Source organism: Juglans regia, chromosome 4 (assembly GCF_001411555.2).
Source record: "Juglans regia cultivar Chandler chromosome 4, Walnut 2.0, whole genome shotgun sequence".
In the NCBI taxonomy this organism is placed as follows: domain Eukaryota; kingdom Viridiplantae; phylum Streptophyta; class Magnoliopsida; order Fagales; family Juglandaceae; genus Juglans; species Juglans regia.
The window spans coordinates 30,483,494-30,553,717 of NC_049904.1; the positions used below are offsets into that span (position 1 = coordinate 30,483,494).

The 70,224-nt window shown below is 35.2% G+C and overlaps 8 protein-coding genes and 1 pseudogene across 11 annotated transcripts; 4 read left to right on the plus strand and 5 right to left on the minus strand.

Annotated features, from left to right (window-relative positions):
• The first annotated feature begins 1,428 nt into the window (after positions 1 to 1,428).
• Positions 1,429 to 11,662, plus strand: LOC108982234 (wings apart-like protein 1). Its single transcript, XM_018953542.2, has 13 exons — positions 1,429 to 2,318; positions 3,881 to 3,980; positions 4,722 to 5,061; positions 6,465 to 6,577; positions 7,036 to 7,164; positions 7,247 to 7,340; positions 7,507 to 7,617; positions 8,209 to 8,813; positions 9,098 to 9,363; positions 10,066 to 10,216; positions 10,434 to 10,531; positions 10,625 to 10,706; positions 11,274 to 11,662. Exons 1-13 carry the CDS (start codon positions 1,798 to 1,800, stop codon positions 11,355 to 11,357), a joined length of 2,694 nt encoding a protein of 897 aa, XP_018809087.1. The 5' UTR covers positions 1,429 to 1,797; the 3' UTR covers positions 11,358 to 11,662.
• Positions 11,663 to 12,520: 858 nt separating this feature from the next.
• Positions 12,521 to 15,541, plus strand: LOC108982235 (protein RTF1 homolog). The gene is made up of 2 exons (XM_035689554.1): positions 12,521 to 12,666; positions 13,346 to 15,541. The coding sequence occupies exon 2, from the start codon at positions 13,387 to 13,389 to the stop codon at positions 15,364 to 15,366; it is 1,980 nt and encodes a 659-aa protein (XP_035545447.1). The 5' UTR covers positions 12,521 to 12,666; positions 13,346 to 13,386; the 3' UTR covers positions 15,367 to 15,541.
• A 1,697-nt stretch (positions 15,542 to 17,238) lies between these two features.
• LOC108982233 (uncharacterized protein At4g19900-like) lies at positions 17,239 to 19,505 on the plus strand. Its single transcript, XM_018953541.2, has one exon. The coding sequence runs from the start codon at positions 17,281 to 17,283 to the stop codon at positions 18,868 to 18,870; it is 1,590 nt and encodes a 529-aa protein (XP_018809086.2). The 5' UTR covers positions 17,239 to 17,280; the 3' UTR covers positions 18,871 to 19,505.
• Positions 19,506 to 27,804: 8,299 nt separating this feature from the next.
• On the minus strand, positions 27,805 to 29,619 carry LOC108979255 (glutathione S-transferase U24-like). Its single transcript, XM_018949899.2, has 2 exons — positions 29,164 to 29,619; positions 27,805 to 28,268 (listed from the first exon to the last, which is right to left on the minus strand). Exons 1-2 carry the CDS (start codon positions 29,476 to 29,478, stop codon positions 27,924 to 27,926), a joined length of 660 nt encoding a protein of 219 aa, XP_018805444.2. The 5' UTR covers positions 29,479 to 29,619; the 3' UTR covers positions 27,805 to 27,923.
• Positions 29,620 to 32,375: 2,756 nt separating this feature from the next.
• On the minus strand, positions 32,376 to 33,604 carry LOC108979257 (probable glutathione S-transferase). Of its 2 annotated transcripts, none has more exons than XM_018949901.2 (2): positions 33,293 to 33,604; positions 32,376 to 32,869 (listed from the first exon to the last, which is right to left on the minus strand). In XM_018949901.2, exons 1-2 carry the CDS (start codon positions 33,479 to 33,481, stop codon positions 32,522 to 32,524), a joined length of 537 nt encoding a protein of 178 aa, XP_018805446.1. In that variant the 5' UTR covers positions 33,482 to 33,604; the 3' UTR covers positions 32,376 to 32,521. The 2 variants fall into 2 exon arrangements, with proteins under 2 accessions (XP_018805446.1, XP_035545688.1); XM_035689795.1 differs by having other exon boundaries at positions 33,167 to 33,601.
• Positions 33,605 to 43,073: 9,469 nt separating this feature from the next.
• On the minus strand, positions 43,074 to 44,189 carry LOC109009357 (probable glutathione S-transferase). Its single transcript, XM_035689093.1, has 2 exons — positions 43,797 to 44,189; positions 43,074 to 43,649 (listed from the first exon to the last, which is right to left on the minus strand). Exons 1-2 carry the CDS (start codon positions 44,115 to 44,117, stop codon positions 43,305 to 43,307), a joined length of 666 nt encoding a protein of 221 aa, XP_035544986.1. The 5' UTR covers positions 44,118 to 44,189; the 3' UTR covers positions 43,074 to 43,304.
• Positions 44,190 to 48,259: 4,070 nt separating this feature from the next.
• Positions 48,260 to 49,955, minus strand: LOC108982971 (annotated as a pseudogene).
• A 977-nt stretch (positions 49,956 to 50,932) lies between these two features.
• Positions 50,933 to 52,542, minus strand: LOC108982978 (probable glutathione S-transferase). Its single transcript, XM_018954475.2, has 2 exons — positions 52,086 to 52,542; positions 50,933 to 51,515 (listed from the first exon to the last, which is right to left on the minus strand). Exons 1-2 carry the CDS (start codon positions 52,404 to 52,406, stop codon positions 51,174 to 51,176), a joined length of 663 nt encoding a protein of 220 aa, XP_018810020.2. The 5' UTR covers positions 52,407 to 52,542; the 3' UTR covers positions 50,933 to 51,173.
• A 1,878-nt stretch (positions 52,543 to 54,420) lies between these two features.
• Positions 54,421 to 61,508, plus strand: LOC108982977 (splicing factor 3B subunit 2). Of its 3 annotated transcripts, none has more exons than XM_018954474.2 (19): positions 54,421 to 54,746; positions 55,603 to 55,722; positions 55,828 to 55,959; positions 56,073 to 56,135; positions 56,239 to 56,346; positions 56,869 to 56,946; positions 57,329 to 57,421; positions 57,575 to 57,661; positions 58,134 to 58,235; positions 58,349 to 58,468; positions 58,580 to 58,642; positions 58,866 to 59,005; positions 59,198 to 59,279; positions 59,388 to 59,446; positions 59,539 to 59,584; positions 60,124 to 60,215; positions 60,309 to 60,378; positions 60,551 to 60,622; positions 61,279 to 61,508. In XM_018954474.2, exons 1-18 carry the CDS (start codon positions 54,537 to 54,539, stop codon positions 60,620 to 60,622), a joined length of 1,737 nt encoding a protein of 578 aa, XP_018810019.1. In that variant the 5' UTR covers positions 54,421 to 54,536; the 3' UTR covers positions 61,279 to 61,508. The 3 variants fall into 3 exon arrangements, with proteins under 3 accessions (XP_018810019.1, XP_018810018.1, XP_035545465.1); XM_018954473.2 differs by lacking the exon at positions 61,279 to 61,508 and adding an exon at positions 60,779 to 60,977; XM_035689572.1 differs by lacking the exon at positions 61,279 to 61,508 and having other exon boundaries at positions 54,422 to 54,746; positions 60,551 to 60,853.
• The last annotated feature ends 8,716 nt before the right edge of the window (positions 61,509 to 70,224 follow it).

The window sequence follows — 70,224 nt, forward strand, 5'->3', positions numbered from 1 at the left end:
ATTCGATCCCAATACATGACGAGCATTTTAATCCGACCGTATCGTCCGGGCCGGTTCGGGCCCATCCCGTCGTAATCGCCCGTTTTATTTAATTAAACGCTCAACGCTCTTCGAAGTTCTTACGTACATTTGAAAAGCTTATGCTGGGTTGGGTCCAACTTCATCAGGCCCGAATGTGACCTAAACACTAGTGCTTTCGTGGGCTTGAGCCTGATTAAAGTCAAACACATAGACATCTATTTAAAAGTTGATTAATTTAAAAATGATTTTTTATGCTCTTTAAACTATCATTTATTCTACAATATGATTACGAAGCCATATGTTTTTAAAGGTTAACGTCGTGTTTTATATGCCTTGAGTTTAGTTCCAACAATTTGAATCTAGGTTTTTATACCTACACATTCTAGAAGACAAAAATGAGGGACTTAGTAGGGGTTGGAAAGCTTTCGATGTTTAAGTCAATAAATTTCTTTAGTAATTTGTGCTAGAGCTTAGAGAGAGTTTTTCATACTTGGGGTCGACTTTTATACAAGGTTGTTGGGGGACATCTTGTCCCCTCGATCAAGGAGTTCACGTCATTTCCACTACATTTTATTATAATCTTTTAATGTAGTTTGGAGCTTGGGGTGGCGCCATGAATGCGCCGTGGAGGCTAAGGGATGGCGGCGTAGCTCCTCGAGTGGTGCCTTATTGGTAGATGATATGCGTCGCATTCCCCCACACCTTCTATCAGGAAATCGAGGGCCGCTCACATTTTTCGTCCACCTATCGACACAAGTTCTCGAGTGCTAGGTGTCATTAGGGGTGCTAGAGGCAGCGAGTCCAATCTATCCTTATCAATTGCCTTTCTCGCATGAGGGTTTGCCTCTCAAGTTGGTGTAGTTCGCAGATTGGGTATATAAAGTGGCACATGGGCCATGATGGGCCTCACATGAGAATATTTAATTTTTAACATATCCATTCTCTATTTTTGATAATACATATTTATTTAATTCATGAATAGTTATTTCACTTTAGTAATTATCCCAAGCTAAACTACGTTTAATAGTAAATAAAATTTATAATTTTTGGCCTGAATAAAATTATTAAAATAAATTACTACATCTTGAATTTTAAATAAGAGATTTACGTCTGGCTTAATTTTAAGATTAAAATCTAAAATTTTAAAATTTTAAAATTTTTTTATTTTATTATTAAAATTTTTAAAATTTTTTATATAAAATAAAATAAAAAATTTAATTTTTTAAAATTTAAAATAAAAATAATATTAAAAAATATATTTTAATTATTTTTTTTAATTTTAATGTCAACCCATTTTGATGGAAAAAAAAAAAAACGTCAGTTCGAGGACAGTTTGGTGATGTTCGGAGGGTACTATTTCAGTTGGCTTCTTGAAATGACTAATCTAGCCTAAGATCTGATGTCAAGGACGAAAGGCAAAGGCTCGTTAAACCAGCCGTAGACAGCTCCTTGGGGGAAAAAGAATCGCACGGAATTTCAGAGGAACGGACCCAAAATCTGCCACCCCACTTCAGTTCACTGTTCGCCAACGAACTTCCACACAGACACACTAGTTTGTTGTAGATTAAAGACCCTCTCTCTCTCTCTTTCTTTCGCTCGTTCGCTCTTCGTTTTCCCTTTGAAGCCAGCTCAAACCTCCTCCTCCTGCTTGTTCCTCGGCTCTTCTCAATTTCTCTATCCCCAATTCAATTTTTTCCCAAAAAGCCCCTCACTTTCGTTTGAATGCCTAGCTCAAACCATTCAATTTAACCCCACCGCCGTGAGCAAGGAACAACAATGATAGTGCGGACTTACGGTCGTCGCAACCGAGGCATTCCAAGACCTTGCTCCTCCGACACCTTAAACGACGCCGTAGACGACGATTCCTTTAAGGACTCCCTCTCCCAAGAGAGCCCCCTGGACCAAGGCCTCGGCCTCTACAGCGGCTTCGCCTTCTCTTCCCAGGACTCTTCCTCCCTCCACTGGGCTTCCGACTCCGACCCCTACGCCCCATCTTCGAGTCCCGCTCTCGACGATTCCATAAACGGCGCCGTTAGGAGGCCGAAGAAGCCGAGGAGGGTCGGGAGGAAGAGGGAGGCGGATTTGATCAAGAACTGTACCAGGTCGTCGATTCCTGCCACTTCGACGCTGATGGAGGCCCAGGAGTTCGGGGAGATGATGGAGCACGTGGACGAGGTCAATTTCGCATTGGATGGGCTCAGGAAAGGCCAGCCCGTTCGGATTAGGAGGGCGAGCTTGCTGTCTTTGTTGTCTATATGCGCCACCGCGCAGCAGAGACGGCTCTTGCGGACTCAAGGGTACGCGAGTTTCGAAATTTCTGTGACGGATTTTGAATTAAAATGTGATTTTTATGCGTATTTTCTTGTAAATGTGGAGGGATGTTTGGGAATTTGCATATGGGTGTTACTTCAATTCTTTTTTTGGTGTAGAAATGTGTTGGGCTCTTGAATTTGAATTTTGGGTATATGATTTGTTGGACCTTCTTGTTGCGTTAGCGGGTGCTAGGGTTCTCTTCTCTTAGGAGAAGAATGTTTATAGAATTTCGCAAAGTTTATGTAAGGAGGTGTCTGGGTTTGTAGTTGTATTGATGCTTCTGCTTGATTCTGAATCATAAACTTAGATTGACTAAGTTTGGCGCTCATGAAAGTCTGTGGAATGTGTGTTTACGGGTGTTGAGTCTTTTGCTGGATGATCCTAGCTATTACGGAAGGTGAATTAACAATATGGAAAATGGTTCCTACTTGCCTCATATGGTGAATTTGGAGGGAAATGAATGATAAAAGTTTTGGCAATCATCAACCAATAGGAGCTTAAGATGTTCTTCTTCAATACTCCTCTCCTTTAAGCAACTTCTATAGACTTCAATGGGTTAATTTACATATTTTTTATAAGTAAAAGATTTTATTCATACTAGAATAGGCATAGCCCAAGTACACCGGTAATGGGTTCATTTACATGATTTTCTTGTATCATTTTTTCTTTCTAGATAAGTGTATTTCATGTATGCATCCTGTACACTTGGATTGCGCCTTTTGTGCTGTTTAATGAAGTTATTATTACTTATAAACAAAAGAAAGTATTTGGATCTTAGAGGATTTGTGTTAATAATATAACATAAATAATTAAATCTACCTCTTCTCATCAGTTTAAGTTTTTGGGACAAGTGGTGATTTCATATGGTATCAGAGTAGAGGTTATGAATTCGAATCCCCGACTCTACACTCTATCCTATTTAATTAAATACTCCACGTGTTGGGCTATCCAATTAGGGGTAGTCTATCTCATACGTGAGGGGGAGTCTAGCCCACATGTGAGGAGGAGTGTTAAAAATATAATACAAATAATTAAATCTAGCTCTTCCCATCAGCTTAAGCTTTTGGGACAAGTGGTGATTTCACAATTTACTCAATTATGTGTCTTGTAATTTACTTTTTTAGTTCCCTTCTTATTGATGCAAGGACTGATTTTCCCTTAGCTTCATTACATTTGTATAATTTCTCCCGAGCATTTGCTGATTAGTAGGGCTGATTTGAAGTATGCCTCCGTCTCATGAATGTGCATGAGTCTGGCTTGTGGCTTGAAATATGTGAAAGTGTTTGTATGTGAATTACGAACATCCTCGTTATTGTTTTATATTAGAATAAATGTCATTTTTTATGCTTTTAATCAATGGAGTAGTTTTTCTTTTTTGTAAAATCTTGACATTTGTCAATTCTTTAATCCAAACATAACCTAGTTACTTCTTGTTTCCTCCTTTTATCATGTCAAGAGTACCCATTTCTATTCCCTTGCTGAAATCGAAATTGCTGTGCAAGGTTGGGCATGTCTTACCCTAATCTTTGAGGTACCTTATTTTCAGGATGGCAAAGACGATAGTTGACGCTATTTTGGATCTCAGCTTTGATGACTCACCCAGCAATCTGGCTGCTGCAGCTCTTTTCTGTGTTTTAGCCATTGATGTAAGCAATTGCAAATCTGCAGGCAAAAGCACAATTTTAGTGAACTGTGAAAAGATGACAATTCTCCCATTGAAGATCTTTTTTCCAGATAATCGTGGGCCTATTAAGAATAACTTCGTTTTCTTTTGTGGTATTTTTTGAGTATGGAACAAAAAGTTGAATGATTTTGAGCTGCCAGCACCCTACATCAGGCCCATTAACGCATGGAAATTAAGTTCAGGGACGTGAATTTTGACTCAAAAGTGATAGGGAAGAGTGGTTTTCGTGTTAACTGAACTGGATGCAAATTCTGAACAATGCATTTGTCACACACAGTGGGATTCTCTTGGGTTATAAAAGATTTTTCCCTTATGGATATTGAAAAAGTATCATATCATAGGTTATATCTCCCATTTTGCGACATTTTTTATGATGTCGTATGTGACTTTTATCTCAAAAGAGAAGAAAAAGATCCTATCTTTGTTGGTGCCATTGGATGAATACGGAGAAGGAAAGTGTATATAGATATGAAGTGTTTGTTGTTAATTGTCCGCCTCCCTCATTAGTCTGCACATATCAGATCTTTTTTTTCACTTTTCTTTTTCAATTTAATCATGCACTAGGAACTTTTGATCATTCAGAAATGCACGTTTTCAGTTGCAACATTTTGTTTTTTACTTTCAAAATAGACCACCATTTTTTTGACACACCTTTCATCATAGAAGTACTTCCCCGAAGGCCTGTCTAACTTTACTATTTCAGGGTCAAGATGATCATCTTTTGGAATCACCCAACTGCATTCGTTTTCTAATCAAGCTGTTGAAACCAACGGTCTCAATGTCTGATGAAGAAAAAGCACCAAAAATAGGCCGCAAGCTTCTATCATTATGTAATGTTGCTGACATATGTCGTGATAAAATGAAAAGATTAGATTCCAGTTATGTCGCTATTGTTTCCAAGGTTCAGGAAGTTCTACTAAGTTGCAAGGAACTGAAATCAAGTTGTGCGGATGACAGTGGAATTGGGAGACTAGAGCTATGCCCAAAATGGATAGCTTTGCTGACTATGGAAAAAGCTTGCTTAACCACCATCTCTCTTGAAGGTAATGTGGGGATATACCCCTTCTATGCTTTTATGATAAGATTATAGTTATTTATATACTGGGATGAACTGTGATAGGGGTCCGTGCTGTCAAGATTAAGAGGGTTGCAACCGTTTATATTTTTTGCTAAAAATAATTCAATCCAATAAGTTCAAATAGATCGACAACCATAAAGACAAGAATTTTTTCCGTTTTGTACTAATTGGTGGAGCCAAATGAGTGATATTTTTTGTTATGTGTAATCCAGTATGCCTTTGTTTTTATCCATAAAACTTTTGATTACTTATAAAAAGAAGATTTACATTCTTTTTGTCTGGTATGTTATCCAATAATGTGAACAGTTTCGATGATCTCGCTTGCAATCAAATTATTGCATACAAATACACCAACAAAGGAAAATTATGTAGGTCTTTTCAAGCTGTTATTCGAAGAGCTTATTAAATTTAGGTGCTTACCAACTAGAAATTGAATTAGGCCTCGTCTAGATGTTTTCATGTTGAGATGAGATGAAAAATATGTGAATGGTAGTGAAATAGTATGTGAATAGTAGTTAAATGGTTTGAGCTAAGATGTTTTATGAGGTTTTGGGTAAGGAGAGAGAAATTTTGAATAAAAAAATTATAAAGTTAAAATATTGTTAGAATATAATTTTTTAATATTTTTTTTTTTAGATTTGAAAAAGTTGAATTAGTTTTTGTGTTTTGTTTGGAAGTTTGGGAAAGTTGTAAACTTGTAATGATTAGGTAATGATTAGACTTACAAAAAAAGATTAGGAAAGTTGAAAATTTGAAATTGAAAAGTGTTAGTGTTTGAGTGGTGTTTGGATGTTGAGACGAGACGAGACGAGACGAGATGGGTTGAGGAGACCGTCTCAACATCCAAACGGGGCCTTAGGGTTTTCATTTGTTTTAAGTTCTGATGTTCTCTTTCCTTGCATTCATTTGACCGTCTCAGGATCTGTTTTCCAAAATATGTTCCTTTAATTTTTTTTCCCATTGCAAGTCACTTCAAATGTACGTAAGTTTACTATAATCAATTGTCAGTCTAATTTAAACTGACAGTTAATCCCTGAAGACGTGCTGTTTTCTGCTTGTCAATTGCGGGTCTGAATTGCTAGTTTTCCTGTACTCAAATTTTTTACTTCTCACAACCGTGGCTGCTTGTTTAATGATTTATAGGTAAAGTATCATGCCCTTTGTATCAATATTATATGACTTTCTTTATCTTTTATTGTTATCTTCTGTTTCTCTGTGTGTGTTTTTTTTTTCTTGTTTTTTTTCTTCTTCTTAAACCATCATGCCCTTTATATCCATATTATATGACTTTCTTTTTCCTTTGTTGTTTTCTGTTACTCTTTTTTTTTTTTTTTTTTTTGTTTCTTATTTGTCTTTGCATCCATATAGAAACCACTGGTGCAGTAAGGAAGACGGGGGGCAATTTCAAGGAAAAGTTAAGAGAGCTTGGAGGACTTGATGCTGTCTTTGAGGTCATCATGAATTGTCATTCCGATATGGAGGTGTGAGCCTGTATGTTTGTTTGATCTCATTATCCGTTTCCTTATGGTACAAATGAAATGGTCTAAATAAAGGAGAAGAAATGAAGATATGTAGGTGCTATAATATGTGAAGAATATGTGCTTACCAAGAAAAAGCATGAACATTTTTCAACCGCCATTTCTTTCTCCAGTTAGTCCCCTGTGAGAATTTGTGTTTCAGTTTCTGAGTTTTCTTATTGGATAAGCTTCAGTACTGACACTACCTTCTGTCATTTCTCTATGGAATCTAAATTGATGTTGGCACAATAATATTGTTGTCTGTACTTGATAAGCATCTGAATTCTGGAGTTATGGTTGGTCCACTGCATAATATTAAAGAAAATCAATTTACAGTGTATAATCTCCTGGTGGTTTCTAAAGAGTTGATGGTATTTGATTATTATTTAGGGAAGTTCTCAAACTTGCAAATCTCATTGCAGGGTTGGATGGAACATAGTTCACCTTCTACTCAGGATGTCAAGACTGACCTGCATTTACAAAGTCCGATGCAGCTATTGAAATGTTTGAAGATAATGGAAAATGCCACATTCCTAAGTACAAATAATCAGGTAAAGTGGAATATGCATTATTTGAGTTTTATTTGTTTCCTTCTTTTTTGATAAGTCTTTTATGTAGAATTTCCTGTAACAGAGTCATTTGCTTGGAATGAGAGGAAACTTGGATCCTCTGGGAACCTTACTATCTTTTATAGAGGTCATTGTAAATCTTATCAAGATTCTCTCAGGTAACTGAGAATAAAAGGGGCTGCTTCTTACATCAACTACTACATCCGCCTTATTTGTTTTGTAGAGAGCATGACTGTTGTAAATAAGTTCTTTGGTCCAGCATCTTCGCCATAAATAGCATTTCTATGTTTACTTTTTTTTATGATTGATTGTTTTGATTTTTAGGTCTTTATCTACTTAGAAGTTCTTCTGCCGCCTCCAAGGATGAAAAGTCTTATAATCTGCCCAATGGGACAGGTCATGCTTCTGAGTTGGCTTTAATTGAAGACTACAAAGGTACTTGGTTGCAAACTGCTTTATCTCTACTGTTTGTATCTTCATGGTTCAGATCCCTCATGACAATATGCCAGTTCTCATATGTTTTTCTAGAGTTTGCATAATATTTGATATGATATGACTAAGGAGCTTAAAATTGAACTAAAAGAAAGTCAGTTGTAAATATCTTCTCTTCATGACTTGCAGATGATGTGCATTTGGGTAGAGCAGTTAAAATTTTATGATAAAAAAGCTGATAAAACTGATAAACTTAAAATATGAATGACTCGGGTATTCAATTTAGGGGCTTTACCGCATGACCCCTGGATTTTCTTTCTCCTGGATTTATCTTTTTGTTCAAGCTCATATCTGAGATAGACAATTTTTTTTCCCCATGGTTTTGTACTATAATTCCCTTCTCCTAAATTTTAGTAACTCTGCGAAGTTGTTCTTTGAGATTTGAATTGTTCACCAAATTGTAAATGGAAACAGTAAAACTAAATTGATGGCTGCCAGCTGCTTGGTGGTTACAGCTCTGTAGACTGTAATCCTTAAGTTGACAAAACTCTGTTGACTCTAAATTCTAAAATGATGTTCTAATCCTCATTGCAGTGGACAGCATTGAGTCCTTTTCCATCAATTCCTCTAGAAAGTTCTGTAGCACGGAGAGGACCTCCTCTCAGAAGAGCTTCAATGTATCTGGGAGCAGAAAATTGTTACCAAGTACCGGGGAACAGAATTATTGTATATCCAGTTCTGAGACTACTGGCCCTTTAGTGACTGATACTTATTCATTAAAGATGAGAGTCAATTCTTCCATGGGTGGCTTGTGCAGTGGGACTTCAAGGGGTTCAAACAGTGGAATATTAACAACGGATAATGGTTCCAGTAAGCTTTTTGGTCTTGGCAAGAGACCAAACTTTACTGAAGATGCCAAGCTTGAACTTGAGGATGGTGAGGATCCTTTTGCTTTTGATGAAGATGAATTTGAGCCCTCAAAATGGGACGTATTATCTGGGAAGAAAAAAACATCTCGAACTCGAAAAAGTGGGGTATCATACAGGGAACTTGAAGATGGGTGTCAAGCTCAGATTTTAACGAGCCAACAAGAATCGAGTAATGGTGACAACAATCATTCCCATGAACTTTCCTGTCCAAGCGCTGTTGATGAAGTGTGTTCCAGTCTTCTAGCTGATTGCCTTCTGACTGCTGTTAAGGTTTTTCACTGATTTAATATTATGATTTTCCACATTTTAGTTTTGAGCTTTTGTGGTTCATTGACTTCTAGGCTATCAAGTGGAGGGGTGATGATATACCACTATGTCACATTATTGACAGCCTAGTAAACGAGATGTCTCTCCACTGGAACTTATAGTGTCCTTTAATACACATCAGCCGATTGATTGAATTATGTTATGGAGGGTGATTGTTTCATCTCATTGTGGGAAATTTGAAATCAATTTAAATTTGTGTAGTAATTACTGGTTTTCATTCGCGACAGGTTCTTATGAACTTAACGAATGACAATCCTGTTGGCTGTCGGCAAATTGCTGCTTATGGAGGACTGGAGACCATGTCATCTCTGATTGCTGGCCACTTTCCTTCATTCAGCTCATCGTCATCCCCTTCTAGTGATATGAAGGAGAATGGTTCTAGCAGTGATCTTGACCACCAGAATGATTGGCACCTCACTGATCAAGAGTTGGATTTTCTTGTTGCTATTTTGGGTCTACTTGTGAACTTGGTTGAAAAAGATGGTCATAACAGGTTTCTTTCACTTCTTATTTATATATGTGCCTGCATTTGTATATCGTTCTTGGAGATGTGGTGCCTTTGACAATGAATTATTATTCTGATTCTAAATTCACACTCCCCCCCCCTCCCTCTCTATGCTTGTTCAATTTATACATTTTGGCCATTGGAAGTTAAGGTCAGTGCCTTTTTTAATTTTTAATGAGTACTTTCTCAATTTTTATCTGTTTTATATTTTCCCTTGCTGGGTTTCCCATAATCAGAAGAAGGAAACCGTTGAATTAGTTTTCAAGGCAAATTAATCAAGTTTGAATTCTATTAAATGTAGAAGGAAATATTGATCCTTCAGATGGGTTTGAGCATTTCTATTCTTGATCACCTTGAAGGCAGGGGCAAGTTGGATGAGTCCTCTTTAGGTGGATTTCTAAACAAAATGACAGTGGAAGAAGGCATCGTGTTAAACACACCTAACTTTCGATATTGAGATCTGCAGCTCCTAGGGCATGATGCTGATCCTCTCATATTATATGCGCCGATGCCAATCCTCGCTGAAAACTTTTCTTTGTTTCTTGCTTGGTTGCAAGTTTGCTGATTAGACTTTCATTTTATTGATCTTGAAGTTCAGCCACTTAGATGCCTTCCGTATCTTGTCTCCTGCAGCATGGAAAGGAGTTGTCATGCAATATTTAGCAATACTTACAATTAAGTTTCCTGCAGATCACGGCTTGCAGCAGCCAGTGTTCAATTGCCTAGCTTGGAAGGGTTAGTAGAGGAGAGTCACAGGGATGTAATTCCACTACTGTGCTCTATCTTTTTGGCGAACCAAGGAGCAGGCGAGGGAGCTGGGGAAGGAAATCATTTGACGTTGGTGAGTGACCCACTGTTCAAATTTTGAAGAAGCTGACTTTTTTTAGGAAAATACTGTTCAAATTCAATTCAATTAGCCTAAATGATTAGAATTAATGGAAAAAGTGAAAGCAATTGATGGAAAAATGAAGAAAACTGAAAATACACTTATTTACATTCTAGACAGAAGGAATTTGATTGTAGCTGAAACCAAATCTACATTGTGTTTCATGTTACAGAATGATGAGGCGGCTGTGTTACAAGGAGAGCAAGAAGCTGAGAAGATGATTGTAGAAGCATATGCAGCCCTTCTTCTAGCATTCCTTTCAACAGAAAGGTCCATTTACCATTTCAAGATTTTCTTCTGTTAATCAAGCTTCAATTCAGGTTTTCTCTAAGCCTAAGGTGATGTTTACTTTTCTGTTTACAGTAAGACCATACGTGATGCCATTGCTGACTGTCTCCCAAATCGCAGCTTGACAATTCTTGTACCTGTTTTGGAAAGATTTGTGGTATGTAATTCTTTTGGCTTGTAAGTGGTTCAGTTGATGAAGCATGAAACCAGCAAACAATCAATATGTGAAACCCTGTGTGTCAAATAATAAATTGAAGAGGACCATCTTGTTGATTTAGCTCATCCCTTTATGAGGCCACCACTTGGAATTATGACAACTTTTAAAAGCATATAGCCCATCCAGTGGTTGGGTTATAAATTATATCGGGATGTGTATCTTGGTTTACTGGGCGTGCCTTTCTTTAGCTGCTAACTTACTGAGTTGCCTTGGTTCTTGGACAATTCATGCTTTCATTCTGGCATCATAAGGGTGAGAACATCATTGCGGGATTGAATTGTTTCCATATACCCAAAATAATTTACTGTCCTTTCCTACACTCTGTTGACTGTTCCCGTTTATATACGCCCCGTGATCAATAACTTATGGCCAATGCATGCATGTCCATGATGAAGCAGTCGAATCCTGGAGACTCTTTTTGTCTTGGAGTGATATTATTACTAAATGGCGATTTATTTAGCTCCTAGTTATGATAACATAAATGTCTTTTCTTCTCTCTTGATGCAGGCATTTCATTTGACATTAAACATGATTTCTCCGGAAACACATAAAGCTGTTAGCGAAGTGATTGAATCATGCAGGATTCCATGAGAGCTCAAGAGAGACTTTGTACAGCCTCAGCATTCATTTCACATATCAGGCAAACAAGCTCTATCAAACTGAGGAAAAACATGTGTTATATAGTCTGACTGATCGTTTTGTTTGCTTCTCTTATTTTCTTTCTTATTAGGATCCTTTCCTTTTCTTTTCTTTTTTAATCTTTTTTGGGTTTCTTTAGCACATCGAATTCTTTCTTTTAGGTCTTTCTGCGCCATTTCAGGCTGAGACGAGACGCTTGTTGTATACACGAAAAAAAGGAATGATAATAGAATGAAAGTGTTCACGTTTGTGCAGTATCCCTGTATTTTCATTCTGTTTTATTCACACTCTTTGTAGGCAACTCATCTCTTGCCTCTATGAATCATTTTCCCATGACATTGTGTGAAAATATTGATTTGGGTGCTTTTGGCCATGGATTCTAACACTTATTTTAATCATGTTAAAAGAAATTTCTGCCGTCAATTATGATCTATTTTAATTAGAATGGAGGGTTTTTGTAGAGATCTTCCCCTCTTCTTCTTGTCTCTTTAATTTTAATTTCACTATTGAATTTTTTAGAAAAATAAAATCTCAAACTGTAAAAACTACAGTTTCACCCCCAGGTTGAAATATAATTTAACGGTCATAATTTTTTACAATTCCATAAATAAAAATAAAAATTCTATACCATTGTTTTTAACTATATTATAGGTTTATAAAAAATTTCTGGCGAATTCTAAAATTTTATTAATTATTATTATTCAATTTCCAATTATGTGTATTCCGTCCTCTTATCAGAATTTTAAAACGGGTAATGATATATGTACATTCGTGTGCAAGTATTGTATATTCTTTTTAAAAGAAATTGAATAAATATGTGATTTACATAAAAAAAAAATAATTAAATTTTTAATAATTAATTTTATTATTTTTTAAAATAATTATGTAATATTTACGTATTCGATTTATGTAGTAGTATTACTGAAAAGAAAGAGGGAAAGAAGTTATGGACAGATGTGATGCGATCTCAACCATCGACTCCATAGACCGGTCAACGAAACAAAAGAAGTTGGGGCCGAAATGTAATTTCTTGAGTATTGGGGCACTTTCGAGAAATATGCAATTCCTTCCGTCGTTCGTACTGTCTCTCGCTTATAAGCTTACAAGTTACAATAGTATCAAAGTGCTTCAAAGTTCAATCCCATTGATCCAGACTTCCTGGATGAGTCGATAGCTCAACAGAACAAAAAGCCTCCGGTTTAACCAGAACCCGAAGGAGAAAGGAGGATCTGGGCTTCAACGACCTAGTATCTTCCAAAAGGTAATATAAATTCTGCTCGATCTTTCCTTGCTAGGGTTTGTTTCGATGTATGTTTCTGAATATCCGAACTCGGTTTTTTACGTCGAAGAAATTATACTTCAAGGGGATAAAAGAATATCGATTTTTCCTAGCGTTTTATTTGCTCTCCTTCGATGTTTTCTCCAGTATTGGAGATTAATTTTAGGTTTTTCTTAAAAGAGTTTTTACGAACAATGGGCTTTTCTTTTGTGGTTGTAATTTTTTAAAGTATATTTTTTTTTCTCTAAAAGTTCGTATTTCAAGTGGGGAAATACTTGGGTATGTTGCACATGAATTTGTGCTAAAAAACAAAACTAGATCGCGAAATAGTGTGTAGGCGTGTATTATGTATGAAATTTAGCTTAACGTGTTGTGCACAGGGTTTGTAAAGAAGTAATGTTGAGGATTTTTATATTAGCTTTGGAACGATTTTTCATAGGTTAACTTGTATAAAAAAAATGATTTTTCATAGATTAGGAAAAAAGGAGATATGCTAATGTGCTTTAAATAGTTTTTTCCATTAAAAAAAATTGAAAGTCGTTGATATACATCTTTAGTAATTTTATAACTCAGAAAAACTGTGCTGCATCCTGTGTACGCGTTTGTGTATGTTTCTCTTATTCCCAATTCAGCTAGTTAATCAAACTCTAAAAATTTTCAGGAGGGCGTGTAATATCAGAGCTTATACAAACGTAGCAGATCATGGCAGACCTAGAGAATTTGCTCCTGGAGGCTGCAGGAAGAACCAGTTCAGCTGGCAGAAACCGGAATTCACGTCCACCATCTAGAAGGCGGCGTGAAGGCTCATATTCTGATGGTGGAAGTGATTATAGGGATGATGACTCTGACGATGATCGTGGTTATGCTAGCAGAAAGCCCTCTGGATCTCAAGTTCCTTTGAAGAAGAGGTTAGACCCTACTGAAAGAGATGATGATCTGGGCAGCCAGGAAGAAGGCGATGATGGTGGGCTTTCTGACCGTGAGGGTGACAGCAGTGATGAATCTGATGTTGGTGATGATCTTTATAAGAATGAAGATGACAGACGAAAGCTTGCACAGATGACTGAACTTGAAAGGGAGATGATCTTGTCAGATAGAGCTTCTAAGAAAATCGATAAAAATTTACGGGAGAAAATAAGATCAAAGCGGGAGAGTGGAAAAACCACCCAATCTAGAAAAGAGACTCCACCACTTCCATCATCTCGTATGCGCTTGTCAGCGAGATCTGCTGACAGATCAGCTGCCAAAGATGATGCATTGAATGAATTGCGAGCAAAACGGTTGAAGCAGCAGGACCCAGAAGCTCACCGTAAATTGAGAGATGCAACGAGAGGAAGTTCAGGGGGTCGAACTTTCTCACCAAAGAGAAAAGCCTTCACTAGAACAAGTCTGAGCAGCTCTAGTCAGAGTGAGAGTGAAAGTAGGTCTCACAGTGAAGATGAAGGGTCAACAGGAGATGGTGCCATGGTTGACAGTGATGAGGAGAGAGGCATGCTGGGATCTGACGTGCCTTCTTTTGATGATATAAAGGAAATTACCATTCGAAGGTCTAAACTTGCTAAATGGTTTATGGAGCCATTCTTTGAGGAGCTGATTGTGGGTTGCTTTGTGAGGGTTGGAATTGGGAGGTCAAAGTCTGGGCCTATATACAGGCTCTGCATGGTCCGGAATGTCGATGCCACAGAACCTGACCGGCAGTACAAACTAGAAAATAAAACCACATATAAGTATCTAAATGTTGTTTGGGGCAATGAAAGCTCTGCGGCCAGGTGGCAGATGGCTATGGTTTCAGACTCCACGCCACAGGAGGAGGAGTATAAACAGTGGATTAGGGAGGTAGAACGAAGTGGTGGCCGGTTGCCAAGTAAACAGGACGTGTTGGAAAAGAAGGAGGCCATTAAAAAGACCAACACATATGTTTACTCTGCAGCCACTGTGAAGCAGATGTTACAAGAGAAAAAATCTGCTTCATCAAGACCATTAAACATTGCAGCCGAGAAGGACCGGCTGAGGAGGGAGTTGGAAATTGCACAAAGCAAGCACGATGAGGCAGAGGTGGAGAGGATCAAGACAAGACTGCAGCAATTAGAGGCATCCAGGCGAACACATGAGAAAGATTCCAAGGCTGTTAGACTAGCTGAGATGAACAGAAAGAACAGGGTTGAGAATTTCAAGAATGCTTCCGGACTGAAACCTGTAAACACGGGTTTGAAAGCAGGGGAGGCTGGTTATGATCCCTTTTCAAGGAGATGGACTAGGTCAAGGAATTACTATGTTTCAAAGCCCGGTGGAGCAGCAGCTGCAGTGGCAAATGTTGATGTTAATGGTGCATCTACGAATGCAAACAGTAATGGGGTAGGAGAAAAGGTAACCACAGAAGCTGGAATGGCAGCTACAGCTGCTGCCTTGGAAGCTGCAGAGTATGCGGGGAAGTTGGTTGATACCCTTGCTCCCGTGGATCAAGGGACCGTGTCAAATGTGTTGCATAATTTCGAGCTACCAATTTCATTGGCTGCTCTTCAGAGGTTTGGTGGGCCTCTGGGAGCTCAGGCTGGATTCATGGCAAGGAAACAAAGGGTAGAAGCCACGGTTGGATGTAAAGTCCCAGAGAATGATGGAGGGAGGCATGCACTGACCCTGACAGTTAGTGACTATAAGAGAAGAAGAGGCCTTCTCGAATAAATCTACCCTTCAGCCGGTTTTACCATCACACGCCACACGAAGGCTGATGTGGCTAACTCGGTTTATTTACATTCCGGTCAGTGGTTAAATCTCCTTCTTCTCTCTTCCCCTATGAATCCCTAAAAAAAAATTTCTCATCTAAGAACTCCTTTCCGCGTAAACTTCTTTCTCCTTACTTTTTTTGCTGCAATGAGTTGAAAATTCTAATTTTAGAGGTCGCCATGTTCAATAGGAAGTAGACAAAAAATACAAAAGAAAAAAAAACTCAACTTTCACAGCTGTGATTTTCGGTGCTTGATATTAAAAAAAAAAAAAAAATACCCCCACTTTATCCAACAAACAAGCACTGATTTGGAGGCTTATAACCATCCTTTTTCTTCAATCATGGATGCTTGAAAGAAATTTACAGGGCATAAGAAAAACAGAAAAAAAAAAGAAGAATATTTTTCAGGAATAAAAAAGAAAGAGAAAACATGAGTGAGTCTCTCGTGGTTGGGTTCCGTCGGTTGGTTGGTCGGAGCTTTCTTGTAGGAGATCCCAGACGGTGATGGTAAAGGCTGGCAGAAGAACCCTCCGCTGGGGAGGGTGGGGTTGGAAAATCAACGATGCACTGCCCTGCACTGATTTGATTTGGGTATGGAAGGGATTAGTTGTAAAACTAAACGCAACGTTTAGTTAAAAAATAAAAAACCAAATCATCAGATCGTGTGGTGTATGTGGAAAGGAGGCAAATGGGTAGCTTTACTCCACTATTTACAAAATGATGTTCATAGCTCAAAAACTCAAAAGTACTTCATAATGTTGGTCTACATTTTTGGGTCTATAAAATAATATTTGTAGTCTTAAGATGTATAAGTTTCATATCTTCATTTTGAAAAAAATAATAAATTTAGGATTTATATGAAAAATTATTTTTTTAATAATGGATCTTATTTTTTTATCAAAATGAATTCGTGAGGCTTGTACATTTTAAAATTATAACTAACATTACTCTTCTAGCTTCTATTTTCTCAATATTAGATTAAAAAAATACATAATAAAATACTTATATAACATAATTTGATTTCAAAAGTAAATTTTAAAATTTGAATCTTACAGTTAAATTTTATCATTTAAATGATGAGTAGTGTGCTCTACACACAATCTTGAGAATATAATATTTTTTTTTTTTTTTATATATAAGTAATGTTAGGTTCAAAATATTTAAAAACATGAAAAGTGAGATAAGATGAGATGATTTGTGAATAATAATGAAATTATTAGTTGAAATGAAATGAGATTAATTGAGATGAAATGAGATTAATTGAGATGAAATGAGATACAAGATGGTTTCATCTTACCTTTATATCTAAACTGGTGAGATGATATCAACAAACAAATCATTGCGCTAATTAATTTCTTTTCAAAAAGAAGTGTTATTCTTAAGTTTTTGTATTATTACTAAGGGAATTGCTACGCATCAGCCTGTAGCCGCAGCACACCACACGTGATTTTTGTTTTGTTTTTTTTTTTAACTCAATACATTGAGTGTGCTGCGGATACAGACTGATACAAATCATTTTTCTATTACTAATAGGGTGCGGCTACTATGCCGTCCCATCTTGATCGTCAGGTAAAAAATTTTTTATTTTATTACTTTTTTTTACATATTTAAATATAGTTAAAAAATAAAAAAATATATCAATACATTTATAATCACTTTCTTAATCATTAAATAAAAAATAAAAATAAAAAGAACAAGCGGTCAAATGAAGGTGTCAAATAGAGTAGGCATAATAGTGTTTTTCTTACTATTATTATTTTCATAATCTTATATTATATTTTTTTTTATAAGAATCATCTTATATTATAACGTTAAATAATAAATAAAATCATTTTTTAATAAAAGACTTTAAAAATGTAATTTCGAGCAGGATGAAGTTTAAGCGATTTTCTCAACACTGTTCCTTCACTCGTCCTTCCGATATTTTGACGCCTCCGCCATTAAAATGCTTTTCAACCTTCTCCGCAGTATGCTCCCAGCGTCCCGCTACACCAACAACACAAGAGAGAACCACATTCCAACTTCTATTAACGAAACCCACTTTAGCTCAAACAAGCAAGACCATGTACGAATGCCCCGTCAAACCCTCCGAGTCTGAACCTTTCCTTCTCTTTCTTATTCGTCAGTTACAGGACCTGAAGAGATACGTCCTAGCTCTTATCCTTTGCTTGCCCACTTCCTTTTTCGCTCTTATTCTCCTTCTCCTCTTAATATACAATGGCTTCTCTGTCTTCGACCTTCACCTCCCTTTTCCGGCCAAGTCACCGGCCGTTCCCGCCAATTTCTACCCGGGAAATTCCGCCGGAGAGTCGATGAAAAAAGGGTCCTCTTTTTCGTCTTCTTCTTCTTCGTCCTATTCTTCAAAGCTGGCTGCTTCAGTGATGTATGCAACGAAAGAAGAGAAGCCATCTGTGATTTTGAAGACCCAGTCGCCCCTTTTGCGCAAATCACGCTTTTCAATCCTACCCATAACCAATTCTTCGATTTCCAGGCCGAGACGAGCCCGGAAGCTCAAGCGCAAGCTCAAGAGTGTGCCCTCCGAAGTTCGGCCCACTCCTTTTTCAGCAAGAATCGAGAATTTCTTCGCTGGTAATTCTACTGCCTCTTGTAAGTTTCGGTTCTTTATGACCAGGATTTCGTTGAAGTCATTTGGTGATAGAGAAGTGTTGGCTATGGAAAGCTTGTTTAAGTCTCACCCAAATGCTTGCTTGGTCATTGTCTCAAATTCAATGAAATCAAGCAGAGGAAGTCGAGTTCTGAAACCTTTCTTAGATGAGGGGTTCAGAGTAATGGCTATTAATCCGGATTATGATTATATATTCAAGAATACTCATGCGGAAGCGTGGTTTGATAGGCTAAGGAAAGGGATTGTGGATCCTGGGGTGGTTTCTTTGGGTCAAAATCTCTCTAATTTGCTTAGGCTCGCTTTACTTTATAAGTTTGGAGGTATTTATGTTGACACAGATGTTATAGTGCTGAAGAGTTTCTCACAGTTGAGAAATGTGATAGGTGCTCAAACTATTGATCATGAAACTGGGAATTGGAGCCGATTGAACAATGCTGTGTTGATATTCGACAAGAATCATCCTCTGCTTTACAAGTTCATTGAAGAATTTGCACTAACTTTCGATGGGAACAAGTGGGGGCACAATGGCCCTTACCTAGTCTCAAGAGTTGTTTCCAGGCTGAGTGGAAGGCCTGGATTTAATTTCACTGTGTTGCTGCCTTCGGTATTTTATCCTGTTGATTGGAGTCGGATTCGAAGTCTGTTTCGCGGGCCTAGAGACGAGCTGCATTCAAAATGGTTGCTTAAAACGTTGAGGCAGATCCAGTCCAGAAGTTTGGTCGTTCACTTGTGGAATAGACAGAGTAGGAAGCTAGAGGTTGAAAAGGGAAGCATCATCAGTCATATAGTCTCCGATTGTTGTATCTTCTGCAATTCTGCGTTCTCCAGCTTGTAATTACTGAATAAGTATGACCATGGCAAATTGTCTTCTGCAATCGTTCGTTGTTGTTGAATGTGGTTATGCCTTATGAACAACTTGGTTCATTCCACCATTACAGTCCAGAAAGAAAGAATGTTAGGAATTGCTAACCGCTTTTTCTTTCTTTAAAATCAACGGGTACTCGTAGTTCAGAAATTATGTCTGTGGCATTAAAATTGTTGCTCCTGTATCTTGATATAAGATCTAGAATGCAAAAGAACATAGTTTTAAGCTTCCATACTTTTGTTACCGTTCATGATGATACATAAGATGGTAAGTCTCAAATAGAATTTGATTGTTCAAGAACTAAAGAAAGAAACTCATCACCATCTTGAAGGACATTTGAGATATATGCCACCAACTTTCTGGCCTCATATTTATTTGCTCACGTAATTTCTCTCATTTGTCTCTGCATCTATGAAGATTCTAACATCTATTTTTTGTAATGAGTTTGGAAATTTTAACAGTTGGCAGCCAGTTGGGCCACCCCATTGAGGGCACGAGTCATTATGTGTGAATAAATATATATGGGTCTCACCCATGTGGATCAAAAAGTTGTATACAAGTCAAAATACATATTAATGCCACAATATCTTCTATGCTTGATGCAGACTCGCCATCCAGAATTCCATTTCTAATTAGTAAGTTGGCTTGTTTTTGTAGTCTAGCTCTCTGCTAAATGAGCAGTTTTTATCTCCTGTTATCCTCTAAAACAGTCCTCCCCACTCACTTTTTTCCTCTCCAAGGAAAAATAAGGGAAATGAAGAAACAGGACGAAAATATTCTCTAGATTTGTTGCCTTCAGAATTCAGGGGACAGAATTTGGTTGCATTTTGTTTTTCGTTTTGAGTAAATCTACTCAAAGCTCTTTTGCGTCTATTTTGACACTGCACTCTTTGCTGATATGTATTGTTTTTTTCTCTTTGCGCATAAAAACATACTGGAGGATGGGATTCACATCGACAGTCGTGCGGAGGAGGAGCGACACATGATACAGACTATCTTAAACTAATAATTCTACTAATATTCACAAATCATCTCAATTAATCTCATCTCATCTCACTATTCAAACGGATAAACATTCGTTAGTGAACAAGGCAGAGCACTCAAAGTCAAAACCCATCATAAATTGGACTTCTTTTTGTTGACTAGGCAATTCTGATTCAATTAATGACATTGATTTTGATTTTTGCGTTGCATTGACGAGTGACCAGTAATTTCTCATAGAAAAAGGATATGTTTAGTCGTCTCATGTAAGCTTTGCATAAGCGGCTGCTAATGTGGAAAAAAAAAAAAAAAAACCAAAGCGCACCGTTTTGGACAATGAAGCCATGAGCCCTTGATCATTCTCTCCTCAGTTTCCATTTGCAATTCCCTCCCTCTCTGCGTTTTCTCTCTTTATCCTTCCACAAAATCCCTCCCCTCGAAGCACCTCCCTTCCTTGATGGCACGTCCCTCCCTCGAAGCCGCCGCCCTCCCTCCCTCCCTCCCTCCCTCAGTGTTGTGATGGAAGTTTGAGACCCACACTGAGCCGCCTTCAATTCCTTTTTACCTTAGTTTCATCTCCCATAGAAGCCATCGTTACGTCGTCTTCAACTTCTTCTTCTCCCCACGAAGCCTCCTTCTTGGTCACCATTAACCCTTCCTCAGTTTTCCTATCTCGAACCCTAACCCTAGCCCGCCCTTTCTTGCTCATCCTGAAATCCTAACCCTAGTCCCTTCCCTTTTATCCTGAAGGCAAGCATTTCTTCAAATTGTACTAGGCATAAGCTATTAGTAATAGTTGTATAAGAATTCATTGAATTTCCTAGTGAGACTGGAATCTAAGTTATGACTCAAATTTGAGTTGAGAGAGTGCTTGTGCTTCTCACAGTCTAAGTTCCTTTTATCCGATTACAGTTCTTCATAGATAAGATGTTATTATGGTCCCCCCACTCACTATATTGTAAATATAAGTATATGTATCATTTTTCTTCTGATAATAAGATAACAAAAGGAAGGGGGAAAAAAAAAAGGATATTTGCATGCCAAATTGCCACCCTTTGCAATGAGGTATCAAAAGTACAACTTTTGCATGTTATGGTCCAAGCAAATGTTTCTTGCATATAGAAATGAAAGATCACAAAATAAGAAACCAAATATAAAAACAATCAGTGTCTCAAAACATCAATATTTAAAGAGATGATTAGCTTCATAAATTAAACTGGGCGATAACTAGCATAAATTAAACAACCTAAAGCACACAACTGATCACTTATCTTCGTACTCCATACGTTTTTTTTGTTTTTGTCATGATCTTTGATGCCAAAGCATACTGGGAAGGACAAAGGATACACGCTTGCTTAAGGGACCAAAATGCTTTAAAGTGGGGAAATAGGGTGTTTTAAGCAACAATTCTACAAGAGACAGTTCTGTATTGTTGTCGAATTTGAGATACAATAGTGTAAAGTTTTGTTTATTTCAACCCCTTCACTATATATGAGACTAAAAATAAATATTGGAGATTATTGTATCATAAAATCCACTTTACAGCATCCATATGCCTACAAACATAATATGCAAATGTAAAAATTGCAGCTTGAATCTGCATTTCTACGGCATAAACACATGACATAGAGCTATTTTCAAATACACACAAAACACACATCACGTGTGTTTTTCCGAAGCACAAAACATATGCATTTCTGAGCAATAAACTCAACCAATGTGCAATATTGTTCCTACCAACAGATTTTGTCAACATTATTCCTAAAACAACAACTCCCAAAAAATCATGAAACAAGAGCAAGTAAAAAAAGGTGCTTTACCATTGTACAATTTCTTCAATTTTTTACTAGGTGTTTCCCAGGTGAAGTTGTTTGATCTTGAGGCTTTACTTCTTGGCCAACTGGTATCCACCGTCTGGAACTTCACTCAAGTTCTGTTTGAAATCTATGAGGAACTAGAAAATACCCACGAAAGTGACCCACATAGAGGAGAAGACTAGTTCAGTGAAGACCGGTTCGGTGGTAGTGGCTACGGCCTCTTGAAGATGACCCACACAAATACCCGCACATATCCACTTGAAGATTTGAAGACCACGAAGCCAAAGACGAGCTAGAGAGGAAGACCACACTAGTGACACCACAAAGCCGAAGACGAGCTCGAAGACCACTGACCAGAGCACTAACGCAAGAAGTGGGAATCCGAAAATGCATTCTCTATTTTTGTTCTGTACATAGCATAATTGTTTCCCACAAGTTTTGGGCGAATGTCGAGTTGAGTTGAGATGTGTTGAATTTTTTTATAAATAATAGTGAGTTGAGATGGTGGAATGAGTTTTGTGGGATCCACCTAAAATGAGTTTAGATGTGTTTAGATGTTAAGATAAGTTTAGATGTATTTATGATAAGTTAAAAAATGTTGTGGGTCCTCGTATAAAAATGTGTTAAATTGAAAAAAGTTGTGGGTCTCACGTGTAAAAAGGTTTTGAGTTGAGATGAGTTTAGTGAGTTGGGAGTTGGGCGTTTGGATGTTAGATTCAACTTTAGATTGATCTCAATTCAATCAAACTTTGGGGCCTTATTTTCCTTGTGGAAGTTGAGCACACGCAGCTCTGATGATCCATCTGCTGTCAAGTATCCCTCGATTAGTTGAATCACTATCTTCTACCTCATTTTTGGAACGTGCATAGTGTACTTCAGGGATGGGCTCAACATTCTTATCTTCTAAGGCTGCGTTTGGTTGCAAGACTCAGCTGATCTCAGCTTAGTTCAGTCTAATTTTAAATTGAGTCTAACATCCAAACATCTAATTCTCAAATTACTAAATTCATCTTAACTCAAAATTTCTTTACAGGTGAGACCCACAATTTTTTTCAACTTAACACATCTTTATACGTGAGACCCACAACATTTTTCAACTTTCCATAAAAAGTATTAAACTCATCTTAACATCCAAACACACTTTAAACTGTTTAGATGGGTTCCACATAACTTCATCCACTATTCAACTCACTATTATTCATAAAGAACTGAACTCAACTGAGTTCAGCTCAACATCCAAATGCAATCTAAGAATTCCTCGTAAGTGTTTGAAGAAAAATAAAACAAACAAATGAAATAGGTTAATGCTACTCTTCCAGCGCTAATTCTTTTTTTTAATTTTCTTTTTATTTAATAATTAAAAAAATATTTTTTAATGATGTTATGATTTTTTTTTAAATATTGAAAAGTATTAAAAAAATGCATGTGAAAAAAGATTAAAAAATAATATAGAAGAAATATACTAATGGAAAGTTGGAAACTGCCGTCCAATGAAATAACGGGACAACTTTCACCTCCGTCAATGATTATTGCATGCAGCCACATGCACAACAGTAACACCAGCTTCCACTACCATTGATGATAAAAAATAGTTTTTAGTAGCAATCGACAAATATATATGTGATATAGAAAATGACGAACATATTATACTTTTTATAGCACTTTATAATTTATAAAAATAATATTCTTTTTTATAGAAATGTTGTCAATTTAAAATATAATTGTGGATGATAAAATACTCAATCCGAAGGCTAGACCCAGCATACAAGCTACACTAGAGGACAAAATGGAGAGGGAGGGAGTATGAGACAAGAGTGACCATAAATGCAAGGAGGGTGTGAGAAAGAAGTGGGAATGGAGGATATTTAGATATACCAAGGGTCAGACCTGACCTCCATTGACAGACACGCAAAGGGACCAGTCACCTCCTGGCAGGCAGGTACTGTAACAACCCAATCCTAAGTTTAGGTCATAATATAAGTTTTATGTATTTTTTTTCATATAGCTATTATTATTATTATTATCAGATTTTAGATTTATTATTTTTAATAGGATTATTATTTATATTATTAAATTAGGTGAAATATTTTTATAGCAACCAAGCCCATGAAGTCAGGAGTCAGTTTCCACGTTAGGCTCGTTCCATTTTCCAGCTCATGCACGTCTCTTTTCCTCTAGGTTTCCTTTTGATTCATCACCTATATATATATATATATATATATATATTTATATTTATATTATGCTTATCACTTCGGGATGGAAAGAAAACTCCAAGCCGCAAACCTCAAGCCTTCCCCTCCATGTATGCTCAACCCCTCTGCCTAGAGCATGCCGACGCCGCCGTCGACAACCTTTAGGACGATCAACCAACTCCTCGGACAGCACGGTAAGCCCTCCCTGCGCCTCAGTCATGCACGAAATGCACCCCTGTTTGCACTCACGGAACATAGTAGCACCCATGCCATGAAAAGCTGCCCGGACAATACTCAGTGAGATGCAGCAACTGGAAAGGCCACAACCCGACGACGGAGCCACCGCAGCGACTCCACTGCGCAGACCATGCATGAACGAGAAGGACCTCCAAGCACTGTCACACGTACGCCATGCGGTGGCCTCTTGCCGAGCACCTCGACGCTACCAGTTCAGGTTGTTCCGCCGATCACCCTAGGACGTCGGAGCACCACCCACGATGCCAGAAATCGCCGACCAGCTCTTCCCCGTGGCACGTACTCCATCCCGGTTGGCCTACGACCCTTAGCCACCTAGCTCAACACGTGCTCCTCCCTCTTTCTCGGTTGCACTACCGCATGGTTCACTTCCTTCGGCGTCGCACCACCACAGAAGAGTTTCCAGTCACGCCGTCGACCATTTTCGGTCGCCGAGTTAGCCTCTCTCCCTCGGTGAGTTTCGGACCATCGCATGACCTCATTCTCTCTCTCAAACTCTATGTTTTTGGTTTAGCCGTGTGTTATGTTTCTAGAAGAACCCTTAGTTTTCTTGATGGGCCGTTGGGCCCTAGGCCTTTGTGCGTACGTATGATGGGCTATTTCTTTTGTTTGGGCTCATGTAGTAATGTTTTTTATGGGCTAGAGTCTGCAACTATTTCAGATTTTAATAATCTTTAATGGACTTGTATTTTAATTTGAGTTCATCTTATTTCATTTCAATAATTGTTTTAGTGATTTTTATTGAGTTTAATATTCCTGATTGAGTTTATTTTTATTAAATAATATATTAGTCATGAGCTCATTTTTATAAGAAAATAGTTAAAGGAATTGAAAGGTAATTTAAAGTAGATCTTATTTTTATTCCAACAACAGATTTAGTAAATTTTATTGAGCTTAATATTTTTAAAGGTTAGTTTTTAATTAAATAAGTATATTAGTTAAATGTTCATTTTATAAGAAAGTGTTTAAAGAATTTGAAATATATTTTAAAATATAACTTTAAGCCTAATATTTTAGTTAATATTTCCTATGTCAAGTTAGTAGGATTTAATAAAATTACTATGTTAAGAATTTAATGGAATTTATTAGATTTCTTATAATATTTCTTAATTATGTTAAGAAAGGAAAGTTATTTTAAGAATTTAAATTTTATGAATTATTGTATAATAGCTCGAGTATTTGAATTTCTACTAAATTATAAATTAGTATTTTATGTAATTTAAATACTAGGAATGATTGATTTTAGTGTTAAACAAAATATTTGTTTGACTATCTTTTAGAATTCCAAATTTAGTTAAGATATTAGTATTTATTTATTTATTTCCAAACAATTTAGTGATAGTTATTTATTGTATATAGGTCTCAAGTTACGAAGTATTATTCAAGAAGAAACACAGCGAGGTAAGTAAATTGATCATAAATTAGGATCATCACAGTTAGCTTATATGTATGTATATTTTAAGCCAATTCATTGACAGCCATTATTTATGAACCGCTCATGTCATGTGCAAGCATGTCATCCAGTATAGCATACGATCATGCCATTCCGCATCATGTTTAAATTCAGAAATTATGATTTATGTATGTAATATGTCATGCATCTCATGTGTATAAGACACGTAAGCCATCTTAAATTCAAGTGTAAGATAAGATCAGATCAGTTAATAAGATGACCATTCAGATACATGGTACCAATGCAGTTCAGTTCAGGGTGGTGTGCAAGCCACGAACTCAGTCGTGGTCCACCATAGTATGCTAGAATACTATCAGCGGTTCCCCTTGTTGCAGCGGGATGTGGGGCCGGTGCACAACCTTGCACACAGGGTTAAGTGTGTTGGCTAGTCAGATAAGTCAGATAAATCAGTCAGTTAGTTCAGATAAACCAGTCATACATAGTATAAGCATCAGCATGAATAGTCATGAATTTTAAGCTCAGCATGAAAGTTCTTATGAAAATCTTATGTTTATTACGTTTTCGTTATGATAGATTTCTTACTTAGTCATCGACTCATTTTAGTTATTTTCATGTTTTTAACCACCCAGGTGAATATGATGATTATGAGCAGGCAGACCAGGAGTAGAAGGAGCATTTTATTTTTAGTTCAGACTTTCTAAAAGAAAACATGTCTTTTATGACATGAATTTATTCAGTTTATTCATTTAATGTTTTTGGAAGACAATTTTATTAGACCTTTTATTTCATAATAAATTACTTCAGTTTATTTTTTATTTTTTCAATTATGAAATTAATGAATCTCTTGCCGGATTTATTTTCATGAAAAATACGTGACACACCTAGTCTACGGGAATGGGGTGTTACAGGCACGTATGCACAATGAAGAGTTAGATAAAAGCAAAGGGCCAGAGGACCAAGGGACAGATCTTCTTCATCTTCTTCTTCTTACTCTCGAGAAAGACATCTTCTCCATATGAAAAACTCCAGTTACATTTGTACAGTGAGAAATGAGAGGTCATGAAAGACTGTAAACAAGTATATTATAGTGAATTTTTTCTCTCCAAATGCCCGTGGATATAGACGATATTCCGAATCACGTAAATCTGTGTGTCCCTTCTCTTATTTTCTCTGCACTTATTTTTCCATTCACTTCTATAGACATACGCACCAATATCGTACAGCTATACCAGAATGCTGTCAGAGGCTCCAAACAACACCGATCAAGGTCCAAGTCAATTAGTGGGTCGAGAATGACTCTTTCTCTCCTTTTGGTTTGTTGTGCAATTTTTCTAGCGCTAACAATGATTATGTAAAAGGTTATAAAAAATATTATTATATAAAAGCATACATATACCGTCAAAATATATGCATGCCTTTAAAATTTTAATCCAAGTTATCTTTCAAATCTACTTATATATCTTTACAAATATCAATACAAAATACTCTTATAAACGATTCTTATTCAAACAACTTCTCATTTTAATGCACATTATCATAAATATCCATACAAAACATATTTTAAACTTTCTATTATTTTAAAAAATTATCAAAACTCTACCTGACAATGCTTCCTGTGTACATTCTCAAATGAGAAATGATTTGTACAAGTTTTAAATAGATAAGCCTTACATAAATCTTTGTAAAAAAGTAGTCTCCACCTTAAAAAATTATAAAAAAAATATTATTTATTAGTAAAACTTATTTTTTTATAAGGGTTTGTATGAGACTTGCTCATTTGAGGTTTGTACCTGGCACTATTCTAATTATACTTTTATCTTTATTCGCCTTTTTAGACTAAATGTGGAAGACATAGACTCGTTTGGTTTCACAAATAGTCTCCACTCATATCATATAATTATTACAACTTTATCAAACTTTCTAACAAAACACAAAAACCAATTTAAGTTTTTCAAATATCAAAACAAAAATTATATTAAAAAATTATATTCTAACAATATTTTGATTTTATAATATTTTTATTCAATTTTCTCTCTCTTATTTTTCAAAATCTTATAAAACATCTTAACTAAAATAATTTCACTATTATTTACAAACTATCTTTCTACTATTCACATATTTTTTATCTCATCCAATCTCATTCGTGTAACCAAATGAGGACATAAAGTGCGAGTTTAAAAGTTCCAAAACAAAGAAAAAATAGATAACATGATGATCATTCCTTTGTTAGAAAGCAACAATTTCATGTAATATTTAGCATACTTGTTCAAAGATAATCCACGTTACATGCCTCTTTTGACATAACCAGGCCAAAACCATGCAAACATGCAGTACTTCAACACTCTAATTGGCCAAAACAATACTCTAATCCAGGCCAAGCCCCTTCCTCCTCTCCATCACAAACTCATAGATCTTCTTCGGATCAGGAAGACTCTTGGCGACACTCTCCCTCTGCATGCACCTCTTTGCCCATGCAATAATCTTGGGAAACTTAGCCTCCATACTGAATTTTCCAAATATCTCCAAGACATGGAACCAACTGCAGAAAGTAATGAGAGAAATGTCAACAAATCCAAATGTTTCAGCCTGAAAATAAGGTCCGTCTCCCAGCTCCCCCTCCAATATCTTTACGGTTTCAAAGAACTTATTTGCTGCCTCCTGTTCTTCTCGTTTTGTGCTCCATAGTACTCCTTTTGTAGTCTCATGCACCTACAATTTTGCACCCATTTACGTTAATAATACCTTTCATATTGTGAGGGGGGACCTTTTAAGAGAAGGTCCGGGCCCAAGCCATGAAGACCCCGGGCCACTCGAGGAGAGAATTGAAGCAGGCAAAGAGCCCAGGCCGGGAAGCCCAACAAGGCCCGTGACCTAGCTGACTGTCCGAAGATTTGGTTCTCAGGCCCAACCCGTTATCAGGAAGCAATCCCCACCCAGTAAATCACCTGATCCCACGATATGAGCATGTGATAGACAAACGATCGTGGGATGTGGGCAGTGGGGCTTCCATAGCTGGGGACCATCTGGTTTTAAATGAAAAGACCGTCATGCGCCGAGAGGATTTGACAAAGCGGCCCTGGGATAGTGAAATGATGACTTCCACCACGATAGACCCTGGCAGTAGGACCTCAACTAGCCTTCCCTCCAGGCGGAAGGTAGATAAAAAAACTCATCATATCTTACATTTCTCTTCTACATTTTAGTATCCTCCATTATCAAGAATATCCCCATTAACTTTAGCATCAGAGTGACCGCAGGTGCTACCGAGGCACCCATATCACCTTTGTTGCAGGCCCGGCTGGCTTGGAATCGTGACGCAGCCCAGGTGGTGAAACATGACATCAACACATATGGTACAAAATAGATGGAGGAGGAGAGTGTTGAGTATCTCTTCAGTTTTCTCATACTTATTTTGGATCCAGAAAGAAGTTAAAGACCATCAGAATTTATTATGGATAACTCAAGCTCAACTAACCAAATCAGAATCGATTCGAAACAATAAAGATAAATAAATAAATAATAAATAATAAATTCCTTTTGACTAAATGATATTTTGCTGAAAGGTAAAGCTAAAGCTCAATCAATCCAATGAAATCGTGAATACATTCTTATCGACAAAATCAGCCCAGAACCTAGCTTGCGCTCTCTGGTAAGGATCGGAGGGCAGCAATGGAGACCTATCATTCCAAACCTCATCTATGTACTGAACAATGATGAGGGATTCACAAACCGATTTCCCATTGTGAATTAGAGTTGGGATCTTCTTGTGAACCGGGTTCATTTTGAGAAGCAGATCGCTCTTGTTGTTCAAGTCTTCCTCACAGTGCTCATACTTGATCCCCTTCTCAATCAACGCAATTCTTACCCTCATCCCAAACGCGCTCATCGAGGAATTCAGTAGAATAACTTGATCTGCCATTATCACGTACAGGCCTCAAAGACTGAAGAAGAAGAAGAAGAACTTAAGGTGAGATAGAGGTGGATGATCAGCTAACACTCATGTGAACTCAATCCTTCTGTTTATAATTTGAATAATTATTATTACCATCCTTCATGAGAGTCCCTGCAGCCAGATATTTTGGTAGGAAAATGAATATCCATAATAAAAATAATTATTTGCCTGAAAATATATTTATTTTAATATAAAATAATCATTTTGATAATAATAATAATAACGACAACAAATATAAATAGTTATTTTCTTTTCTAATTTATGGCAGTTTGCCTAATTTCAAGCCGCCATAAAACCTAGCTAGCGACTAGCAAGGAGCACTGTCTGCCTCTAGCCTACCATCCATCCAATCCACCCTACCGAGGGACGAAATCGTAATGATTGGAAGGTCAACCTTATATAATCCTTCTTATTAAATAAAATTAAAATATCTACACACGGCTATATATAAAAATATATATATATATATATTTATCAAATTCAACGTAGAATACACTTAATAAGTATTTGTATGATATAATTTAATTTAAAAAATAAAATTTACAATTTAAATATTAAAAATAAAATTATATCATTTAATGTTGATTGTATAATCTCTATACCGAATTGAAAATATATCTGTTATATATTAATTATTAAATTTGAATGTACAATAATATTAAAAGAATTTTGATAGAAACATGAAGTCCCTGCATACAGACCGTCTTGAGCTTTTCGGTAATTAATTATATTAATTGAACTTGTTATTAATAAATAAAAAAGTTGTTGTTTATCACATTTTTGTAATATTTTAATTTATATTTTAGGTAATAGGGTAGGAGATTGAACCCGGACAATTTACTATTATTTATAAATTATTTATTATTTTATTATTATTATTCACAGATCATTTTGATATATTGAACCCGAACAATTTATTATTATTTATAAATTATTTATTCTTATTATTTACAGATCATTTTGATATCACGTTAACATCTAAACCTAATCTCAATCTCCATGAAAAACTAGAACCGGTGCCATTTGTGCCAAAAGGCATTGACATCCAACAGAAAATTTTGCACCCTTTGCTCTAATAAAGAATTAGGCAAATAACCTGAAACTATGGATGCATAATTTGGGTGTATGTGCATTCTTTAAACAGCAATATCTTATTGATGAAAGAAAAAATAGACTAATATTACGGACAACTTTAAAATATGTAAGAGAACTTTCAATAGATTCTTTATCCTATCTTTTAAAATATATCATTAAAATTTATTTTTTCTATTTTACATACTGACTCTTATAATATGTCATTTATCAGCTTATTTAATTTTTCTCTATATCATTTAAATATTCTTTTTAAATATTTCATTTCTACCAATAAATTTACAATATCCATATATTTTTTTATATTTACAATTTGTTTTTATATACAATGTAAAATAATTCAGTCCTATACACATAAAACAAAAATATATAAGCCAAATAAAAATTAAAAATAAAATCAAAATATGAAAAAATTGGTTTAAAAATACTTTCAAGATATTTTTTAGAAGAAAATGAAATATATGTGTTTTAAATGATGAACAATAAAAAGAATTTACTTACATGATAAAAGTCAAAGTAAAAGAAAATGAGGGAGTAAATGAAATATCAATAATAATAAAAATTTTACAGGATGAATAGTACCCACTACATGTAGCGGGTTACTGTAGCTAATTGTATTTTAAAATTCTTTTTACATAATTGGATGAAACTCCTTTTTAGAGCAATTCTTCAAATAATTTACATTTTCTATATAATACAAAATCCATTGAGAGTGCTAAGTTTCGTATACTTTTTTTTTTTTTTGAAAAAAATGTATAGTCCATTATTAAAAAAATAAATGTTTTCGCATGGAATCCAAACTTATCCACTTTTTTATAAAGGAGTGCGTGATACTTAAATACTCTAAAATTTCTAATATTATTTTAAGAAAAAAATCATAATGCTTAATGTTAGGAAATTTGCTGGCTACTTTGAGCAAGAGTGCAAGACCGACTGTACTTACTAGAAATCCAGGCTCTAATTTTGTTGAATGAGTTTTTTAACTGAGAAATATTTTAATCATAAATAAATATGACAAAAATAAATTTATAAATTAACGTGACTTGATGTGGTACGTTATTATGATCTTGAGAGTTAAATGCTTAACAAAATTAGTATCCAACAGTCTTAGGGATTTTGGATCAATGGTTGGGCACTCTTTAACAATTTATATCAGAGCAGAGACCATATCACGGGTTCAAGTCATGGAGGGGGCGACCTATAGATTAGATTAAAATGCTTTGGTATTATGTATGAGTATAATGTTAAGTCATTGAATATTGATAAATGAGTGAAGCTGCTAAAAAAAAAATGGCTACTATCAGGTCAGTGTCAGTAGAATGGGCCACAGTGGATGTCGAATTCGGAAGCGTGGTAGAATGTTATAATCCTGAGAATTAAAAACTTCACCAAATTAGTATCCAACATTTCTATAACTTTTGGTTCTATGGTTGAGTCTTTAACCAATGTTAAATTATAAAATTAATTTTATTATAAAATAAATTTAACCTAGCATACACCATATTAGTAGGCTTATTTTTAAATCCCTTTTTATTAGTTTTTCTCTTTTAAGCTTCTTTAAGAACTCTACATGGCTGGCTATTCCCCAGTTGCCTTAACTTTAAACCATGATAGGACGGAAACAAACCTAAAGTCTTCTTTACTATTCACAAACTATATTTTTACTATTTACTTATTTTTCATCTCATCTGATCTCATTTTTGTAACCGAGGCCATAAAGTGCGAGTTCAAAAGTTCCTAAACAAAGAAAAAAATAGATAAAATGATGATCATTCCTTTGTTAGAAAGCAACAATCTCATGTAATATTTAGCGTACTTATTCAAAGATAATCCACGTTCCATGCCTCTTTTGACATAACCAGACCATAACCATGCAAACATGCACTACTTCAACACTCTAATTGGCCAAAACAATAATCTATTCCAGGCCATGCCCCTTCCTCCTCTCCATCACAAACTCATAGACCTTCTTCGGATCAGGAAGACTATTGGCGACACTCTCCCTCTGCGTGCACCTCTTTTCCCATGCAATAATCTTGGGAAACTTAGCCTCCATGCTGAATTTTCCAAACATCTCCAAGACATGGAACCAACTGCAGAGAGTAATGAGAGAAATGTCAACAAATCCAAATGTTTCAGCCTGAAAATAAGGTCCGTCTCCCAGCTCCCCCTCCAATATCTCGAAGGTCTCAAAGAACTCCTTATTTGCTGCCTCCTGTTCTTCTCCTTTTCTGCTCCATAGTATTCTCTTTGTAATCTCAAACACCTACAATTTTGCACCCATTTACGTTAATAATACTTTTCATATGGTACAAAACAGATGGAGGAGGAGGAGAGTATTGAGTATCTCTTCAGTTTTCTCATACTAGAAAGAAGTCAAGACTATCAGAATTTATTAGGGAACTAAATGGATAACTCAAGCTCAACTAACAAGAGAATCTATTCGAAACAGTAAAGATAAATCTTTTGCTGAAAGGTAACGATGCTAAATTAGCTCAATCAAAATTTTCAAATAAATTAAACTGTAATAGAAAATAAATCAATCCAATGAAATCGTGAATGCCTTCTTATCGACAAAATCAGCCCAGAACCTAGCTTGCGCTCTCTGGTAAGGATCGGAGGGCAGCAATGGAGACCTATCATTCCAAACCTCATCTATGTACTGAACAATGATGAGGGATTCACAAACCGATTTCCCCTTGTGAATTAGAGTTGGGATCTTCTTGTGAACCGGGTTCATTTTGAGAAGCAGATCGCTCTTGTTGTTCAAGTCTTCCTCACTGTCCTCATACTTGATCCCCTTCTCAATCAACGCAATTCTTACCCTCATCCCAAACGCGCTCATCGAGGAATTCAGTAGAATAACTTGATCTGCCATTATCACGTACAGGCCTCAAAGACTGAAGAAGAAGAAGAAGAACTTAAGGTGAGATAGAGGTGGATGATCAGCTAACACTCATGTGAACTCAATCCTTCTGTTTATAATTTGAATAATTATTATTACCATCCTTCATGAGAGTCCCTGCAGCCAGATATTTTGGTAGGAAAATGAATATCCATAATAAAAATAATTATTTGCCTGAAAATATATTTATTTTAATATAAAATAATCATTTTGATAAAAATAAAAATAAAGACAACGAATAAATAATTTTATCTTAACGTGGATACCACGTCACTGCCAATTCCAGCATGGTCACGGTGTGCCAATTTGCTTTGTTGCGTCGTTTTCAGTGTATGGCAGTTTGCCAATTTCAAGCCGCCATAAAACCTAGCTAGCAACTAGCAAGGATCGCTCACTGCCTCTAGCCTACCATCCATCCAATCCATCCAATCATAATTATTGTTAAAAGAAAAACTCTACTCAACCTTCCGTTTTCAAATTGCACGACACACACTTGACGTGGCAAACCCGATTCGAAAATTGTGTCACGATTTTGACTCTCTCTCACCCAAACTGCAAACGAAGCCCTTCTCCCTCTCTGCGAAGAAACCATTCTTCCTAACCCAGACGAAGCCCGATCCCTCATTCTCCCTCTCTGTCTGCATTTCTCATTCACCCAGACAGCCTTCCACCAAAATTACTCTCCCTCTCTACGAAGAAATATTTCTCCCTCAACCAGACGAAAGCCCACCACCCTCACTCTCCCTTCTCTGCCCAGCCCCCCCACCCTCACCCAGTCCCTTCATTCTCTAACCCTGAAACCTTAGAAACCCTCAGTCTCCCAGACGAAGCCACCCCCCCACCCCCACTCCCGAAACCTTCAATCTCAATCTTTCTCACCATCTTCAGTGCTTTGAGCCCCTTCCTAACCCCCTTTGAGCCTCTCTCTCTCTCTCTTCGAGCCTTGTAAGGTTCCCGTGCTAACACATATTTGGTTAAATTGTTTTGCTGTTATACATTGATTTGGTAGAATTTTGTTGCTCTTATACACTGATTTGGTTTAATTTTGTTGTAGTTATATACTGATTTGTGTAATTTTGTTGTTGTTATACATTGATTTGGTTTAGTTTTGTTTCTCTCATACACCGATTTGGTTTAGTTTTGTTTCTCTTATACACCGATTTGGTTTAATTGATATACACTGACTTGGTTTAATTTTGTTGCATGTTGTTATAAATTGATTTGGGTATTTCTATTGATTTTATACATTGATTTGGTTTAATTGTTATATATTGATTTCGTTAATAACCAATGTGGTACTAAAGTGTGTTCATTACATGAGATGTGGGCTTCTAGTACTTTTGTGCTAGCTGCACTATACCTTATTGAGATATAATATCTTATAAACTGCATGTATTTCCCAATTACCTTAATGAGTTTAATATTTATCATTTTCCACATATTTCATATATATCTTGAACTATTGCCTCGGACCTCAAAAAATAATAGAAAATATGCAGTTAATATTGACTCACCCTATCTTTGTTTCTAATTAGAGAAAAATGATGTGTTGATGTATCTCCATTTGTGACTCGTCTTGGATGCTTATTGTTTAATTTTGGGTTTCCATTGGCATTTTTTGATAGAGAGAATAATTATTAATTGGCTATCATTATATTCTGAAAAAGTAACAACAAAATCATACCAGGGTGTTTTCTAGTGGGTTTTTTTGCTCAGAAATCTTTTCACAATTTTCTCATAGAGAAAATGCTCAAAATATAATAATAGAAGTTAAAATATAATATACCAGGGTGTTTTCCCACCATGTGTTTTTATGTTGTTGAGCCTTGATCCCCAATTATCAATGAGAACAAATACATTAAGTATTGAATTGGCTGATATTTTGATTTATTAGATGTTTGACTTCTATATTAGTATGTGCACAAACATGTACTGAGGTTTTTTTTTTTTTTTTTTATGACTTGTGAACTATTTCCTAGTAACATGCAATATATATATATATATATATATATATATCTTATATATAATAAGTGCCAATATGAAGGCAGGTGTCATCCACTATTTTTCTCGATTTTGCCCCTACTTTTCTATTCATTTTTCGTTACTGTCCTTCAATTTCTGTCGTACAATACTTTTTTGCCTGGATCACCCTACTTTTATATTTGTTTTTCCATTCTATCCTTGATTTCTGTTTTCTTATGTTCTCAATTTTACAGTTTTATCCTTCTTTTTATTTTTTGGCCGTCTATAGCTTTCGTTTCCATTTTTATAACTGCTTTATTTTTTTCCCGTAACCGCCCGTTTGTGCGAGCTTCTATAAGATTCTAGACTTTTTTTCTCCCGTCTTCCCACCGCTTTGTATAAGAATATTTTTTTTTCTCTAATCTGAGCTGTTTTACTTTTATCAGATTTTGATTTTTGTTTTTAGTATTTTCCACCACTTCCACCGCTTTCTGCTACGTATAGAAATCATATTCATCTTTTTTATTTCCTACAGTTTTGATCTTATCACATTCTGATTTTGTTTTTCCTGTTCGCAGCTTTCACCGCTTGCCGCTTCGTTCCCTACTATAAATAGAGTGCTCCCGTTACAACATTCAAAAATCTGTTTCTCCGCTCTGGGTTCTAAATTTGACCCTTGGCTCTCCAGTTTCACAGGTATGTCTTTTTATATTCATTGTTCCCTTTTCTTATGTTCATTATTCTGAACTAAATATTTCTGACAATTTCTTCAGTTATTTATTTATATGCAATAATTAATTGTTAGAAAAGTGAGCAATCCGTGCACCAAGTTGGCCACTATTAGAGAGAATATCAAGGGCATACTTGTGCTAATTGAGGAATATGCCTTTTTGAGAACAAGCAACTTCGAGGCCAAGAAAATATTTGAGATGACCGAGATCTTTAGTTTTGAAATGGGTGGAGAGAATTCTCTTGAAAGCCTCGATCTGAGAGATGTCGTTACCAGCAACCAAGATGTCATCAACATAAACAAGAATAATAGTGATGCTAGTCTAGGTGACAAGAGTAAATAAAGAATGATCTACCTGAGATTGATGAAAACTTGCATCAAGAAGCATAGTGGTTAGTTTAAAAAACCAGTTTTGGAGGTTTGCTTGAGGTCATAGAGTGATTTTCTAAGCCGACATACACAAGTCTTCCCCTTAGGACAGTATCCATATGGTGAGTTCATGTAGACTTCTTCATCAAGATCGCCGTGCAAAAAGACATTGTTGACGTCAAGTTGATGAATAATCCAATTTTTGGTAGCAGTGACCGCCAATAACCATCAGACAATGGTTATTTTGGCAACCAGAGCAAAAGTCTCATGATAGTCAAGGCTTTTAACTTGAGTGCAACCCTTGGCAACTAGCCGAGCATTGTACCACTCGATAGAACTGTCGGCTTTGAGTATAGTTTTAAAAATCCATTTACAGCCAATGGGTATCTTACCAGGAGGAAGTGGCTCAGCGTCCATGTAGAATTTTCTTCAAGAGCACGAAGTTCAGTAGACATAGCTTCATGCCAATGAAAGTGGCGAACAATAGTGGAATAACGTGAGGCTTCAACAGAAGTGGTGAAGGCAATTAAAAAAGCAAGATGAGAAGGTGAGAAGCGAGAATAAGAAAGAGAATCAGATAAAGGATGAGTAGTACCTGAGGTTGAAGCAGCCGATGAGTATGCAATGGGCTCCATGTGTATGGTTGGGTAAACATAATCATGAAGATATGCTGGTCAAGTAGTGGTGCAACCAGAAGAGAGAGAGAGAGAGAGAGAGAGAGAGAGAGAGAGAGAAGATGTTAGAAGGGGTGGGTCGGGAATATTAGTGGAGGTAGGAGGAGAAGATAATGGTAATATGAGTTCAGGAACAAGGAAATGAATAATAGGGAGAGATGTATCTGTGAGATCAAAAGTATCCTGGAATGGAAATATTTGTTCATGAAAAGTGACATCACGAGAATAGAAGACGACCTGGGTGTCGAGATTGCAAATCTTGTATGCCTTATAAGTATCGGGATAGCCGAGAAAGATACATTTAGAGATACGTTGAGAAAATTTTTCGCAGGAAGCATGGAGGATTTGAGCATAACAAAAACACCCGAACATGCATAAGTGAGCATAGCTGGGTGGGGTGTCAAAAAGAAGTTCAAAAGGGGATTTATTTTTGAGAATGCGACTCGGGGTGTGATTAATGAGATAAGTAGTGATGAGAACACAGTCACCCCAAAATTTAGAGGTAAGTGTGCTTGAAATCGGAGACTATGAGCGACATTCAGGAGGTGTCGGTGTTTGCGCTCCGCAACACCATTTTGTTGTGGAGTTTCAACACATGTACGTTCATGAATGATGCCGTGGTCACAGAGATAATTTTGAAATTTGTGGGAAAGAAGTTCTTGTCCATTACCAGTTCTTATTAATTTAATAATGGTGTTGAAATAATTTTGGATAAGTGCAGAAAAATGCATGAGATGAGTATAAGCTTCAGATTTATGTCGCATGAGATAGATCCAAGTGGTGCGTGAAAAATCATCAACAATTGTAAGAAATTAATGAGTACTACAAAGTGAGGAAATATGATAACCACCCCATATACCACAAAAAATGCAATTAAACGCAAAAATATTTTTATTACCATGTGAAAGAAAAGGAAATCTAGTGTGCTTAGAATGAGAACAAACATCACAATAAAAAATAACACAAGAATTATGATTAAAAAGACTAGGAATATTTAAGCGGGAAGGGTGACCTAGGCATTGGTGTCATAGGATCTTATTAGCAGTGATCTGAGTAGAAAAGGTCGTAATGGGTTCGGACCAATACACATAAAGTCCATTACAATGTTCACCCGCTCTAATCAGCTTCGTCGAGTATGGGTCCTGAAAAAAAAACAATTAGTATAAGAGAAAGAAACAAGGCAAGAATTATTAGCAGTAAGCTAAGGGATAGAAAGGAAATTAAAAGTAAATAGAGGGACAAAATAGGTCCTGAAAAAAAAACAATTAGTATAAGAGAAAGAAACAAGGCAAGAATTATTAGCAGTAAGCTAAGGGATAGAAAGGAAATTAAAAGTAAATAGAGGGACAAAATAGACATTGTGCAAAATTAGGGATTCAATCCCTTAGAGCGGGTGAACAAAACTGAGTTAGAAGAAATGATCGTTTACCATTAACAAAACTGAGTTTGTTTTTGACATTTAGAGTGCAAGTCGTGACTTTTTGCCATTTGGAGAAGTTATCTCCTGTAAGGAGACAAGAGACTAGAATAAGGCTAAGGGAATCTGAAGGGTGAAGAATGTAAGAGGAAAAAGAAGGGTTGGAAGGGGAAGCCATTGAGGTGTTGGAAGAAAGGATCGTTTACTTTGATACCATGTTAAAATTGTAAACTTTGTATTTCTTGAACTTACTTTTTACAATGGAAGAATAATCTAATAAATAGGTACAAGGTCTAGGCTATCTATGGTAACTGATTAAGTATGAAAAGAAGTTACAAATACAATGTTATGACTAATTTTATGAAATCAAGATGATGTTAATATGGCAGTGATTTTCCTGATTTTGTGCAATGGAGATTCTGTCAATACTGTCAATAATTATTGGAAGGTCAACCATATATAACCCTTCTTATTAAATAAAATTAAAATATCTACGCACAGTTATATAAAAATAAATTTATTTATCAAATCTATGGTAGAATACACTTTAATAAATATTTATATGATATAAATTAATTTAAAAAATAAATTTAAATTTTAAATATTAAAAATTAAAAATTAAAAATTAAATCATATTATTTAAATAATGTGAATTATATACTCTATATACCGAATTAAAAATAGAATAACTACTATATAAAATGGCTGATTATTTGTTAAATTTGAATGTACAATAATATTAAAAGAATGAGATAATTACACTTTGTCCCTAAAACTTTCATTCAATTCACAATGTACTCCCGAAACTAATAATTGCATTAAAGTGGACCCGCTTACTTTCAAAACTTACCAATGTGCTCATTCTGTCTACCAGCAGCGTTAAATCTAACGGAAACTGTCTCCACGTGCTGCACATGAGCATAACATTCACTATAAAGATATAATTTTCATCTAATTGGTATCATAGCAGAGACAATGTCATGAGTTCAAGTCATGGAATGGGTGACCTATAGATTAGATTAAAATGTTTTGATACTATATATGAGCATTAGTGTTAAGTTATTGAATATTGATAGATGAGTGAAGCCGTTAAAAAGAAAATGGCTACCATCGGGATAGTGTTGATAGAGTGGGCCACTGTGGATATCGGATTCGAAAGTATGGTAGAATATTATGATCCTGAAGATTAAAAGATTAATCAAATTAGTATCCAACAGTTCTATAACTTTTGGATCCATGGTTGAACCTTTAACAGTTTAACTAATGTTACATTATAAAATTAATTTTATTATAAAATAAATTTAACCTAACACAGACCATATCAATAGACTTATTTTTAAGGATGGTGCTAGCATGCCGCCTAGCATTTACCGATGGGCGTAACTCTAGTTATAAATTTGTTGTTGTTGTTGTTGTTCTTTTTTCTTTTTGTTTTCAAGTATTTTTTTTGACATTATTATCATTAAGAGAAAAACAAAAAATATATAATTTATTAATAATCACTTCATTAATCTTAATCGTTAAGTAAAAAAATAAAAATGTATTAACGATAAGATTGAACGGTAAGTTTGATGAAATCCTTTGCATTTTCTTCTTTTTAAATTTATTTTTATTAGGCTGCATTTTGATGTTAAGCTGAGTTCAACTGAATTGAGTTCTTTATTAATAATAGTTAATTGAGTAGTAAATGGAGTTATCTGAAATCTAGCTAAATTGAGTTTAAAGTGTATTTAAATATTAAGATGAATTTAATATTTTTTATATGAAATTTAAAAGGATTATAAATTTCACGTATAAAAAAAATTTAAATTAAAATAATTTTAAAATTTTAAAAATTAAATATTTAGATATTAAATTCAATTAGATTAAATTCAATTAAACTGAACGAATTTAGTAAAGCTAATTCTTCTGTTTCAAGCTTCTTTAAAAACTCCACATGGCCGGCTATTCCCCAGTTGCCTAATTTGACCTGAATTTTAAAACATGATAGGACGAAGTGTGTATGGTCAATCAGCATCAACTTTATTTACATGTGATCGGTGTCATTGCTGTTGTCAGATCTATCACTTTAGGCTTTGCTACTAGCCTACTTGACTGGATGCCACTTTGACTGAGATATTATTAATCGGATTTTTTTTAGATTTTTTTAATAAAAAAGATTTTATTTATCAGAATTTATCGTATAATCATTTTAAAAAAATTATTATTAAAAAATTAATTTCTTTTTATATAAATCTCATATTTAATATTATTTTTAAAATAATTATATAATATTTACACATTCATAACTATAATATCATTTCCCAAAAAATAATCATCTAATCATTATCTCTAAGTTTTCATTAAGAAAAAAAAAAGCAGCTTTTCACGTAAATTTTAATAACATCCCCCACAAAAAATATTTTTCAAATAAACTTTTAAATATTCTAAAATAAATACATATAGTTAAGGGGGCTGGCAGGGGCCCGGTTCCCCCCCCCCCAAAAAAAAAGTTTTTAAATAATAATTTTTTTATTTATATAATTAAGAAATAATATGTTTTGGTCCCATCACAATTATATGTCATCTCGGTGAATTGCTGAAAAATCGAACGCCTATAACCATTTTTTTATTGTATTTTTTTAAAGAATTTACACAATCTCTATCATATTTCATATATTTTTTTTAATTTTTAATTTTTTTTAATTTTTTTTAAGTTTATTCTTTTTAAATTATTTCAAATTTTTTATTCATTATTTATATAATAAATATTTGATAAAAGAAAAAAATAATAATAATTAAAAATAAAATAAAATATAGAATGTGAAGAGGTTGTGAAGATTTATTTATTTTTTAAATAATGCAATAAAAAATGGTCTATTGGTAGGCTTGTGGCGCGAGTAGTATGCCTTTTTTTCAAATTAGAAGCCATCGCACCTTCACTACAACAAATTTTTTTATACTTGAAAAGTCATCTTAAACTAGGGGTGGGCAGCGAGATCGTATCCCGCTATCCTACCCCCGTCCGCCTCGCCCCTGCCCTACATGGAGAAGGCCTAGCGGGGGCGAGATGACCCCAGCGTGGCCCTGTCCCGCCCCTCGCTCCGTTCCACATATATAATTTTATATATATATATATATATACATATATACATTTTTTTAAAAAGTTGAAATTGTATTTAAGTAATTGGAAGTAGTAAGTCCTACATTGTTTAAGGATAACTATTGTATTGCTTTGGCTTCCTATATAAAAGTTGGTTTAGGAGGTAAAGACAATCCAAAATCTATTTCTAATGAGTTTAAGTTTTTTTTTTTTTTTGTATTTATAAATTTTAATTTATAATTTATTTTTGGACCAAATTTTTTTTTTAGATCCAATGTGTTGGCCTAGGCGGGGGGCAGGGCGGATGGAGTTTTTTCCCCCACCCCTTGGCACTGGGGTGGGGTGCGGGGAAGGGTATCCCTGCCCCGCACCATGTTGGTATCAGCCCTATCTTAAAGTATAAAAAGTTTTTAGAGTTATTAAATTCTTAGGCTTGTTTGGATGTTGAGCTGAGTTGAATTCTTTATGAATAGTAGTAAGTTGAGATGATAGAATGAGTTTTTTGAAATCCATGACCTAAGATGAGTTTAGATATATTTTTTTAGTCCTATGACATTGCTTTATTTTTATCGTTGAGTAACAAGAGTGGGTGAAGGAGCCATGTCCGCTTGTCAAGTCCCGTTTGTTAGATGTAGGCTAAGAGGCATCCACCCAAACGTTAAATACATAAGGGGGCGGGGCTCAACTTGTCCAGGATATACCCCATCCGGTTCACACTTATAATATATATATATATATATATATATATATATAATAGATTTGTAATGAATGAAACGACGTTGTTTTGGATGTCCCAAAACGACGCCGTTTCAAAACATAACCCTGACTATAAGAGAAAAATTCATCTCATCTCTCATTTTTTGTATAATTTATATTATGTAAGATTTGTATCCTAGTCGTCAAATTTGTAATGTAGTGTAGGACGGGATGGCATACATACATTGGAGGGGCGGGATAGGAACAAGGAAACCTCTAGTCAAATTGAATAATACAATACGATTAGATTCCGACACCTTAAATGGTAGTTGATTTCGTATGCATTTCTCAAAGTTTCGGATTTGATTGTCTTATACATACACATAAATACACGCACAAACATACATGCATACAAAAATACATACACATACATATATAACCATTGAACTTAGTTACAAAAAAGTTGTGAAAAGTATTCATGCATGTCTATTATTATACATTTGTCACCTCACATTTTTAGAATCTGAATTAATGCTTGTCAAACGTTTGTTTATTTTGTTTGGTCCCTTTTTAGACTATACATCATGGATAAAGTGCACCAAAAGTTCAAAAGTAATTAAAGAAGATAAACACCATTCATGCCTCTCTTCACCTAAACAAAAGAGGGTTTTTATTAAAAGATCATAATTTACGTTATATGGTTCTCTTGGCCTAACACACAACAGACATTTATTTAACTATACTATAAGTATACAACAAACTCAACGCGTGGACGACACAGTACATGACGACCATGATCAGCCAAGACTGTGCAAGAATGCACGCTAACACGAATTCAACATTAGTACTCTTGCCAAAACATTACTCTAATCCAAGCCAAGCTCCTTCCTACGCTCCATGGCAAGCTCCAAGATCTTCTTCGGATCAGGAAGACTCTTGGCGACACTCTCCCTCTGCATGCACCTCTTTGTCCATGCAATTATCTTCGGGAACTCTACCTCCATGCTAAAGTTACCAAACGTCTCCAAGGTATGGAACCAGCAGGAGAAAGTAATGAGAGAAATGTCTACAAACCCAAATGCTTCACCCTGAAAATAAGGCTTGTCTCCCAGCTCTCCCTCTAATATCTCGAAGATCTCAAAGACCTCTTTCTTTGCTGCTTCCTGCTCTTCTCCTTTTGTGGTCCGTATTCTCCTTGTGGGCATATACACCTGCATTAATTTTACAGTACTTTCAAATATTGTATACGTCAAAAGTACTCTTCATATATTACAAAACAGGTGGAGGAGAGTTTAAATCATTAAAAGTAAATAAACTTGTCAAACAAATCAAGTCGAAAAAGAAATTAGAAGTCATGCCTTCTTATCGATAAAATCAGCCCAAAATCTAGCTTGAGCTCTCTCATAAGGATCAAAGGGCATCAATGGAGACCTATCCTTCCAAACCTCATCTATATATTGAACAATGATGAGAGATTCACAAACCGGTTTCCCGTTGTGGATTAAAACTGGAATTTTCTTATGAACTGGGTTCATCTTGAGAAGCAGATCGCTCTTGTTCTTCAAGTCCTCGTTCCTGTACTCATACTTGATCTCCTTCTCAGCTAAGGCGATCCTGACTCTCAACCCAAACATGCTGGCCCAGAAATCCAGCAGAATCACCTGATCATCATCCGCCATTGTAGATACCTCAAAGGATTGAAGAAGAAATTAAGGTGAGATATACAGAGGAAGCAAAAGAGATTGTGGAGCACGTTAAGAACTTTATCCTTTTATTTATAATTTGTCATGGGGGGCATGCGAGGATTGAAAAATGAATAAGATAAAAGTTGGGATAAAAATTAAAAGTTAAATAAAATAATATTAGAATATTATTTTTAAATTTAAAAATATTGCATTGTTTATTATATTTTCTATTAAAATTTTAAAAAATTATAATAATAAAATGAGATAAGATAAAATAATTTTACTATACAAATGATCTCGTTTGTTTTTAATAAATTTCTCAACTCATTTTATCTTATCTAATAATTATATTTTTTTAAATTTTTATATAAAATAAAATAAATAATTTAACTTTTTTAAATTTTAAAATAAAAATAATATTACAAATATATATTCTAATAATATTTTATTTAAATTTTAATTTTAATCTTAAAAAATTTCATCTCATCTTTAAAAATAAACCAAGACTAATCTCACAAATTGAAGATTTCATATATTAGAGATATCTTATAATAAAAATAATTTTATAATTAACGAATTTGTAAAATCAATTTTATATAATGCCTTTCTATTAGAATATTTTCTTAATTCACTCGACTCTAGCAACTACCTACCCTTGTGTGTCGTTTTCTATAGCGTAATAGTCTCCCCTGCATCCTTCTGCGTTATTCCAGATGGTCCGGAATCCGGATCGTGTCTGTGATATCACTGCTTACGTAGTATAAATGTACCACTTGCTTTGTCACTTTAATTAGTCAAAGTTAAAAATAATTAGAATAGTTATTTTTATATTATATAATAATAAAATAATATAAAATAAATTTAATTTTAATTATTCACATTAAATCTCTATATTAAATTATACATTTATTCATTATAGAGTAATGAATAACTAATAATTTTAAAAATATTTAATTTTTTTAATTATTAATTTATTTAATTTTATCATATTTTACTATTCTACTTATTATATGTTAATTAATAATCATGTTCTTATTAAATTAATATTTTATTAAGTCAAATTAATATATTAATTGTGATAAAATATGTGATAGAAAAAAAGTGAGAGAGAAATAATTAATAAAATATATATTTGATGTATGTATAGTAACTTTCAAATTTGAAAAAACTTTTGAAAGTCACTGTAACTAAATTCTAAATATTTAGAATTTAACTAATCTAATGGAGCATATTTTATTCTTTAATAGCTAAATACTCATTGGATTTAGCTTTTAGCTAATCCAATGAGAGTGCTCTAAGACGTTGCTTTGCCTGCCTTTTTATTATTTATGTTAAGATGATTCGGTCGGATTAGAAACAGATTGAGATGTGTTGAATAAAATATTATTTTTTAATATTATTATTATTTTAATATTTAAAAAAATCAAATTATTTATTATATGTTATGTAAGAATTTTAAAAAAATTATAATGATAAGATGAAATGAGTTGAGATTAATTTTTAATTCAAATTGAGATTAATTTCAATGAATATTATATACGAGTATCACTTTCTATATAGGCTGCCTATTTTGACCATAAAACTATATGAGAACTTAGAACTCAAGCTCCATTCACTATTTAAATGATTAAAGGAGTTATTGTTCAAAATGAACACGTTACCCCAAAGTTTGAAATCAACGTGTTAACCAAAAGTCACAAAAACTAACAAATTAATTTATTTGGAACAGTTTAGCAAAATAATAATAATAATAATAATAATATTTGAAACAGTACTCACAACAATAATTAACACATATTTTATTATTTTAGCAAATGATCTTTTCGTAACAAATATTTAACCCCTCATAAGCATTTATCTTATAATGCCAGTATTAGAACTAATTTTCGTAACAAACATGAATGAGCAGTAAATTTTGTTTGACATCTTTTATTTCATTTATAGCCCTGTGTGAATAGAACTTTACGAATTAGATGGAGAAGTCGATCGATCAGGCATCACACGATAAGGGGTAAAAATGTAATAAGGAGTAAAAATTTAATAATACTCAAATGGAAGAGGGCGTCAGCGGAAGAAACAAAGCACATAACAAATGAACAGGGGTAAAGGTTTAATAACAGTGGCTGACATAAGTGCACATGGAGAGTAAAACATAAAAATAAGGGCAAAACCGTAATCTAGCTACCTGGAATTTTAGTTCATGCATTTGTTGTCACGTTTCAAAAAAAAAAAAAAAAAATGCATTTGTTGTCACATGGCAGCAAAACAAAACCATCAGGTACGTTTATATGACCACATAATTTGTTAAAGATAATGATAGGTTTATTATCTTCATATAATCTATTTTTTTTTTATTTTTTTATAATATTTTATTTTATTTAATAGTTAAGAAAGTGACTATTAGTGATCGGTTTAGGAAGGTAACGGACTTGCCTCTATATATTTTTTTTCAGAACTTTTCATTTAGTATGCTCTTCATCTATTTTACTTTCATCTTTTAAGATATGAAGAGATTATATTATTCGTCTTTTTTTTGAGAAATTTAAAATAGTAATAATGATAATTAAACTTATGGTCTTATGGGAGACAAAAATTGTATCGATTCGACTATTATCATAACAATACATAAGTAGTTTTCTTGTTAATTTATGTGCAAATGATAACAGTGGTGTCTTTAAAAGTACTATTTATCAACAGTGTAACAATCAAAGCTACTGGTTGTCATATGTATTTGTATTTCGCTCTATCATTATTCTATTATCTTTTATTGCATTGACTAACAAATGAACTGTATCCTACTTGATTACCTTCCTATAATGTTCTTGTTGCATGTGGCATCCCAGCATATATGATTTGGTTGTTCATTAGAAGTAGTTAATGGTGTCTATGTATTGACCCATTAGATTGATCGTCTGTAAACTAACTCTAGATATGGTCAATTTACTTTGGTTTAAAAATATTTATCACCTGAAGAAATCCATATATATAATCGTCGCTCTTTCATTAAATATAATTAATCAAATATGACATCCATACTAAATCTTTTAGTAATTTTCTTCTCAATAATTGCAATATAGACTACTAAATAATCTCCAAAAAAGCTATCATCTATTTTATTTTGAAGTTTTATCTTAACGATATTCATAGTCGAAAAAGTTCGTATCATAGTTACTGTTGAAACTGAAAGTGTCAAGACAAGTCGAGTCAATCTGTTAACAGATAATATACCTTGGCCTTTCTAATGGTACTTTTCAATACCCGGCCATAAATAAGAAATTGTAGATAAGTCTTGCAGATCTGGATGATAAGACAGATCGTGCTTATAATGTTGCAGCTAAAATCTGATATTTTAGTTGAAAATACATAATTTTCTTTATCGAATTTGAGGCAATGCAATTGAGAACCAAATTAATTTGGGGACGGGACCAAATTTTATCGTGTTTTTAACTTCTCTAGTAATCCCATAATTTATTTATTTATTTATTTTTAGATTTTTGGGAGTACTTGGCCCCTGGCCGGCCTCCAGTCGTCCCTGCCGATTGCTTTCCATTTTATTTGATAATTAGATAAATCTTTTAAAAACAATAAATATTCAATTAGATAGAAATATAATATATATTTGAGTAGTGATACATGTACTTACATTTTTATTTATAAAAAATGCATAAGATATAATTTTATAATCTTCAACATATCAATAATTTTCAATATATTAATAACTGACACGTAGATAAATAAATTTTTTATAAGTACAATTAACGTTTCTCTATATATTTATCTCTTATTTTAGATTTAAAATATCACATATTTATATATCGCAATCATATAAGAAATACATGCAATTGGGAAGTTATAATTGTCTGAAACCTTTCATTAACTGCATCTTAATGAAATAACCTCAGGGATTTTCTAGCAAATGAAATAATTCCCATTAGATTTTCCTGGTGATCAGACATACATTATTCCTAATTAATTCAGACCTTCGCACAAAAAGCAACATCGAAATATCAGTAAGACATTATGGTAGAGAGTACTCTAGTCTTTTTTTAAATGAGGTGAAGTTGTGCGCACATGGGTTCTTTTGCAAAGTACATTATATTAATTTCAAAAGAAAATGAATGCCCTGTGAACCTCTATTAATCATCAAGGCCCTTCCTCTTCCTTATCTCTACGACAAATTCATGGACATTATTGGGGTCAAGAAGAGTCTTGGCCACTCTCTCCTTCTGCATGCACCTCTTTGCCCATGCAATAATCTTCGGGAACTCCGCCTCCATGCTGAATTTTCCAAACGTCCCAAAGGTATGAAACCAGCTCTAGAAACTGATGAGAGCAATCTCAGCGTACCCAAATGTTTCACCCCCAAAATAAGGCTTGTCTCCTAGCTCCCTCCAATATCTTAAAAGTCTCAAATAACTCATTCTTAGCTACCTCCTGATCTTCTCTTTTTGTGGTCCATAGTAGTCCCTTTGAAGTCACCTGCATTAATCTTGAATACTCATTTGCATTAATATTACTCTTCACATGTTACATGAAAATAGATGGAGGAGACTAGTATTGAGTTATATTTTCAGTTTTCGTTCCAAGAAAAAGTTTTTAAGTCAAAATTTATTAGGGTGTTGAATGGATAACTCAAACTCAATTAACCAGAGAATCTATTAACACTGTTGATGTCGTGTTTTGTAGTCTGAACAACTCTGTAAGGGGTTGACCTATTCTTGTGAATAAGGGAAAATGATGGCTCAAGGTGATGAGAAACACCTCTGATGCCTAAGTCAGCTTGGATTCTCATCCCGTGATTTAAGGGAGCTCAAATGAAATAGAGCATAGAGAGTTTTCTGCCCCAGCAAGAGGATATATATATACTAGATTAGAGTGGTTCCCTGGCAAGCTAATCATGGCGATGTTGCTTCGTATTCAGGTTGTGCCTTCTTCCCACGTTCTACCACGCGATAGGCCGTCCATGCCCGATCGTGGCAACCGCTAACAGTCCAGGGGGCATGTCGTGGTGTGCTCGTCCCCAACCTTCATTAAATGCAACGTGGTTTCGGCCTTGTGCGCCCACCTTCCAGGTTTGTCTAGTTGTCGATGTCCAGGGACTAGGATTGTCCCTGACATTGTGTATGGGGATGGTCGACCAGTAGTGGTGTCAGACCTTCTGACTCAAGGATCCTTGTTCCACGTGTCCAACTTCACTGCTCCTCTTTAGGCTTCATTGACCAACCTTGCCCTTCCTGGCCTGGCCCATTCTATCTTTTCATACCAATTTCCAATTGCCAGGTTATTCTTAGACCCATTAGTGCCTCGTGGGCTGGGCCCGTGTGGTTTGGCCTGACCCTGTGAACGGCCTCGGCCATCACAAACACTATAAAAATAAAAATAAACACTAAAGTACTCCTTTTGACACATATATATTTTGGGACCGATTGATTTCTTACTTCAAAGGGTAAAAAAAATTAAATCAAACCGTGAGATCAGAAACTAAATCAACCCAAATGAAGCCGTGCACGCCTTGTTACCGATAAAATTAGCCAAACATCTGGCTTGAGCTCTCTGATAAGGATAAGAGATCGGTAATGGAGATCTACCATTCCAAACTTCATCTATGTACTGAATAATTACGAGTGATTCACATATAGGTTTCCCGTTGTGGATTAGAACTGGGATTTTCTTGTAAATTGGGTTCATCTCGAGAAGCAGATTGCTCTTTTTTCTGATCAAGTCCTCCTCCATACGCTCATACTTGATCTTCTTCTCAGGCAACGCAATCTTGACCCTCATTCTATACGTGCTGACCCAGAAACCCAATAGAGTTAGCTGGTGATCTGCCATTGTCACCAGCCTCAAAGGATTAAAGAGGAAATTAAGGGGAGATAGAGGAAGCAAATGAGAAGTGGAGTAGTGCTCTTGTGAACTTCATAACCGTCCTATTTATAATTTGTATAAAGGCACATCCATTTAGGAAAGCTTGTGCCGTATTCTTTTATATTCTTTTTTGTTAAATCATTCTTTTTTAACATTTCTTTTTAAACTATCGTATTTTTTAAAATTCATGTATTCTCAAAAATCGTATTTTAAGATTAGCCATGTTTTGTTTTCACAATTTTTTTAACTCACTTAATTTAATTATTATAATTTTTTAAACTCTTACATAAAATAAAATAAATAATTCAATATTTTCAAATTTTAAAATAAAAATAATATTAAAAAAAAATATTTTAACAATATTTTATTCAACTCTTAACTTTGATCTAAATTTATCTTATCTATAAAAATAAACGAGAGCATATGTCTTCCTGACAGTAATATTTTAGAAATCTGTCTCTAGGTGGCCAATAATTATTAAAAACTAGAGTAATAATGGTTAGCTTTGCTGTAGAGGCTCTCCAAAATTGGGATGTTAGTTTAGCAAAGTTAAAAGCTTACTGTATTTGGAAGAGCCACCTGTTTTGTAACTTGACATCAAATCCAGTAGCTAATCTCATTAAACCCTCTACTTAAAATTTGAAAAGGTTCCGTAAAATTTAATATTTACAAATTATTTATATAAAGCAAAGTACTCTTAAAATTAAATTTTACCCTCGCAAAAAACTCTTTTATAATTTCACCCCCAAACTAGGTATCCTTGTTCTAGCTCTGCATATTAAGTTACGTCTTACTAGCTGGGCACACGACATGAGGAGCTTAGGCAATCCTATCAACGACAGTTTTTGCTAGCATTTTTGTAGAACATGTATTTTTCTTAAAAAAATGTTCATGTCGCATGCATGCCACATCACCCGTGCATAATGTCCGTGATCTGGTTAGCATTTCTTACATGTAGATATATACATGTATAAAATGAGAAATTATATACGTACAACTTTTTATTATTCAAACATAACCGACGTTACATGCCTCTTTTAACCTAAAGCATATATAGGATCAGACAGGTACACCATAAGCATCCAAAAAACTCAACGGACGACACATGAAAATCAAGACCCTCAGCCAAAACCAAGCAAATTCAGACATTCACAGCTTCTACCCTCTGGCAAAAACATTAGTACTCTATTCGAGGCCAAGGCTCTTCTTCCTATACTCCACAACAAACTCATCGACCTTCTTGGGGTCCTGAAGACTCTTGGCGACACTCTCCCTCTGCATGCACCTCTTTGCCCATTCAGTGATCTTGGGGAACTCTGCCTTCATGCTGAATTTCCCAAACATCTCAAAGGCATGGAACCAGCAGGAGAAAGTGACGAGAGAAATGTCGACAAACCCAAATGTTTCACCCCCAAAATAAGGCTTGTCTCCCAGCTCTCCCTCCAATATCTTGAAAGTCTCAACTAACTCGTTCTTTGCTGCCTCCTGCTCTTCTCCTTTTTTCCATAGTACTCCCCTTGGAGCCACCTGCAAATTTTGCACTTATTTGCATTAACAATATTACTCTTTATATTACAAAACAAATGGAGGAGATCAATTGAGTTATTTCTTCAATTTTTCTATACTTCTTTTACATCCAGAAAAAAAAAAAACAAGTCATAATTTATTAGGGATCATAATAGATAACACAAGATCAATTAACCAAATAAATTAAAACAATAAAATAGATGAACAAACACTTATAAATTCCTGTTGACTCATGAATAAGGATGTAAAATTACCGCTTGTCCTAAAAGTTTAAGCCGATGAAAAGAAATAGATTTTATTATTTTATATCTTAACACTTTTTCTTAAATCAGACTTTCCTTTAATAGTAGGCTCAACAAATAGAATAATTAATTAAATAAAGTAGAGTATAAAATCAAGTTTCAAACTTAAAATTTCTACTTTAATATCATATATAATTATCACTTATCTCAAAAGTTTATACTAATAGGAAGAGTTAAATTAGAGTTAAATTTTATTATTAGCTGAGAGAAGATGCTAAAACTCAATCAAATTCATCAAACAAATCAGCCAAGATGAAGACGCGCATACCTTCTTATCGACAAAATCAGCCCAGAACCTAGCTTGAGCTCTCTGATAAGGCTCAGAGGGCAGCAATGGAGATCTATCATTCCAAATCTCATCTATGTATTGAACGATGATGAGGGATTCACATACAGGTTTCCCGTTGTGGATTAGAACTGGAATCTTCTTGTAAATCGGGTTCATCTTGAGAAGCAGATCGCTCTTGTTTCCAAGCAAGTCCTCCTCCCTAGACTCGTACTTGATCTCCTTCTCAGCCAACGCAATCCTGACCCTCATCCCAAACACGCTAACCCAGTAATCCAGCAGAATCACCTGATCATCTGCCATTGTCACACGCCTCAAGTATTGAACAAGAAATTAGGTGGCCGGAGATAGAGAAAGCAAAGGAGAGGTGGAGTGCTTTCTGAACTTATCCTCCTATTTATAATACGAGAATGCCTATACAAGTATCAATAAATGTTATAAAATTGATCACGTATCTTTTTATTTATTTATTTGAGACTCTTAAATTTGTACAATAATTTGAGGGAAGCTCTTGATTTGGAGGCCAGTGCGGTTTAGACAGTGAGTTAAAATGAGAAGAGTTAAAAGATAAAAATTAAAAATTAAATAAAATATTATTTTTTTAATATTATTATTATTTTAAAATTTTAAAAAATTAAATTATTTATTATATTTTATATAAAATTTAATAAAATTATAATAATAAAATGAGATAAAATATTTTTTTTATAGGGCCTCAATCAAGTTTTCTACCAGTAATTAAATAATTAATGATGCTTTGGAAAATATGATTAATGTATTCCAAATGAACAGTTTAACGGTTTACCAAAAGTCGCAAAAGTTGACAAGTTTTATTAGCATTCAAAGCAGCTAACATTTTTTTTTTTTGTTTTAGAATAATGCTACTCATTATTTTTTTTTATTATTAATTTTTTTTATAATGTGATATTAAATTATTAAAAATTATTTATTATATTTTATTTATAAAACTATCATATAATTTTGTGTCATAAAAAAAGTGATAAATAGATTTTTTTTATTTAAATAGAATTTTCTGATCTATTTTATTTGATTAGATAACCTTTTTTTAGATAATATTAAATATATAAGTAATTAAATAATTTTTATTCTATATGTATACTCTTTCTCTCTTAGATTTTATAATTTAAGACAAAATCTTTAACTTATTTTATTATACCAATTAGGTAAAAAAAAATTTATTCACATTAAAATAGTACTTATTTGGACAAGTCTTGTACTCTGGTTAATTTTTATAATGATAATTACCAATGTTTTAGCATTAATTTAATTCTCAAATATTAATTATATCACAGAATTTGAACTCAATTTATAACATTACCCTTCAAAAATTATATATGTAATCACTTTTATTTATTTTTTATGACGTCACTTTTTTAATATAAAATGATTATTTTAATCAATTATATAAGTATAATGTATAAAGAATATTATATGATTATAAATAGTAAAACTTTTTAAAAAATTTGTACGAAATTTATCTGTTTTTTTTTGTTTGGTTGAGAAAACTCCACAGTCCACACCCACGTTTGGTAGTGCCGATTATTGATGTTCACGTGCCAACAGCCTCACATGTAGGGGTGTAAGTTGAAACTGGAATACTGAAAAATCGGTTCGGACTGGACCGGACCGGTTTTATTGGTTTTGAACCGATCCGGTCCGAGACCGGTTCTTAGAATGTGAAAACCGGCCGGTTCCGATCCGGTTCTGATTTTAGAATTTTTCAGACCAGATCGGACAGGATCGGTTGATAAAAAAAAATAAAAAAATAAAATTTATATTATTGTATATATAAATTTTATACAAAATTTTTTATATATATTAATATATATAAGTTTTATATATTATGTATAATTATAATTTTTTATGTGAAAGTTTTATATATAATTATATATATTTATATATGAAATAATTTCTTATTATAATTTATAAATTATTACATAAAATGTTAATACTAAATCACTAAAAGTTTATAACTAATACTAATATATAACTTATAATAAAAGTATAAAACAATATTTTTTAAATTAATTTTTTTTTTTATAAACAAATTTATAATGACAAATTGTGAAACTTATATTTTAAAAAAAATCGAAAAATCAGACCGAATCCGGAAATTGGTAAAACCGGAAGTACCGGTTTAGGAGGATAACCGGTACGTAATCGGTTTTGAAAAATATAAAACCGATACATACTGATTCTGTCTTAGATTTTATCCAAAATCACATCGGACCGGACCGGTTACACCCTTACTCACATGTTTCAAGTTTTTCGGATATTTCTCGATCAAATCGGACGGCCCGTAAGCGTCCTTTTTCTTTCTCATCCATTCCTCCCTACCTCCCGAGTCCTGCACATCTTACTGTTACGCTCAGAACCCTTTCGATTCGTGCCAGTCTCAACGCACACCCGAAGATGGTCGCGGAAACTCTCCCGCTCCCGAACGGAGATCTGAGCTTCAACCCTAATCCGAAATCCGCCAAGAAGTCGCGCGACAGCGAGAGGCGTCGTCGCCGGCGGAAGCAGAAGAAGAACAGCAAGGTCTCCCAGGCGGCTGACCCCTCTTCCGTAGACGATAGCGACGCTCCCGATGATGATTCCAAGGAGAATAACCATCCTCAGCTGGTTTTTCCTCTCGCTCTCTCCCTCTAGTATCCTCTTTGTTTAAAATTCTAGTTGATTATTCGGGCTCAGAAATTGTTTATTCTACGTGCTTTTGTGTGGCTGTTATGAACCTGTGATAACTGAAATAAAGCTGGAGTTGGAGATTTTTTAGTGGATTTTGGAAATGGATAGGCCACATTAGGGTTTTTGGTTAACATCTGGTCCGTGATTCGCGTCGTGCTTATTTTGTGTGTTTGTTTGTCTAGAGAGTGGCGGAAAACGAAAAAAATGTGTCAAGGAAATGTCAGGGATCTATATTCAATCATGTCGAGAAATAAAGTGACCGTGCTTTTGTAAACTTGAATAGAGTGAACATAAGCTTCAAGTGTTAGTCCTCCATTTTTCAACACTTGGAGGAATTCTTTGTTTTGATTCAACTCTGTTTGGGGAGGGATAAAGGAAATGCAGATTGAAACCCTACGGATTCATAGTCTCATGGTGATTATTATTGGGTATTGTGTTTTCATTTTACTTCTAGAATCTGGTTAAAGAAAGTGAAAGGAATTGGGTTTAGTAATCCTTTTGGAGGGATTATTAAACCCAATTCCTTTCATTTCTTTCTATTATGGAGCTTGGTTGATTTTTGTTGTTAATTTCAGTTTTTTTTTTTTTTCACTTTTACTTTTGAAGAGGAATAATTGAGTAAAATATATGTTTCATTTTCAGTTTAGGCTGATGATCTCCCATTTGCTTGAAAAGCTTATTAAGATCTTATAATAGATCCATATTGTTGTTGTTTGATGCTTTCAGAAACCCAGTAGTTTTTATACGTGGATCTGAACATGTGTATTACTCTTAATTTCATTGAACAATTTAGCTTGTGGAGCAAGTTGAAGTGGAGTATGTCCCAGAGCAGGCAGAGCTTGATGATGGCATTGATGAAGAATTTAGAAAAATCTTTGAAAAGTTCAGTTTCCGTGAAACTGCTGGTATTCAGGTAAATGGAATTCTTTATTGTCTTAGTGCAATTTTACATCTCGTAATTATTCTAACCTTTTTGTTAAGGAAATTAGTCTGATGGATTGATATTCTTCTCATCCAGGAGAATGATATCAAGGATGAATCTGCTCCAAATGCAGTCTTGAGCAAGAAGGCCAACTCAGACTCAGACTCAGAAGAGGAAGAACAGGATAACCAACAAAAAGAGAGAGGTGTGTCAAATAAGAAGAAAAAGGTATGAACAGCTCTTTATTGTTTTGTTATTTTTTCGTTATTGTCATCTTATCATCAGGGTATCAAGTTTTGTTATAAAAAATGATAAAGGAATTCTTTTCTTATCTTTTTCAGCTTCAACGGCGGATGAAGATTGCTGAATTGAAGCAAATATCCTCAAGGCCGGATGTTGTTGAGGTATGGATATTTGATTGTGATTTTTTTGCTTCTTCAAAATCTTCTTTTGTAACGTTACCTAAATATACATATGTTTTATATGTATCCTCTTATTCATTTCCAGGTGTGGGATGCAACCGCTGCAGACCCAAAGTTGCTGGTTTTTTTGAAATCATACCGAAATACTGTACCAGTCCCTAGGCATTGGTGCCAGAAGAGGAAATTTTTGCAGGTTAACTAGCCTCACTAGAATTGAAGACTTATGGGTTGAAATGTGCATACATGATTGATAAATAAAGTGAACATGTGGGGTTTAGGAAATAGGGGGTGGAAGATCACGCTGATAGGGTTTCTCTTATATGTATATATGTGGTTCTTGCAGGGGAGCTGCTGTGACAATCATGGAGCCCGGACTTGTAGGTGTTTGGCAATGGGCACCCTTATATGATTTCCCTTTTTATGTATTCACTAGTATGGTTGAGGGCTGTAGACATTATATGATGCCATTCATGGGGAATTTTAAGTTTTTAGTTCTATCAGAACCTTTGCATGATAGATATTGGGGATTTGTTTACAGTTAAAGGTGCTAATTAATCTGCTTTGAATTTACAGATGATTTTCGGTAGTGCTTAATGCTCCGGCTGAATTCCTCTTAATTTTGAAAGAATCTAATTACCAACCTGATTTAGATGCAGAATTGATTCCATATTTGTAATTACTTGTATCTCATCGGGCATTGGGTATTGTTTTGCAGGGAAAGCGTGGTATTGAGAAACAACCTTTTCAGCTTCCTGATTTTATTGCTGCAACAGGAATTGAGAAAATCAGACAGGCAAGTCTACTTTCATGAGTTCCTTCGTGCGAATGAAGAATAAATCTTGTGTTGCTCTAAGACTACCTTATCCGTGTCAAAATAAATATATAAGTTTTCTATAGCTGTTTTCACCCCTAGCTATGGTCCACGGTGTTGATACTTTTCTGTTCTTAATCTGGAAACTCCTTTTCTCAGAAGGCCAATGGAGATGAGAATGCAACTTCGATATCTCATCTCTCATCCTTTCATGATGTTTTCAGTGAACCGTATCCATCAACATCGGACTTTTATTTGAGATCTTTTTAGGGGTTTTATTCCAGCATGACTCATCTGCCAATATATATGCATCTCACCATGTCTGATAATGACCAGTTACATTGTTTCCTGTTGGTCTGTACAGGCATACATTGAAAAAGAGGACAGTAAGAAGTTGAAGCAGAAGCAACGAGAGAGGATGCAGCCGAAGATGGGAAAGATGGATATAGACTATCAGGTTTTTTTTGGTTGTTATTTTTTGTTTATGAATAACTGACCTTATATAGTTATTTTTAGATTCTTTTGTCTTCATGTCTCGTTTCAGCTGCTGCGTGTGTTCAGAATGATTCTTTCTCGTCTAATTAGCCTTTTTATGGTTACTATTTGTTAGGTTCTCCATGATGCATTCTTTAAATACCAAACTAAGCCAAAGCTTACAAGCCTTGGAGATCTGTATCATGAAGGGAAAGAGTTTGAGGTATCGCTCTTTTTTCTTTTTTTCTTTTTTCCGGGCATATGTTTTATCTGTAGCTTATGGAGATATTGGCAAAACTTTATCTTTTATGATGACTGAGAAAAAAAGGATTAACTTGATCTTTTCTTTTCAATATTTGGGTGAATGAATATAATCTTACTTTTAGATTCAACATACCCGTTAGTCTTGTAGGTGTTTCCTCATATACGTCCTGTGTGCTTGGACTATGGCTATTCCATTTATTCAATATATATTACTTTTACCAATAAAAAAAAAAAGAAAAAGAAAAGATTTGGGTGAATGAATGTATTCTTGATGTATATATAATAATATAATTGGTCTACATGCTCATCATCTTCTATTCCCAGGACATCAAAACTACTTACATAGTAGGGTCATAACCTTAAGAAAGATGGTTTTGGTAGACTGCAACTTAGTGGGTGATTTAAATTGTATTCTTTTTCCTGGTTTATAGGTGAAGTTAAGGGAAATGAAGCCAGGCATGCTGTCACAAGATCTGAAAGAAGCCCTTGGTATGCCAGATGGTGCTCCTCCCCCATGGCTCATCAACATGCAGGTTTGTTTGTTTTTTGTTTTTTTAACACATGTGGACCCTTTCTTCCCTTTTCTTCTTTCTTTTTAAAGGTTATTGCCTTCTGTAATATTTGTCTACTGTCAATGTTTGTTCAGAGGTACGGTCCGCCACCTTCATACCCACATCTGAAAATTCCTGGGCTGAATGCTCCTATACCTCCTGGAGCTAGCTTTGGTTACCATCCTGGTGGCTGGGGCAAGCCTCCTGTTGATGAAGTAGGTTTCTTAGCATTGATAGCTTCCTTATGTGCCCTACTGTTTATGTTCATGTTTTAGTTCCGCAGCTTTCTGTAAATAATCACTTCACTGGTCCCTGTCTATGTTTAGTTTGGACGTCCTTTATATGGAGATGTATTTGGTGTTCATCAACAAGATCAGCCTAACTATGAGGTACTTTCACATAATATGGTTCTGCTTATGATTGGTTTAGTCATTTCTGTGTTTTTAGTTTTAATTTCTGAAGCTGACTAAGATGGCCATAATGAGGTGTCGGCTGGATTAATGTGAAGTTGAATAAGAATTCTGCATCCGATTTGGATTATTGACTGACAGGGTGGTTTATTATTGATTGAATACCATGCATGTTTTGATTATAAATTGTATTTTTGTTTAGGAAGAGCCAGTTGATAAGACCAAGCATTGGGGCGATTTGGAGGAGGAAGAGGAAGAGGAAGAGGAGGAGGAGGAAGAGGAAGAAGAGATTGAAGAAGAGGAATTAGAGGCCGGCATTCAATCTGTAGATAGCCTCTCAAGGTATACAGGATTCCTTTCATGACAATGTTCCCGATTCCTGTTTTTGTCCTCAGAGGTCTTATGGTTGAGCACCTCCACCTTTGGGCTAGGCTCTGCACACTTGTGTACTTAAATATCTTATTGTAGATCATTGCCTGATCCTGTATTGTATACTGCATTTTCCATTACTTATATGTGTTTTTTTCTTTTCAGCACTCCTACTGGTGTTGAGACACCTGATGTTATTGACCTTCGAAAGCAGCAGAGAAAGGAACCCGAGAGGCCTCTTTACCAAGTCAGTATAGTGATTTAAGACTGGCTCAGTTTTATTAACTGTCTGTTTGTATTTAATGCTCCAATTGATGATATCATCTTAACTGTCTTTGTTTGTGTTTTTTTAAAGGTACTTGAAGAAAAAGAGGAGAGGATTGCTCCTGGAACTTTGCTTGGAACAACGCACACGTATGCAATGTTTTTGTTTTAGTTTTTTTTCCCCTTTTTGCTCCTCGGTTTTATTGCTTTACATTTGTTTTATTGCACCTTTCTCCCTACAGATACGTTGTTAACACTGGCACTCAAGACAAGACAGCTGCCAAAAGGGTAAGAATGTCTATTTTGTTTTGAAATAAAAAAAAGTTGCGACCTTGGCAACTAAGCCCTTCTGGTTCTTTCTTGAGGAAGCTGATGTGCTTGATTATATTTATAGCTCATAAAAAACATCTAGCATTATAGGATGATGAACTCATGCATTATGCTTCTAGTCAAAAGTATTTTTCCTTTGTTATGCTGATATAAGATGTGAGTTTGAGGGTAGGAATGAGATAAAAGGTGGAAAAAGAGAATTACATGGAGGGCCACACTCTTACTTATTTAAAAGGCATATCATTGGATGGAAAAGCTTTCCACTTTATGACTATGTGAACGGTGCTTGGTATAATTCTAGAGAGGGACCCTGGGATCTAGGTACTCGCACAATCATCAAATTGGAAGATCATTGTCATAAATGTGGAAATTTTTTCTGAAGAATATGGTAATTGGATTTGAAGCCTCAGTGATCACAATTCACTTTCCAGCAAATTGGGATGTATTGATCTGTAAGAGTATGGTTCACTGGATACTAGTTGGTTCTATTCTTGCAGGTTGATCTGCTTAGAGGTCAGAAATCAGACAAAGTGGATGTCACTCTACTACCAGAAGAGTTGGAAGCCATGGAGAATGTGTTGCCGGCGAAGTAAGTGATATACTTCCATATTCCTATTATTACTATTGTTGTTTTAGCTTTCTATGGCAGAACGAGTTCTCAAATTTGTTGCTTTTTTCATAGGTATGAGGAAGCAAGAGAGGAAGAGAAGCAGCGGAGTCAGCGGGAAGATTTCAGTGACATGGTTGCTGAGGTGTGTCTCATATATTTATATATATATATATCAAATTTTTTTATAACAAATTTTTTGGAGGGAAACTTGGATACAAAAAGGGTCCTGTGGGATATACGAAATGAGCTTTCCCGCTTAAGTGGACTTTTCATTCGGATCTGTTCATAAGATACAAGATATATTATTTGTGCAGAATGAGAAGAAAAGGAAGCGGAAGATGCAGGAAAAGGACGGGAAGTCGAAGAAGAAGGATTTCAAGTTCTAGGTATGCCGCACTTGTGTTTCTGGCGAGATTAGCCAGGGCAATCATGCTTTACTTGAAGCTAGCACCATTTTCCAAGGTGTTTAGAATGTTGTTATTGCCAATTTGTGTTTTGAAACAGAGTAGTCAGACCTGTTATATACGTAACTTTCTATGTAGTGAACAAACCGGGACTTATCGTGCGTTCATTTGGATGGAAGTTTTGCAACATAACGGTACACGACGTATTGAGAATGGCCCTGATCCAAAAAAAGAAAGGAAAAAAAAAACTAATATATTATTTGCAGTTCCTACGTGTACATCCTGCATTTGATATGATGTAAGACGGCATTAAAAGAATACGATGGCCACTTCTTTGTGACGGTTGTTTTTTTTTTTTTTTAATTGAATAAAACTTTACGTATTTATGGTAAATGGCAAGATTAAAGATGAAGACTAGCCATCCATTGATCACATTTGAGAACTATTATTGATATAAAAAGATTATATAAAAATAAATTTATAAATTGACGTGATTTTATAATTTTTATTAGATTTTTTTATAATAAAAATAATTATATAATTTGATGTATCATATCAAATCACATCATGTCAATTTGTGATTTTTTAAAATAATAATAATAATAATAATGTTGAACTTATGGCTCAACTCACTTCAGGCCCCACGGTGACACTCATAATGGCTGTTCGGGGGAGATTTGGATGTCGCAGTCTCACGTGGTGAAGGTCAAAATGATGAGTCGCGGACCATAATCATGGCACTAAAGATCGTATTCGTGTGTCACGAACCTTGATGAAGGATGTTTTGTATTTCTTAACTAATCTCTAGAGGAAAGGGTTGAATTGGACTTTTGGTTTTGCAATTTGGAGGGGACCCTTTCCCTTTTATTTTATGGCATGGACAAAGCATCCAAAGCCAAAAAGTGAAAAAAGATGGGCGATTCAAATGTGAATCATCGTCATAATCTATGGGCAACTTTATTGATGTTGTCCAACAACTTCTTCACCATTAAGAAGAAGAAAGAGCAGAGATGCTGTGGTTAATTTCATGTTTAATTAATTAGTCCATAAACTTTCTTTGTTTTGCCAACTGCCCCCACTTTTGCCGCAGTCCATTTTGTTCGAAGCCTGCTTGAAGCACTGACGAAGGAAGGTTGCTATCATAATCAAAGCCTTACTTTGATAGTACTTTTTATTTATTGTTGTTAATTAGAGTCCAAAATTTTTGCACTTTAGTAATAGTGCGCGACTACTCTCTCTCTCTCTCTCTCTCTCCAGACGTCTGCATGCAGCTTGACTATACCCATATATATACCTTACTTCTTCGTTACTCCGTCCCCTGCTCTATATAAATATATATATATAACACATATTTTCGAATCATGCATGATGCATGAACTTGTTAAAAATATAATTCAAATAATAAAATCTATCACTTTTCATAGGCCTAAACTTTTAAAATAAATAGTGATTTTACATAATATTAGAGCAGAAATTTCAAGTTCGAATTCTGACTCTGCATTCTATCTATTTAATTAAATATTTTACGTTTCAAGCTTACTCATTAAGAAAGAAACTGACTTACACGTGATGGAGAGTGTCAAAAATATAATACAAATAATAAAATCTATTTCTTCTCATAAGAGTAGGTGGAGTTTGGATAATAGTGACTTGAGTTGAGATAAGAGTTGAAAGTTAAATAAAATATTGTTAGAATATTATTTTTTGATATTATTATTATTTTGAGATTTAAAAAAGTTAAATTATTTATTATATTTTGATGAAAATTTAAAAAAATTATAATAATTAGATGAGATAAATTAGATATATTCTTGTATCTAAGCTGTCCGAATCTTAAATTTTTTAGATAAGTGTAATCGTACGGTCCTACCCATCACACCGCCATTCTCTACCTCAAGTGGAAGGATCTGATGCACGGTTATGTACCATTTATTGATGGGTGACTGTTTTTTCTTCGGTGGAAGTTAAAAGTAACCGACCTACTGTTCCTCCTCAGGCTCTACATGGTATCTGTCGCTAGAGATGATAAAATTTGCTATCAGCCATATTTTCCCAGAATAGTCCTTTACCCTTTTCCTTTTGGTTCCAGTTTTTCATCCTAGCTAGCTTGTTGAGTATAGGGGATCTTTCAATTGGTTTGCTTTTGTTTTTTGCACGAAAAAATCTTTCTTGGAACAGAAAATTGAAGTCTAGTATGATCTTCCTTAAGTTTCAAGTACAAGTAAGCATCAAATTAATAAGGATAGTGCTAGTGTGCCTCCAGTTTTGACTAATTTTGATCGTTGTCCGTATTCACTAGTATAAATTTTATTTTTTATTTTTTTATTTTTTAACATATTTAAATATTTTTTAAAAATAAAAAAATATACCAATACACTAATAGTCACTTTCTTACTTAGTAAGTAAAAGAAAAAAATTAAATACATAAACGATCAAAATGAGAGGATAAAAATAAAGTGGTATAGTAGCATTATTCAATTAATAAACCCAATAGATACAAAACCATTATTTTTCATCTTTCCAGGAATTAAGGTACTGCATGCTCTCTGTTTTTTATTTTTCCTTTTTCTTGCTGATTAGTTTTATACAAAAAGCAGCCAATTTAGGGGCAAATTCCTAGTCCACAAAGTGAGTGGACTCTTGTTGCAGGTCTTGGCTTTTGCAGGATTTTACCCCATGATAGATCCGTGCACTTGGGTGTGCTCCATGAACACTTCTAGTTATAATTGCCACCTTAACCAATGAACTTGATTGGTAGCTACGAAGTCTATTAATGTTGGGTAACATTAAGCTTTCAATTGAAAAGAAGCCTAATCAATGTATAAATGACATCATTAAAGGCCAGCAATTGAGTACATGATGTTTGGAAAGCTCCTGGGACTTTCCCTATGGAACTAAGTACATATAAACCTCGGCACAGTCATTAAATCATGGTAAATTATAATCTGGAAAACAAATTAATCAATAATTCTAAACTAAATTCTCCTACCATCTAAATTGTTAATATGTTATCATTTTATGTAGTAGCTAGCTGCTTAATTTTCTGCATAAAAGACCTTGATTCAGACATTTGATCTTTAGAAAGAAAAAATAGAAAAAAGACATAGTTTCTCATATGGTGACAAATGACAACAGATCAAAATGCACAGAATTTGGTGTATTCTATGTAGTAACATTACAGGCAGACCGAGCCATGATGCATGATGCATGAATATCACAGGTGCATGCAGTTTGCAGATAGCGTCAGAGAGTAGTAGTACTAATCCTGAATTTTCCACGTATCAGTACTGTGCTGTTGATTACTTTGTGCACAAGTTTCATTTTCATGTTCCACTGCATGCATTTGGATTTACCTTTGACAATAATGTAGTGTTCCACGTAGGTTGCTTTCCATATAATTTGTAGTGCATGTCCCGCTTTCCATATCATCGCTTTTTAACGTTTTATGTCTTCATTCTAGGAAAGCAAATGCACTTCGAAACAAGCTTAACATTGAAATTGGGCATTTTATTTTCATTACAACTTTAATGATTCTAGCTGCTACATACGGTGGCTTGCCAATGTTGTTCATTTTCAATCACACTTATTATATAAATATATATAAATATATATTAATTGGTTTTACATATCAACTATTTAAATAGACAAAAACTTAAAATATGTAACTATATATATATATATATATATATATATAGCAGATGCGATTAAAAAAGAACAACAAATTTTCTTTTCATATAAATATAATTAAGTAGTTATATAGCAGAAGAATTAGATGCAAAAAGATCTATTTTGCACCTACCTAAATTATATATATATATATGTTGATGTCGTGTTTTACAGTCCGAGCAGTATCGCGATGCCCAAGTTCCACGTTGCCTGCAACAAAGAGGAAGAAGAGGCTCTAGTGATACCTGGGATCACTCCGATGCCTAAGTCAGTGGATAGTTCTATGAAGAAAGTTCAGGAATACAGAAGGACAATAGAGTTATCAGACGGAGAGTGAGAGAGAGACTCCTGTGGAAGGGATCTCCCTTATTTATACCTGATTTGGGTTCCGCTGTTAAGGGAGATTGTGGTGTGTCAGGTGTCAGACTTGCCACCACTCATTTTCCTATCGTCCTAGTGTGTCAGTCTGAAGCCTAACAGGAGATCGTGCCGTGACAACCGTGCTAGGTCTGTCCTGCAGCCACCTCCTTGCCATGACAGTGTGTTAGATCGCGGGCAAGCCATCCTTCGTACATGGGATGTGCCATTGCGTGCCGGGTCTCTTGACACATGCATTGATCGTGGCGTGTCTTGGGTCTATTGAATCTGTGACTGGGCACGTGCCACCGTTCGCGTGCAATTGGGCGTCATGTCCGGTGCTTTGTGATAGGGCTTGACAAGTTGTCGAGTTCCGGGACGTTCTTCTTGACACCTCTGAGCTTAGTGTCGATAGACTATCTTGAGTTGGTTCGTGCTCGTTATCCGATCCTCTGGCTCAGGGTCTCTAGCTTCCTCCATTGACCCTGGGGTTCCATAGCTCAGCCAGCTCGGGCCCTTCCGGGTTTGACCCTCCCTCACAATATATATATAAATATATATATATATATATATATATTTATATAAACGCACGCGCGCGCGCGCGAATTTGATTGTGTGGCCAAGCTGGAACCATCATGAATCGCACAAGTGGGGTGGGGCATTGCCCCATCATGCAGTGACACGTGCGATACTTAACCGTTAGATGATTGCTCCTAACACTAAATTGATTGTGATAAATCTTTAATCAATAAGATCAGTCATATATATATATAATATTTATATATATATATATATATATATATATATATATATATATAAACAGGGGGCTGCTTAATTAATGTTGCAGCCACCAAACATTGGCACGCGAATGAATTGTTTAAACTGATCATCTTGAGTTCTTTTATCTGCTCATATATATATATAATATATGGTCAAATTGATGAATTATTTTATTTTAATTTATTTATTAAAACTAAAGTGTCATTGTGTGACGTGTCAAAGTTGTATATATAATGGATTAAGTTGGCCTAGCTCTCTCTCTCGCAGGTGGCCATCTTGTTTGGAATATCTATCTTTCTCGGAAAGATCATGTTTGCATTGTTTGGTTGTAAAAACTTTATATATATATATATATATATATATATATATTTATATATTCAGCAAGTCATGTTCTAAGTTGCAGACAGACATTCTTTTGTCCTTCTGGAAATGCAGAAAACGACCATATATACAAAGACACTTTACCTAACCAACCGACCAAGTTTGATTTCCACTAAAATTAACTTCATATGTCCCGACCTTGGCTTAGCGCATGATATGAGAATATCGCACTTTTGCTCCTAATTGGTGACCTTTTTTGATCAACTTCCTAATTGACGGAGTATATGCTATTAAGGAAGATTGCAACAATCTCTCCAATCAAACTGAATCAAGATCAAATCACCAAAGTCAGCAGAATCAGTTTCAACCTTCTGTATAGCAATATAGCCGTTTCAATTCAATGTAAATATTTTTCATTTATTGTACATTTATTCTAGCATAACTCTGGTTTCCTTTTGTATGTAATTACCAAAAGTATGCTACTGCACTTGTATAAATCTGTTTCAGAAGTTAATAAGAATTTGAGGTATTTTTCCCATTGAATCCGTGTAGTAAAAATCTTATATGGTATCAATAGAGCCCTACTCTCACGAGCAACCAGATCCTTTCTCTCTGAAATGGCCTCATCTTCAGAACAAACGTCCACCCAAACACCACATACTCATCCCATCTCACCCACCGAAAATGCTCTCATAGCTCTCAATATTTCTACACAAATCAATGAGAAACTAACACCCTCCACCTTCCCTCAATAGAGAGCACAATTTGAAACTCTCCTTATCGGCTATAATCTCCTTGACTATGTCAATGGAATTTCACAGTGTCCCTCCCCTGTCGCCACCTCCTCCACCGAGTTAAATAAAACTCATTGGGTTCGTCAGGATAAATTAATCCTGAGTGCTATTCTGGCTTCAACCTCCACCACTATTACTCCCCTTATCGCCACTACCAAAACCTCTCATGAGGCTTGGAAGAAACTCAATCACATGTATGCCAGTAAATCCAGAACTCAAGCCATGCAACTCAAGGAAGAACTCACCTTGATTCAGCGAGAAACACGCTCCATCCCTGATTATTTGCATTCGGTGAAAGCCCTAGCCGATGAAATCGCCCTTATCGATCATCCCATCTCTGATGATGATCTTACCCTCTACATTTTAAATGGATTGTGTTATGATTTCAGGGAAATTGCAGCGCCGATTCGTGCCCAGGAAACATCCTTAGCCTTCGAAGAATTGCATGATATTCTTGTGGGACATGAAGGCTACCTGCGACGCTTGGAGCTGAAAACCCAGCAACTTGTTGCTTCTGCAAATCTCTCTTACCGCAACAAGGGAAACTCTGGTGCTTGTAATCAGTCAAACGGGCCTTATAAGGCCAGTGGATCCTCTCGGTCTCACGGCCAGAATCGCAATCCTCAAAGCCCATCAAATCGCAAGCCCAATAATAACCCAAATCAGCGTCGTTATCAGCCGAAGTGCCAACTATGTGACCGCATGGGCCATACTGCCAAGTATTGTCCCCAGCTAAAATCATCTGACGTCACAGTAAATTGTGCGACTACTTCCAAACAACAGGATCATAAGTGGCTTCTTGACTCCGCTGATCATGAATGAGATCTATCCACCATACAAAACTTACCACAAAATAGAAAAATGAAAACAAAAGACAAATTAACACATGATAAATGGTCTATTTGTTGTGCAAAAATACACACCAGCGATGGCAAACTAAAGTAAAAGCAAGCAAGATCATACACATGACATACAATATACGTGGTTCGACAAATTGCCTACGTTCATACTGCTGTAAAAATCTTATTAACCAGAGTATATTACAATGACTCAATCTCAATTCACACTCTCTAGGACTTTTTGCTCTCTTATACAATATGCACTCACTTGAAAATTGTTCTCTATCAAAATATGCTGAAAAAGTCATATAAAACAAGTTAAATATAACATATTTATAGAAAACGATGCAGGAAACTCTAATATGGCAAAAATTATGTTCTTCACTCGAGTGGTGTGTCAAGCGTGCCTCGAGCAAACAACCAATGATCATTGGCTCGAGTGAACACTCTAGTTTGTGTCTCGCTCGAGCCCACTGTCGAGTGCATGTCAAGTGAACTCACGGGTTGAGTTTCGCTCGAGCTCACTGTCGGGCGCATGTTGAGCAAACTCACTATTCCTCAATTTTCTCCTCATAGACCAATCTCCACATGCAACCCAACAATCTCCTACTTGGAGACTGGGTCTCTACATGCCAGCCATTGTTTCCAGCCAAGCCGTATCATCTTTATAGCTCACTGCTCCAGTCTTCAAGCCAGAAGACGCACTGAAGTCAAACCCGACTTCAGTCTTCCACGTACATCGCCCTTAGTTAGCACATTCACTAGACAACTCACAACTCCCGTTGCACTACGAGTATTCAGTCTCAAACCGATCTTGGCAACCTCAACCAACTTTCCCAGGCTTACATGAGGAACGACAAAACTGACTGCCTTTGGCTTCCTCATATGTTTCGCGCAATCAAACCTGTCTTTTTGCACTATTGTATTTCCATGCACATCACTGGACCCTGATGTTGAATACAACGAGTTAGATCTCTTACTATGCACCAAAACCAGTGCACTTTAGTGATCTTCCAAACTCCTTCAGAGAACGCTACTGCATAATCACTGTCATCAAACTATCCCATAGAGATAAAGTTTTTCTTCGGATCTGGAATGCGTCTGACTTGTTGTAAAGTCCACACACCCCTGTTTGGAAGTGTGATGTGCACATCACCCACTTCCCCTACATACAATGCCTCTCCATTAGTTGCATACATCTTTCCAAAATCATCAGCAACATAATTATGCATGATTTCTCGATGTGAGGTGCTATGGAACGAAGTCCCTGAATCCAACACCTAATTATCAATTGGACTGTACACTACAAGAAGTAAGGCATCATGAATTTTTTTTGCCACTACATTCACTGTATCATCCTCAACACTTTCTTGATTCCTGCAGTTTTTGTTGATGTGACCCTGCTTGCCATAACTCTAGCACGCGATCTGCTACCCAAATCTCATATTGCTCTTCCCTCTGCTCTTGGAGCTTGACCTGTCATGTCCTCTGCCCCGGTTGTCAACATTCAAGACTGATCCTGAACTCAAGAACTCACCCGAGTCTCTTCTACATACCTCTTCAGCAAGGACCATGTCACATATGTCATCGTAGTTCAGTTTCATTTTGCCGGTTGAACTATTCACAGCCATCTTCATGGCCTCTCAACTATTTGGCAGCGATGCCAGCAAAAGCATTGCTCTGATCTCATCATCAAACTCAATCTCTACAGAAGACAGTTGATTTGTTATCGTATTGAATTTATTCAAGTGTTGGGCTACATGCATACCTTCTGACATATTCAGATTGAATAATTTCTTCATAAAATGCACTTTGTTATTCGCCGTTGGCTTTTTATACATACCTAGTAAAGTCAATATGAGATCTGCCCTGATTGTCTCCTTACTGATTTTGTGTGCCACTGTTCTAGACAAAGTCAGCCGAACAATCTCCAGAACCTGTCAATCTAACAGCGTTCACTCAACATCATCCATGCTCTCCGGCTTCTTTCCCAACGGTGGAAGATTGAGCCTCTTCCCATAGAGATAGTACTTGATCTGCATCTTCCAGTACCCAAAATTTGTGCCGTTGAATTTCTCGATCTTGAGTACTTTCACTTTATCTCAAGTCATCGTTCTCCTTCAGATCCGACATTGGCTCTTAATATCAGTTGTTGTACAAAAATACACACACCAACGATGACAAACTAAAGTAAAAGTAAGCATGGTCAAGCACACGACACACGATATACGTGGTTCAACAAATTGCCGACGTTCACAGAACTGCAGAAATCTTATTAACCAGAGGAGATTACAATCATTCAATCTCAACTCACACTCTATAGGATTTTTTGCTCTCTTACACAATATATACTCACTTGACAATTGCTATCTCTCAAAATATGTTGAAAAAGTAATATAAAACAAGTCAAATATAACATATTTATAGTAAACGATATTGGAAACTCTAATTTGGCAAACACTACATTTTTTGTTTGTGTGGCATGTCGAGCGCGTGTCGAGCGAACAACTAATAAGCATTGGCTCAAGTGTGGTTCTAGCAAACATTAGGATTTGTGTATCGCTCGAACCCACTGTCAAGCGCAACTCGAGCGAATTCACGGGTTGAGCAACTCGAGCGAATTCACGGGTTGAGTTTCGCTCAAGCCTACTGTCGAGCACATGTCGAGCAAACTCACTGTTCCTCAATTTTCTGCTCATAGACCAGTCTCCATATACAACCCAACGCTATTAATCCTAATGTAAATGGTTGTCATAAAGATAATTATCAGAGCAATTTATTGGTCCGATTACTTTGAAAGAGGAAGATGCATGCATGAAGTGATCTC

What these genes read in the sequence shown, in the direction of transcription:
- LOC108982234 (XM_018953542.2), top strand. Translation starts at nt 1,798, where the DNA reads ATGATAGTGCGGACTTACGGTCGTCGCAACCGAGGCATTCCAAGACCT. An exon ending in TCTGTGTTTTAGCCATTGAT is followed by an intron (nt 3,981 to 4,721) that starts GTAAGCAATTGC and finishes TTACTATTTCAG; the next exon opens with GGTCAAGATGATCATCTTTT. An exon ending in TCTTATCAAGATTCTCTCAG is followed by an intron (nt 7,341 to 7,506) that starts GTAACTGAGAAT and finishes TTTGATTTTTAG; the next exon opens with GTCTTTATCTACTTAGAAGT.
- LOC108982235 (XM_035689554.1), top strand. Translation starts at nt 13,387, where the DNA reads ATGGCAGACCTAGAGAATTTGCTCCTGGAGGCTGCAGGAAGAACCAGT.
- LOC108982233 (XM_018953541.2), top strand. Translation starts at nt 17,281, where the DNA reads ATGAAGTTTAAGCGATTTTCTCAACACTGTTCCTTCACTCGTCCTTCC.
- LOC108979255 (XM_018949899.2), bottom strand. Translation starts at nt 29,478, where the DNA reads ATGGCAGATCAAGTTATTCTACTGAATTCCTCGATGAGCGCGTTTGGG. An exon ending in CTGATTTTGTCGATAAGAAT is followed by an intron (nt 28,269 to 29,163) that starts GTATTCACGATT and finishes GCAAAATTGTAG; the next exon opens with GTGCATGAGACTACAAAAGG.
- LOC108979257 (XM_035689795.1), bottom strand. Translation starts at nt 33,481, where the DNA reads ATGGCAGATCAAGTTATTCTACTGAATTCCTCGATGAGCGCGTTTGGG. An exon ending in CTGATTTTGTCGATAAGAAG is followed by an intron (nt 32,870 to 33,166) that starts GCATTCACGATT and finishes GCAAAATTGTAG; the next exon opens with GTGTTTGAGATTACAAAGAG.
- LOC109009357 (XM_035689093.1), bottom strand. Translation starts at nt 44,117, where the DNA reads ATGGCGGATGATGATCAGGTGATTCTGCTGGATTTCTGGGCCAGCATG. An exon ending in CTGATTTTATCGATAAGAAG is followed by an intron (nt 43,650 to 43,796) that starts GCATGACTTCTA and finishes AAATTAATGCAG; the next exon opens with GTGTATATGCCCACAAGGAG.
- LOC108982978 (XM_018954475.2), bottom strand. Translation starts at nt 52,406, where the DNA reads ATGGCAGATGATCAGGTGATTCTGCTGGATTACTGGGTTAGCGTGTTT. An exon ending in CTGATTTTGTCGATAAGAAG is followed by an intron (nt 51,516 to 52,085) that starts GTATGCGCGTCT and finishes CAAAATTTGCAG; the next exon opens with GTGGCTCCAAGGGGAGTACT.
- LOC108982977 (XM_018954474.2), top strand. Translation starts at nt 54,537, where the DNA reads ATGGTCGCGGAAACTCTCCCGCTCCCGAACGGAGATCTGAGCTTCAAC. An exon ending in AGAATAACCATCCTCAGCTG is followed by an intron (nt 54,747 to 55,602) that starts GTTTTTCCTCTC and finishes TGAACAATTTAG; the next exon opens with CTTGTGGAGCAAGTTGAAGT. An exon ending in TCTGTAGATAGCCTCTCAAG is followed by an intron (nt 59,006 to 59,197) that starts GTATACAGGATT and finishes TTTTCTTTTCAG; the next exon opens with CACTCCTACTGGTGTTGAGA.